This window comes from Rhamphochromis longiceps, linkage group LG17 (assembly GCF_057381845.1).
Source record: "Rhamphochromis longiceps isolate RC_006_pf linkage group LG17, R_longiceps_female_GT1.1, whole genome shotgun sequence".
Taxonomy (NCBI): domain Eukaryota; kingdom Metazoa; phylum Chordata; class Actinopteri; order Cichliformes; family Cichlidae; genus Rhamphochromis; species Rhamphochromis longiceps.
Window position 1 is genome coordinate 10,796,644 of NC_140573.1, and position 72,089 is coordinate 10,868,732.

Here is a 72,089-nt window from a genome sequence, read left to right on the forward strand (position 1 = left end):
TCAAATGTAGTATGGAAATACTGTGCAACAGCCTTTACAAATTTAAGGGGCTATCATTAAAAAAATATTTGTCAAACACTTTTGTTTCATTTCTGTGATTAACAGCAAACTATATGTGAAAGTATGTTAAGTTGTTTGAAAAATATTTTTAAAACAATCCATACAAGCACGTGTAGAGACAGAAAACAGAAATTACATATGTGAAAAGAAGAAATGTCGATCATAATATTCCCGCTTCTGAGCTCTAATTTTAACCTGTTCCTCTTCTGTCCTCTGCTCCTTATCAGCACAAGACAACACATGGGGCTGAAACCTGCCCTACGGACTCTAACAAGGAGCTTTAACAGCTTGGCTCTCGTTTGTTCCTCTCCGCCCACTAATGCAGCTTTTAACACTCCCATCACCCTTCGCTATAAACCTCATTAGCTTATCAGGACAAGACAAAAGGGAATATTAACACTGCCTACTGTACTCAAGGGCCAAGCTCAGGTGTCACATCTAGATAGCAGGTATTACTATGCAAGTCGCCCCATCCTGGTCCACTGATACAACTCTCTAAGCCTCTCATTGCCTTATCCTCTTAAGACAATACCCCCATGATTCCTTCTCTTCTACCTGAGATATTCACTGGTCATCCATTACAAGTGGCACCTGAAACTGAAATACAACCACAAAACTTCACCTTAACCCCTCAGTATCCCTATTACCTTATCTTGGGAAGACAAAGAGGTAGCTTTAGTTAGCTCAAGGTCTGACTGCCTGACTTTGCTAGCTTTTGGATTAGCTATGCGACTAACGCGACTCCCGCAGGCCAAGGTGAGGGCTGTCTTAATGCAGCAGCTTTGGGGCAGAAAGCTGCCTAATTTCTGCTTCTATCACCACTAGCAGGGCTCCAGAAAGCTCCCCGAGAGCCACACGAAGCAGCAGTTAAGACAAAGTAGCACAAGGTTAATCCCAGCGGTGGAGAAGTCAGAAGGTATTAGAAGATATTTAAATGAAGGGAACAGTACACACCTGTACAAAACTTTAGTGAGGGAGGATATGATTTTTTTTCCCTGCAGCAGGTTTTCAAAGTACTATTATGCAAAGACATAAAATTTGGTAAAAGTGCAGCATATTCTTGAAAGTAATTAGACTGTATTTACAGGAATGTGGCAGTGGAGATATGATGCTTTGTATAAAGACAGTAAAGAGAAACAAGGCTAGCAAAAGTTACAAGAAAATCACATTTCGATGATGGCTGTCTTCTCTAGCGTACTTTGGTTCAGATTTTAACCCAACAGAGACACCACATAGTCCACACAGCGACATTTACACAGTTTTACACAGATTAGACTCTATACATCTACTCACACTAGTTGTTTGATTTTAAAAAGCAAGCCAAAAGTTTCTCACATTAGGGAACAAGTAGAGTGACTCAAAATACAAGCTATAGAGTCCGAGTCTCAGGTAATCTTTTTACTTCTACCCCTTTCATAGAAGCACTTTACATAATGGCAATAACTGCAAAACGTAACAGTTTATAAGAGAGGATTTAAAACATCACGCCAACTCCATCATTAAAATCATTAAAAATCTAAAGGAATCAGTTCATTGTCTTGCCTTTGATCTTGCCTGTATTCAGGTTTGGTAACACACTTTTAAAAAACACGCTGAAACCACTAATGTTCACAGAATTTTGTTCAACCAAACACATGGCAATGACTGGCACACAGCCAAACACATGTACCCAACATTAAATATGGCTCCTTTGATTGATTATACAACATGCTCTGCACACAGCCCTCCACTGCAACCCACACACACACACACACACACACACACACACACACACACACACACACACACACACACACACACACACTCCTCACAAGAAAGGGAATCCGAGTTCATAGGTTAAGTATAGAAGCTGTCCAAATCAGCAGGTCAGCTGACAGACAGAGGAAATGACGGGCTTAATGACTAGCTGCTGCTGCTAATGACTCACAGCTAGCTGGGTGGAAAAAGAGTGTGACTGACAGACACGCATAGACACACATGCATGCAGGTGCAGTCTCACTCACACCCTCAACCTCTCCCGCTCGATCAGCTGTAATTGGCAGTGAGACCTCGCCATCCAGTCGTGAGCGGCGCAGGCCCCGCCCACTACTTTAACAGCCCATTAGCAGTTATTAGAGGGTCCTCAGGGAGCTGTACGGGTCACAACACACTGCCAACCTAAAGGAGATTAATAACCCATGAGATTTAATAGAGGCGATGCTTCTGCGGTCAAATTGAAAATAACAGATGGAAGAGGTGAAAAGATAACAAGGAGCAACTGGAATCACAGATGAAACAATTATTTCATACGATTCATGTTTACAGGCACCATAAAACATTTATGGAGTTATAAAGATTCATAAAAGGTTATAAAAATGATGCTTGGGCTCAAAGACCTGTAAACCCAGTGGACCTCTTAGAGTTATAGGAAGAAGTCAGCTGGTAACGTAGTCCAGCAACATGCTGTCAACGTCAAGCATCTTCATAACAGCATTTTATTGATGGCTGCAATCCACTTGGGGAGCACACCGGCTCTCATCATTTACTATGACTTTTAAGGAACTCAGCTACTGTTTACAGATTGTGTTTCAGCTGTTTTGCCTGTCATGATTAGTCCAAATGCTACTACTGTTGTGCTGCTAACAGATGGATGCGAAGTTCTGATCAAGTTAGATTTTCCTCCCTATAATTACCATTTCTACTGAGTTTCTCTGTATTCCTTTTGATATAGGAATTACACACACACACACACACACACACACACACACACACACACATGCACATGCATATATACATACACATATATATTCATTACCTCTTATGCACAAGCTTCAGAGAGGAGACTAATGCACACAATACCCAAAACCCTCTTGCATCTCAACACTAAATCCATCCAGCAAACTAATGTCTCTTTTAAACAACTTAATCCAGAGCTGTGCATCACAAGCAGTGTAGAGAAAATTGCTGTTTTACATAAGGTGCTCATATCAGTTGCAAGATGGATAAAAATAAAAAATCATACAAAATGAAAAAGAAAAATTATCTTTTGAACCTTTTTTGTTGTTTTTCTCTACTGTTTTTGTAAAGTCAAATGTTTTGTTTATTTGTATGAAATCTAAAAAAAACAGTTTGACTGCATGGCGAAAAGGTATGCTTATCTTCCTCTGCACTCACCCACCCCACCAACCCCTCGCCCCCGCATCCTCGCACCTGTGCTGGGGAGCCAGGGGCTTAGAGATGTGTCGGTAACAATCAAAGCGCTGATGCATGCCATGTGACTAAGTGACTGTAACCCTCCAGGCAGTCTGGGACTCTGCCTGTTAGCGTGTGGCAACACCAAGATAGGTCATTACCCATTCTGTTCCAATTGAATTTTAACCAGCGTATTTGTTCCAGTGCAAATTCTGACATTTCAATATGCCAACAGAGAAATCAGCTCATTTGAATGTGGCTCGCTTGTTTATTGTTTCCTGAATAAAAAAACGAGGAGGAGGAGAAATAACAGCATGAAACTTCTGTAACAGGGTGACTGACTCAGGTAAATCAGCATTAACCAAATTAAATTTTAACTATCGCACATATTCTAATTTAACATTCAGAATGGCAAAACTCCTTAGGACAATAAGCCACACACTTAATTATAAATGATTTTACATTTTGTCTGCACTTACAAGCTTTATAAAGCAACAGTAGTTTTGACAATTTTGAGCTTTTTTTAGGCGAAAGCACAAAACAAAACTTCTCTTTGCAGTCTTGCAAGCAAAGATTTGATGTTTCACTCAGTTTTACCTTGCAGTTGATTGAATTTCAACTGGCAACACAACACATCTAAAATGCCCTTGCTTTTAAGACACTCAGGTGTTTCTTTACACTACTGTGCTCTCTAGACAGGTCAATGTATTGTTCAGCTGATACAGGAGTGTACAAACAAATGCTTGGGATATTTTAAAAAGGTGTCAACACATAGATTGTCTAGCAAAGCAGCTCTAACATCATTCTTAAAAATACCCTCTGCTCTCTGTGCATCAATACTTACAGTATCAATCAGTCCTGTAAGGTTACGTATGTATGGGTGTATGCACATAGGTGTATACATAATGATACTATTGGCTGATCAGTCTATAATGGCCTCAGATACCCAATATCAGTCGGTCTCACAGTAAGTGGAGTCTGTGTCTGAACCTTGTTGAGTCTTTAAGTTTAAGTTTAATGTTTTCTCTGTGCCTATCAACCATCCAAGGACATGCGTGTTTTATCTTAACTGCAGATGCTAAGGGTGGTGGTGTGGATTTGACACAGGTAAAGTGCTTCAAGTGCATTTAATAAAGCACTATTTAAATGTAAACCACTTTGCATGATCAGTAACACTGTTAAATGGCATAGATACATTTCAATCCATCTCTTCTAAAACAACAGGAGCACCTGCGAATAACAGTTTAATGGAATATCATTCTGTGCTTTAATACAGATGTGGCAGGAAACTGCTTAATATATTAATAAACTGCTTAACTGCTTAATGTATCGATAGACAATAACAAATGAAGTTGGTTCACATATTTGATAAACATGACAACTAACCTCCAGCCTCCCACTTGCACATTCCACCACTGCTGCTTCGTATATATGGTCATTCTGCATTGCACGGCTTAGCTTTCATTTATAAATCTGAACCTACACTTAGATGAGTAACACACAAACACTTTGTACTCATGACACCAACTAAAGACAAATCCTGGTGCCGATACATATAAAAACAACTAAATAATATTGCAAAATCTTCTACAAAATAAGAGATGTTGGGAGAAGTTTGCAGATCCTAAACGTTTCTTTATCTAACACGTAAATACACACACACTGGACTCACATGTGTGTTCAAACTGCTGGTCAGCTTCTACGAAATAACCAACCAATGGCTTTCAAGTAAAAGGTATATAAAAAAATGTCTCTGAACTACAGTGGAGTACAAGTATGAAATAATGTGAAAAAATAGCATTCGACTTTTAAATAAGGTCAGTGTACCTAAGAGTAAGACAGCAAACACTGTAAATTAGGAGGTGCAAAAATGTATAATTCTCACTCATGTTTTATTTGGGTGTGTCACATTTTATGGTCAGAAGGTCAGCACCTGATGACATCATTCATTCTAGTCTTAATCTTCTAATGTCCGACTTTGTGATTGTTTTGCTAATAATTGTATTCATTTATTTTCACTGTACTGTTCGTTTTTCTTCTATACAAGAGGAAGCAGGGGCAGAGAAAGGTTCTGAGGTAGTTTCACTGACAACAAAAATCCGCTTGTGTTTTCAGCAGTATAAACATGCACTACTTTCTTGACACAAGGAGTGAGTCTGTAATCAAACACAATTTTTGCAATTAAAAATTATGTCATGTGATTTCTAACTTAGACAGGTGGCTCAGATTAGTTTTCCTTCACTTGTGCCGATCTTCTCTGGCTTCACTGACAGTGTGAGAATTCTAGACTTCAATGCAGAGAACAAAATGAGGAGTACGAAGGTCCAAGATGTTCAAAGCCATATCAGAATAACACTTTGACGGTTACTTTAATGTAACACCTCTTCTATCTGAAAACTTTAAAGGCTTTTTAAGCTAATACACACACACACACACACACACACACACACAAAGAGAAGAATCTAATATAGTTCATATGAAATTCATTAATTATCTTCACTATAATTCAGGCACTTCAAATGTAAGATTTGTAAGATGAAGACAAACATGGAGCAAAGAGGCAATGGCTGCTTTAAGCACACGCAGACAAACAGCTGATTAAAAGGTGAGAATAGTGTGTGTGTGTGTGTGTGTAGGAAGCAGGAGAAACCCGTTACATATTTTGTCCTGACTCACCATGAGTTGCACTTCAGGTGGTGTCTTCAGGTATCAGTCCACTCACTGTCAACCAGGATGGAGTCTGTAGGCCACACAAACACCCATCACACATTTAAACATAACCTTACAACAACTTCTTAGGACAAATGTGGTCATTACAACTTTTAGTAACGCTGTTAAGTATATAACGTGTAACAACTTATTATTCCTCTGTAGACATCTGTCGTATCTATCCAGATGAATGGCTTCTAGATATGTTTAATATAGTTAGTTTCCGTTTACTCTCATAACAAGTTTGACTAATTTAGTTTTTGCACAAACAGAAGTTAAATGTTGCAAATGATCTGACCTGTAATAATCCCTGGGAGCGATCTAACCAGGTGTCACTTAGGTAATAACGTAGCAGGTCCACGCAGGTAAAGGCTGACTGTCCCTTCACCAGTCAGGTGCTGAGCTCCCGTGATGTGGAAGCAGAGGAACAGAAGGATGCAACATGATACCAGCGAGCTCAAATCCTCTGCCTGCCCCTTGTAATCCTTCAGCACAATGATCCCTGCAGGATGTTTTCTCTTCTCCTCCTCCTCCTCTTCCTCTTCTTCTTCTCCAGCTCCAGACTCCTCTGCGGAGGTGTTGCCACCTCTGTATGTAGGGCCGGCCAGATGCACCTGCGACAGGACACCAGGTAAGAGGAGATGAAGCACCACCCGTAGCCACTGAAGTCATTCTTTCATTCCTCTTCTCTCCTCAGCATCGACAACTCTGCCTGTTCCTCAGAGTGTCTCTGCCAAGAGTAGTCGGGCACAGCAGTCCTGTTTTGCCGCTCTTTGCCAAACACACAAACACACACGCATGCACAGAGGAGAGTGTTGTAGGGTTTCTTTTTTTTTCTTCCTTTTTTTTTTCCAGCAGCCGAGCTAACCCTGAGCCGGGGCCTGGTCTGCCTTTGAGATGCTCTCTAGCCCACAAACACAAGACGGCTTTCATTATCTTGCCCGTCGCAGCGCAAGGCCTAGCTTCTAAAAGCTACTGATTTCTTTCTTCCCTTAGCCCCCTGCACAAAGGGAGGGCATTTTGTAAATTACTTGCTCGTTTCAGACCAACAAAAGGTACTTTCATTGAACCCTCCTCCCCCCTCCTCCCCCCCACTGCTCTCCCTCTATCCTCCCGCCATTTGATTTTGCTCAAATTTGATTACAAGGCTTGAAAAAGGAGACGAAGAAAAGAGAAGAGGAAATAAGAAAGCCCCACAGATGGCGTGTTCATTCAGTGCTGTGAATGGCTTTATATGGGCTGCCTTTATACATGTGGCAATCCAAAGACGCTTCAGCCGCTCCGCTAAAAAAAGAACTTGACAAAATTATTGGTTTGGTGGCTTTCTTACACGACTGACATGGGGGAACTCTTAGAAAGAAAAGTCTGCCTTCTCTTTCTCTTCCTTTCTTTCGCTCTTCTTGTCTCTGTGCGCTCTGGGTTGTACACCTTGATCAAAACAAACTAAATGATGTCTGATTGTGGAAGTGTTTACTTATACAGACACACACACGCGCATATGTGTGTGTGTGTGTGTGCATGCTGTCATATTAATAACCACATGCCCTGGGCCTGCATTCCAAGACAACAAGGTTTGCATATTCAGCAGAAAAAAACTAATGAGACACACTCACTATTTAAATCATCAACTAACACACACACACACACACACACACACACACTCTCGCACAGAACTCAAATTATTCATCTGCTGTTATTTAACATTATACTTGAAAACACTGCACATTAACACAAAGCAGAGACTGTTCTGTTCTCCCTCACAGGCTATAATCCTGTTTCCACAATGGACCCCTCACTCTGCACTTGTTTTCCTCCAGCGGATAATCATAGCTCTCTAGACACACAAACACACAAACACACAGACACACACACAGCTCTGTAGCTGTTGGATTTTTTTCCCTAACACAAACATACACCTATGCAGCAGAGTGAACTATGACTTGTTTTCCCATTACCAGTCCACCCAGATGAAGACACAGTCTGGGACCTTACATGGCCACTCCGGTCAGAAAGTCTAATGGAGAGAAGCCACTTAATTCTCAGATCCACTGACCAGACATCAATTTCCAGGTCGCAGGCTGCATCATTCCATCAGTGTGATAAAGTAGCAGCCATTACTGAGGTCAGAAAGCCAAAAGTGGCATCTTTTATGGGCATTATTTTAGTCTTTGTCCATTGTTGTGTTGTACAGCAGAACCTTTTGTTTTTCCTTGTGTCTGATACAAAAGACCGGCTTCACACTGAGCTACTCCACAGCTACTGAACCACTCCATCTCTCAGGAACATACGACTGGAATAAGCCAACAGGTGAATGAACTGTTCTTATCATGGCTACAGCTGACTAGCATCAGGAATCAACCGTCTTTTACAAAAAAGTCCCTAGCAATGCTAAAAACTCAACAAATCTGTGCTTGATGTGCTTTTTTTCTCATGTTAGCACTTAAGCAGTGTGACGTTATGATTTGCTACAGTCGTACAGCTTATTAACAGTAATTCAAGACCAATATGAAAGTAACTGTAGCCAAACCCCACGGAGTTAATGTCTCCATGCTATATAAAACATTTTTTGAATCCAAATCTAGCTAAATAAATCATATAAAAGAGGCTGCCAGACATTTTGTTCACTTCACCTGCCACGTGTCACACACAAAACGTTATACAAGATGCTTTATGCTATAGGTTAAAGATCCTACAGTAATAGAGAGAAACCCCCAATAATCAGACAACCCTCTATGAACAAGTACTTGGCGACAGTGGGAAGAAAAAACTCCCTTTTAACAGGAAGAAACTTCCAGCAGAACCAGGGTCAGGGAGGGGCAGCCGTCTGCCTTGATGGGTTGGAGGCAAGAGCATGGAGAAAGGATAGACTGTGCAAGAGAGACTTGGATCAGACCAAGTTTTACAAATTATTACTGAATACAACTTCTCAGATGGTTCACATGTTTTGAGCCTATATGTACGGATAGTTATCCATTTTTTTTTCCAGCCAGGTGTACATACAAATAGATGCTCACCTACATCTAACAGCTACACGTATAGCTGTAAGTTATCAGCTATATTCACACCAGGAAGGAAACAGAAAACAATCAAAACACCCCTTAGAAGCAAAGGAGGTAGTAGAAAAGGAGATAATTTTCTTCCAGTAGAGAAAATGGTTTCAGTCCAGTAAAAACCCCACTGGCTGCACACACCAAGCTCAGCCCACTGAGCTTTGGCGAGCAGAGATATAAAGCTGTGAAACGCTGACAGGACAGAATAGCAGCTCTCACAGCTTCCATATCTACCACTTTAGAGATATTAGTAGTAGCAGCCAACATCACCAGCTGACCGACTACATTTTCCCCTCAACCTGCCTGATCACCGCAGTGGACCCCCTCCCCAACTCTACACACACACACACACATGCACACACTTTTTTTTTAATGAGGGCAATTTGATTTTGTTATTACTGATGAAGACAGAGATTCCCTTAGTGGGCAGAGAACCTTCATAATCAGCAGTTAGGTCTCCATCCACAAACCTGAAGTAATTATTGTCTCAAGATAAAAATGGAAGGCAGCGCTGATTTATTTTTTTTTCTAAGGAAAAAAATAAACTAGATATAGAAATGACCTTAATATTATTTCTCTCTCTGGGCATTTCCAATAAAAATATTGCATCGGAAGGTTTGATAAAAGGATTATGTGGCCAGCTTTATGTGGCTGGAGTCAAATCTGGATATGGAAGGAGAGCTTTTTGATTGAATAATTCTTGTTTCCTTTCTGCCAAGCTAGCAGTCCTCTTTGGGGAAAGTAAAAATCAGCATTATGCCAGATTTATACATGTGCTCTGACTCTCTGTAGAAGTAAGTGTGCCAATATTGTATGTCTGACTACCTGCCTACTGTATGTGTTTGAATGTTTCCATGTGTGCTCGGGGATGTAGAGAGATGATGACTGTGTGGTCGACAACATTTCAAGCACAATTTCTAGCATTAATGGTCAAAAATGTGGAAATAAAAGACACTTTAAAAAAAAAGTATATCTATTTCATTTAGTACCATTCAATGACTTTAGAAAACAGTTTTCTACAGTCACTGGTACTGTCTAAGTCCCAGTTTGATTATTCTGTAGAACAATAGCCATGTGTTGTGCATATGAGAAAAGAACTGCACTAAAGTAACTCCTTACTAAGAACCTGCACTGGCACTGGTATAAAATTCAGATTATGTAATAAATCTCACTAACATTATTTTTACTATGTCTCTGATATTTAATCTAATTATAGGATTTTACACAATGTTTAAAGACTATTTGGCCTTGTACAGAAAATGTGTAAACTTGATGAATTTGGTAGATAAAAGTGACCACTTTACAACCAGCCTTGATTCAAATAACTACTCTGGTGTAAAAGAAAGAAAGAAAGAAAGAAAGAAAGAAAGAAAGAAAGAAAGAAAGAAAGAAAGAAAGAAAGAAAGAAAGAAAGAAAGAAAGAAAGAAAGAAAGAAAGAAAGAAAGAAAGAAAGAAAGAATTTCCTGTTAAAAAAAAGTCTGTAACAAAGAGAAAGAAAAATTAAAAACATGGTGAGGTATTTTGCAGTTTTGTTTTCTGTCTGCAGAGTAACTGGCAACTATTAGAACAAAATTGTATGTTTTTGAAATATTCTGCTTGATTTGCTGTCTATAACCATACACAAACGTATTTTCTGTGAGCATTCAAAATTCTTCCACTGTAATATTTTCAAATTAAATGCATGATAAAATAAAATAACTTTCCAAAAAAAAGCTTATATTTGGGTCAGTCAGGGTTACCGAGTTGGCGTACTTGAGGCATGACAACTGAGCAAGAAGAAAATTCAATTTATGAATGAATCTTGATTTAATTCTGATTTAAACTGTTCAAATAACAGTGTATTATTCATCTGCTGTTATCGGGGCATCATCAGCAGTCACAACGGGCTGCCGTTAAGGCGTTTGACCCCAGAATTTCGTTATCATAACAGGGCTGTGACCTCCTGACCTGCAGTCATTACTGCTGTCTCCTCCAATCAGCCCTCCAAAGCTCTGAAGATGCCCTCTGGGAACAAACAGGCTGCTGGAATAGAGGTGACATTAGATTTATGCATGTGTGTTAGTACTGCTTGAGCACAGGCACACTGCTGTAAGTGTGTGTGTGTTGTGTGCTTCATTACTTATAAGGACCAGGGTGTTCTCACAATCATAGAAAAAAATGATTAAAAAACACCCAAAGATGGGTTTTTTCATGTTGTACACTTCTTGCAGAGCTTAGTTTAGTATTTCTGTTGACTGTTAAGATTAAGATTAAAACAGGGTTGGTAACAGATTTGAATGTGGGGCAGTTCCTGGTAAAGGCTTGCTTGATGTTAGGTAAATGCAAGAGGGTTTAGAAAAGTTTAGAAGAGTACTGTGCAAAGGTTTTGAGATACCCCTCATTTCTTTATATGTCAGGAAAACAGAAAATAGTTGCAACACTTTACTCAAATCTACAAAGATAAATGAAAGCACAGTATGTATTAGCACTGTATTTGATGCTTACCGATATGTACTGATACTTTCATGCTTAAAAATAAAGTTATTGTCAATCAGATGCTCCGCAGATGGCAGTGCAGGGTTGATCAAAACCTGACGGTACGTTTGTGCATTCATAGTTCCATCAGTTATGACAGCATCTTCAAGACCACTAGCAGAAATTAGCCCAAAACCACGACAGAGCCTCCACCGTGTTTTATAGATGGCTGTAGACACTCACAGCTGTACCTCCTTCCTGGTATGTTTAGCATGGTAGATAATATTAACAATTAGAACTCAGAATTTCAAAATTGGATTTCACTGCTACATAAGAACTATTGCCAATGATTTTCAGTCCAGTTTTTGTGTAATTTAGTATACCCCGGTCATGTTTCCCTTCTTCCACCCTTCCGCTGAGATAATTTCTGATGAATCATCAGCAAACAGAAGCTGGATCAACTGAAGGGCCAGCTACACTGCTCAGGCCCTTTGTCAGGTCTGTACAGGATTTTTTCCTAATTCTTAAGAACATGACCTTCACATACTGTTTGCCTGACACATTTGTATTTGTCTTTCACTTGTCCAGTTTGCTCAGAAGTTTCAGGAACACACTGCACACCATGCTGAGATATAGCAAGTTGTGGGCTAAGATCCAAGGACTGCACTGAAAACGAGTGAAAAAGCAGCCACTGTTCAAAGAGGGATGGCTCAAGTTGCACAGTACCATAAACTATAATTCGAGGGAATCAAATATATTTTACTGTGCTTCCTGTGTTTCTTTTAAAAAACATGTTCATTGCACTGAGTTGATCAATGGAGTGAACAGGACAGATCGGAAAAAACAAATATTCAGAAAATATCCTGAATACAGCACAAGGTACAACAGGGGTGGATAGTATGTTTTGTTTTGTTTTTTCCAGAAGAACATGCTGATTGTTATTGATGGGCCACACATCAAACAAATAATCTGAAACAAGACACACACATAGATGAATTATGTTAACCTCGATGAATTTGGTAGATACAACTGACTGCTTTACAAACAGCCTGGATCCAAAAACTTTCTGTTAAAAAATGTTGACTTTTCATGTTACCATAAAAATGATTATGTCTTGCTAACTGTCTGATATGCATACCTCAAACTGTATGAAATATAGGAGACTGTTATATTCATCAGAATACAGTATTTACTATCTAACCAAATGTCTGCATCAATGAATATTAATAATAGTTAATATTCTGAGACAGCAAGCCCACATGGACCTTTGCATGTCTATTTAAAGGAGTGAAACTAAAGTGGGACAGTGTTTCTCAGGTTTGATTTGATGCTATTCTAAGAAAAAACCCTTTCAAGCACTGCTGTTGTGTCGGAAATAAAAGATGTAACATCGCGTCAGGTGAGGCGAAGCTTTTGTTCAGTACAGAAACAGGATTTTCTTAGAAATCTATCAGACTCACATTCAAACACAAGGTAATTCATCTCAAGAGGCACACCGTGAGTTCATCAGCTGGGACCAACATGTCACCAGTTAACTCCAGGCTGGCGTTCTGTCAGTATACAATCTGTGAGACACTGTTTGAACGAGGGAGGGCTTCATTTATCATCAACACAGTAGCTGAATAAACATTTGTGAACGTGTTGGTGACTCACACTGTGTTCATCATGGTTATCATTTATCATTCCCAAAAAGACAAGACTCATTAAACCTGTTAATATTTAAAAGACTTCTTTTGTAGTTTTCTATACATTAATTTTTTTTAATCTAGTACATAAAAAATGTCTTTCCCCTGAAAGCTCATCTAGTTTGATTTCATTCTAAACTCCTCGTATAAAAAAAGTATATGCGATGGGTACTTCCATGGAGTGACTACTTCTGAATTAAGCTTGGCACAAAAGCAAAAAGTCACAATGTCTTTCTGGGGCATCCTGACTGGAAAAACAAAGGAAGAAAAGCAGCTTTTTACACAAAAGATGAACATTCTCAACTTGCTTGATGCAAAAAGACATATTTCACCTTCATAGAGAACTTAAAGATGAGAGAATTTAAAACAGTGAGGAAGGAGCAGCAACACAGAACGATGACATCATCAAGTCATTTGACTGGCCTAGAGAGCCTGTTGCATCTATTTTCCAGGCAGAGTCAACGCCACGCTCACCACCACAAACTTAACTCACAGTTGTAATTATTACTGAATTGCTCAACTGTGCGTAGGCCATTAAAGCAACTGCCTTCTTTCTTTTTCACTGTGTAAAATGTTGCATGATTTTTGTAGCTGAAAGGCTCTCTAAGGTGTTCCTCCTTGCACTCAGATATATTTCGGCTTTTTTTTTTATCTCCAGCAACAAACCTTCAAAAATACTGCTTTTCATATCTCAGAATTATGTGGCAATGTTTTCACATGAAAGACAATCCACTAGTCATATTCTTTTTGTTTGTTTGTATTTTAAACAAATTCCTCTAATACATTCCTCTGAGCCCCTTTCTATAGTGACGATAGAATCTATTTTTAGTGGTTCAAAGATCACAGCAGCACTTCATTTCAAAGTAATTTGCTTGTATGAAGACAAACTGCAGAACTTTACACATCAAGCATCAGGTTAAATCGAGGAAACACGTGGCTTTTTTAAAAAAGAAATCAAAATTGTGTCAAAAAGTGTCCCATGTATGACCACATGATGTCAAAAAGCCAAAAGAAGAAGCACCACGCCTACTTACTGAAATGGTGTCGTTCTAATGAAGTCACTCCAGAAAATGATTGGACAGGAAAATAATCTGCTGACAGGAGGTAATAACCTGACTTTAACTAGCACCGGCTCAGCACAAATTGAACCAGCAGAACTACATGCAACTGTGAGATTTAGAGGAAAGCATCTGATCATTTGCACAAACTTCTAATCAGCTAATGACAGAACTTTATCACCGGCTGTATGTTTCCGTAAGGAATAAACACACGGCTTTCCTATCAAAGCATGCAGGTCACCTTGTACACTGCAGCCTACTAAGTGCACAATGCAAATGCCAAGTCCAACTGCAACTCACAAAACACAATCAAATGCAGCACTGCAGGGATACAAAACTTAATATCATCCCTCTTCATCTCCTTCAGACAGCCTCACTGTCTACCTCCAGAGTGCCAAAAAACCCACTCTTTGTCCCTAAAGTATCTTATTGTCATCCTAATCATTCCTCACAATCACAAACAATCTCACAACTTTTTTCCCCCATTCAGCCCTATCTACTTATGCAGTTCCCAGAAGGCATTGCCTTTTAGACCCTTCCTCTCTGGCAGCTAAGATGTCGGGAAAACAAATAACAGCGGAAAACAAAACAAAACAAAGTCTCCTGAAATACCTTGTGGATGCCCAGAGGAAGGCGCTGGACAGACAGATGAGCAGATAGGTTTCCTCTGTCCTCTTCTCTCAGGCTGCCTCTTCTCTCGGTGTGCTGTGGAGAGTGACTGCTCACAGCCCGCCTGGCATATCTAATTAGAGCCAGGCTGTTGCCACTATCGGGCAGAGGATCTACCTCTCCAATCTCTCCTGACTCAATCTTCCCCATCTCTGATTTTCTTTTATATTTATGCTGGAATATTTAATTGTAGACAAAAGGTTACTCTGGGCTCTATTCATCGCACACAGGCAGAATAATCTCCTTTAAAAGGCTTGACATTTCAGGCTTTTCAAAAGGGGCTGAAAAAATTATATCCCCGCTTTTGTTAATCAATGAAGTAGAACTCCCCCGAACAAAAGAATTAAATTGCTTGGTTGGGTTAATAAAACACACAGAAATAGCTGCTTCCTGTGGGCTTTTGTGCCTTCCACTGGCTCCCCCCATATGCAACCAGCACTGTAATTCCATATGATTTGGGGGGCAAAACTCTCATTTCTCCACACAGTTGGCTTTTTAAATCCTATTGAATGAGCAGTCTGTGAGGCTGGCTGATTGGGACCTCTTGCCTGAGCCTGGCTGCCTGGCTAGCAGAAAAGGCTCTCTCCATTTAAATATGACTTCCACTAAGGAAAGACAGCTAGTCCACTACAATTTACAATTTCTATACTGCCCCTGCTTTAGAAAAAACATTGTAATTATGCAAATGATAGGGGCAATAATTAGGCCCTTCACTGTCCCATTGTGTTGCCTGCCGTCATGTTTCAGCCCAATGGTGGGAGAAACGCAGCGGGGCATGTTCGGTTTAAAATTGCTCCTTGCAGACTCTCTGCAGATGTTCACAGTATCTTCTGTGCTACAACTAGCCGTCACCCAAAGCCAGGGTGCCTCTATATACCACAGCATAGCATACAGCTGTAGCCTTTATCCTCCACTGTAGTCTACACAAAATGAGACTATTAGTTTTGTGTTATGTCTGCTCATGCTGTTAGTCTAGCTGTATTGTAACTGTCATAATAAGTTTTATCTGAGCAATGGCATCATTTTTGTAATTTATCCTCTGTACACCACCACTGTCAGTTTTAAATAGTCTTTAAGGTATGATAAAAACTCAGATTTCAGCTTTCATTTAAAGGGTTTAACAAAAGTATTGGACCAGCTGTTTAGTAAATGACAGCCACTTCTATATATGGCTTCCATTTTAAGAGGCTTGAAAAAAAATGCTGCTGCTTGTTTGTGGGTCTCTCTGTGATTGTCTTGTATCCAGTATTGTATTCGGGCTTGTAACTAAAACGCACGCTTTGTTTGGATGAGATCAAGTGACTGATTAGGGCCATCAAAGAATATTCCATTTCTTTACCTTGAGAAACTTTTGGGCTGCTTTTGCAGTATGCTTTGGGTCATGATCCATTTGTGCTACCAACTGCTGTTTGATGGGTTTTGCAGCATTTGGCTGAATCTGAGCAGAAAGTATAGCCCTGTACACTTCACAGTTCATCCTGATACTTCTATCAGCAGTCACATCATCAATAAACACCAATGGTCTGGTACCACTGGCAGCCATACATTGTTAAATCATAAGATTGCCTCCACCATGTTTGACAGATGATATTGTACACTTCAGATCACGAGCTGTTTCTCTTCTTCACCGTGTGCTTCTCTTTCCATCATTCTGGTACAAGCTCATCTTGGTTTCATCTGTCCAAAAATACTTTTTTTCCAGAACCCTCTAGTTGTTCAAAGCCTTGTTGCAAACTTTCCATTCATGAGGACATCTCTTGACTTTGACAGTGATACAGCTCAAGATTGTTCTTGACTTGGTTAGATGCTCTGAAGTTATTTTTCTTAACCATAAAAATAATTCAGCCATCACACACTTTAATTGTCTTCTGGGATCTTTCAGGATGTCTGCTGTTGCAGAGCCAGCCATTGCTTTCCTTCTTTTTAACCCTTTAAAGCCTAGTGTTTAACATTTGATAAATTTGTTTTAGTGAGTTTTTCAGACTTCTTAATCACCAGTGTGGGTTAGGGCTCTGGTCATATTTTGAATCAGTGTCTGGATTTTCTTCCATGTGTGTGTTCTGTGCCGTTGAGTGTCTCTGCAGGTTCTCTTTCTAATTGGAGAGCTGGCAGCCGCTGATTGGTTCCCATCATCAAGTGGCTGTTTTGAAAACCCTATCTCCAGGCAAAGTTCGGTGGGCCCTACTCTGTCCAAGAGAAATTGAGTGATGCTGATAATGTTTGCAGGTACCCCAGACCATAGGAAAAAACGTTGTGTGTGTCACGTTAACCTGATGAAGCCTTATTTCGTTTGCCATACAAGTGTAAACTCCTCTTCATCCCTGGCTGTGCCATCAGCTATGCCCGTTAGTGATGTGGCAGTTGCGAACGAAATGGCTCTTAGAGCCGGATCTTTGACGTGAACGATGCGAGCCGGCTCCTTATCGAGAGCCGTGTTTTTTTTTCTTTCTATCACCCTCTCTCTCGCACTTTTTTTCCACTTCACTCCGCATGCGAGCTTGTGCTTTGCACTGGGCAGAGGGGGGAGGGGCGGTAGTTACGCTCGCAGTAGCACAGAAACAGAGCGGGAGGGAGAGACAGAGAAAGAGAGCCAGGGACAACAACGTCACATTAGAAAAGTATAGTAATCACCCACAACTATTTTCAGTTGCGGATGATAAAGGATTCAGAAAGTTTATTCATGCAGGCCTATATGACAGAGAATATGCATGTTCTTTTTGTTTTCATATTTTAATTTAGATTTAATTGTGTTGTTTCATTTTAAATTTGTTTAAAAGGAAAAAGCTGAAAATTTAAATAGTTAAAAGTTGAAATGTGACTAGTTGGTTTTTGTATTATATGATTTATTTATTACATTTTATGTGGAGTGAATAAATAAAAGTATATTTAAGGTGGCCCCTACAGACAAAGCACGTACAAACTTCAAACGACCGGATTTGGTGTGTGATAGTAACAGGTAAATGAACTTTTTTTTTTTAAATTATTTGAATATATATGAGTGCTTGTGTATAAATACACAAACAATACACATATGCTTTCAATTGTGTAATTTAAGTGATCTAGGTAGCTCTGTTTTGAAGTTCAGTTAATGCTAGAAATGTGTTTTGGAGTTTGTACGTGTTTTGTCTCTAGGGGCCACTGTATATATTTATATATAAACATATATAAATAAAACCACTTTTTTTTACATTAGTAATTCCTTTTGTACATAATTTTATATTATTGTTAATAATAAATTAATTAAAGCAACAAAACAACCTGAAGACCCGGTTCTCTAAAAACAGCCGAAAGACCCGGCTCTTTTTAGTGAGTCGAGCCGAAAGAGCCGGTTCTCTAAAAACAGCCGGAAATCCCATCACTAATGCCCGTAGTTGTGCCAGCATCAGCGTCTCAGTACAATCCAGAAAGTGATGGTTTACTTTTTGTTTGTGCCGAGGGTTGCTCTCAACTCAGAAATATTAGACAATTTAAAATCCCACCCAAAACACTTGGATGACTCTGCCAAGAAGAATGTGTGCTGTCTGATTGAAAATCACCTTTCCCTGTTTGCCAACACTCCGTCTCGCGCTACTGTTCTGGAACACGACGTAGATGTAGGTGGCCATCCTCTGATCAACCAGCACGCTTAGCGGCTGAACCCACGCGCACTTTTTTGGCAAGAAGTTTTACTTGCTGGAAAACAGTCTAGCTGTTCCAGTGCATGTAGCTCTTTAACAAAGGGTTAAATTGCTAATTAGCTAAACTACTATTTAGTTTAATTATTTTTTTAGCCCTGGCCTCCCAGTGCACTTTAAATGCTAACATTAGCTGTGTATCACACTTCAAGTGTTCTAGTCACTCCTGAGCTGCGGTGTATCACACTCACCAGCTACCTATAATATGAGTATACATACCAGAAACACGTGTGACAAGAAAAGCATTCAAAAAGCATTCAGTTTAAGCTAGTATTTAACGGGTTGCTAACAATAGCATCTAGTTTGACCACACAGAGACCCACAATTTAAAAATTAAAATGTGCTTTTGAAACTAATAAAATTGAACTCACTGCCAAAAAGGTTCATGTCAGGTTCCAACTTCCAACAGCATTCATGAAAAGGACCAAGAGTAGCATGGGAGGGGAAAGGACACACAGCTAAGACCAACATTAGAGGCAATATTCAAAGGGGAAAATGAAATCATCAGACTGAAGAGATTAAAGAAATTACAAAGGTATGCATCTGTGATCTTTAAGGTTTTGTTGTTGTTGTTGTTTTCTTATGCATGTGTAGCTGAAAGTGTGATTACTACCAGAATTACAGTGGTTATTTATTTACACTGTTCATTACAGCGGGATAAAATTTTTAATGTATATCTCAGGAGTAACCTTTCCTTTACTACAGGGGATTCATAGCACCAGCATCATCGGGAGGGCCCAAAACATAATTAACATCACCTACAGCGTCATCTATTCACACTACAGGAGTCTGAAATTGAGGACTAAACGACTCTCAAACACCTTCTACCCAAAGACCATTAGACACCTGAATAAAATAATCAACACTGCTCTTCTACCACCTCATCACAGCTATTAAGTATAATTGCACTATTTCTTACAGTATTATTAGAAGTATCTGTCACACTAATAAACTACCTTGCATAAGCATTAACACGAGTTTGCACATTCACTACTTGTACTTGTCTCATCCTAGAATCACAACAGAATATTTTCATTGACATAAACTGGGTAAAGTATTATTTTCAATTTTTTTTCCCTTTTAAAAAAATGTTTCCCTTAAAATGTTTAACCTGTGTTTTTTTCTTTTAACTGTATGGTTTTATAAAGTCAAATAACTTTCCCGCAAATTTTTATTTATCCAGGAATAAACACAAACGTTAGAAACCAAGGAAACAGCTGCGAGTTGCGTTTACGACAGTTCTCTTTCATTTCCGGCATAAACACATGGACGCCTGAGCCACGAAAACATGAGAGGTCAAAAGTTATGGTCGTAATCTTCAGCATAAACGGAACATAACACAGAAACATGGTAAGTTGAAATCGTGATTTACCACATGAAATGTGAAAATGGTTGCATGCTCGAGAGACTACGGAAATAGCGTTTGAAGGCGTTATTTTTAATAGCTAAGCTAGTGTTAGCTTTACTTAAACGTGCATATGACCCAACACGACTGGACCAAGCTAAGCTAAAGTTTGGTGTTCTTCTTATTTTAACCAGCACGTCACTATTAGCCTGATAATTGGACCATTGATAGGTTTAAATCAAATGTAAACACGCCGCTTGGGTTTCGCAGCGAGCTCCAACGCGGTCACTGGTCTGCTGATTTGCTTTGTATCCCCTAATGTCATGAAGCTTTCTGATTTCCACCTTTCTGCCTCCGCAGGCCAGCTCCATGGTGGCAGTGGGACTGGCTCTGGCAGCAGCTGGATTTGCAGGTCCGTGAATGGAAAATTTTGTTGTTAACTTTGTCAGACAGGGTTTCACGAGTGTACAGCACCATGGACATTGAACTTCAGTACAAAGCACTTGAATTGCAAGGAAACTATTAAACAAAATGCATACACATATATGGATGACATAAAAATAGCTCTACGTAGTTCTATTTTTGTAAATTTACATATGTTTTTGACAACTTTTTAATAGTGTTATTTGCACTTTGCACATTTATAGTGTCATTTTGCTTAATATACTATCCCGAGCAGGAATAAGAGGCTTGAACTGTCTTACAAATAATGTAATGAAGAAAATATAACTGTGTGGTTAGACCTCTCAACATCGGCAATCTAGCTAAGTGGTCAGGTTAAGCTAGATATCAACTCAGTAACTCGACCCTGGATTTCCTGGTCTAGCAATGACAGCACTCGCATAAAAGAGGCGGTTTTGGCAGCGAGTGACTGATCACAAACATATAGAGTAGAGCCGCATATTTAACAAAAGTAAAGCAAATTTTAATGTTTAACATAGAAAAAGGTTAAACACACAATGCAGACTAAATGTAACACATGTTGCAGGCAGCGCAGCAGCAGTGTGACAGAGCTTTCCACACATAGTATGTATAGTAAAAAGCATTGTTAGAAATGTTTGTAGACTGCGAAGCACTTTGTAAATGCATTTAATCTAAAGGGAAGGAAGGATGGTGTGAAACACAGATTTACAGTCTGACTAATAGACTTGCAGTTATAATAGTTGGTGTTTTGCAGCACCATCATCACAAATGATAAATATTATATTTTGGAAGACTGTTGTTCTATCCGTCCCATATCATAACAGATTCTTTTTGACTCAAAACCAAAACCACTGAATGATTTAACTTTCATGTTTATGTTGGTTTTCCATTTGTCATCTATCAGTAGGTCAAGGGCGAGTCCTGTGTGTGTTGACAGAAACTACATGAAACCTTGTGTTTAAGGTTTAATTTAACAGTATGCGAATGCTCCTCGCCTCCAAAGCAGATATTAAATTATGAAGAACATTTACATTACAGAAACCTGAGAGTGCAAACCTCTGCCAATGTCGTTTAATCTCTGGGCAGTATTTACTTTTAAGGGAGTAGTATTATATAAAGTTTAGGAAGTTTGAAGTGCAGGAAAAAATCAGATAAGGGTGGCATGACATGCTTACTTTGATTCCACAAACATTATTTTGGAGTAGGTCATGGATTATTAGGGGTGGGGGGAATAATCGATACTGTGTAGTATCGTGATATGACTTCAGAGCATGTTGATCCTTTTTCTGAGCCAGAATCCTGACATTCCTTCACTGTCCAAATGTGTTTCACTTTTTTTTTGGCAGCAATAAACATGACAGTTTACTTATTTTAATTTAAGACATGTTTTATTTTAATTAAGTTTAAAACTTTTTTATTTAATGTAAAATTATATTTTGTTTTAATTTACTTTCAAATTCTTCAGTTGCTTAATGAGCTGCATAGTTTTCATAAATTGCATAGTTCATAATAGCTATAATTGTACCAGATGGTTGCATTCAGTTAAGTTGGACTAGACTGTAATACAAACCGTCCAGTTTGTCACCAATATAACTGACTGAAATGAGAGAAAGACTGAGTGCGAGACTTTGATATTAGATAAGAATATTGATAAAGTTTACCTTTATGTACAGAATCTGAATATCGCAAAATATTTTTAAAAAATTGCAATAATATCGTATCGTGAGATGTATGGTGATTCCCACCTCTATAGATTATAGGTATTAATTTGTAAATAGGTGGACATGAATAACTGGAGTTTATTGTATAATATTAATAAACTTGAAAGAAAGGCAGGCGTGAAATGTAAAAGTGAGGGGAGAGGTGACATGATATTTGGAGGCAAACTATGATGTGACTTTTAGAATCCCCATATACCAGTATCATGTCCTAAACAAAGGTAGTAGAACTTGAAGTAGTTTTACAGATAAAAGATGAAAGTTTCACATTCTTTGACTTTAAAGAAGAGGTCAGAGGTCAAATGTGATGATATTTTAAATCTTTACACAACGCTCTCTATATGTTTACAGTACACAACACACTTGTAAGAATCATAGTTTCTAAGTTATGTGGCTTTTTATTGATTTTCAACAAATAAATTATTAAGCAGAAACTGAAGATGTAAGACAAATGTTTTTTGGTAGTTCGGTTAAGCTAGGTGAGTCTAGGTGATTTTTTGTTAGTTAATATATTCTCAGATTTTCATATATTACAGGTTGTCTTGTAGTGTCAGTACTGTATCTGTATTGTTGTACTGTGATAGTAGCATTATCGTGGGAAAAGTATTGTTAGTTGCACCGGCGCCCAACCCTAAACCGCATCAGTGTTAACAGTAAAACATTTAAGGGACAAATCCACAGATTGATTTGTCATCTGAGATAAAGTGGATTTGCCCATCACTGTAAATGTCTCATCTTTTTCATGTACCAGGTCGCTATGCCATGCAGGCCATGAAGCAGATGGAACCCCAGATGAAACAGGCCCTTCAGAGCTTCCCTAAAACTGTAAGAAGGAACCCGTGTTTGCTGTGATAACTCTGCCAGTTCGATGTGCAGAAAACACAGACACATGTTGGTCTTTGCATTCAGTCTGCATTTAGTTTTCTCTTTCCTAACTCGTAACCTCGACTGCACACATTGTTTCAGGCATTTGGAGGAGGCTACTATAGAGGTGGATTTGAACCAAAGATGACAAAGAGAGAAGCTGCTCTGGTTTTAGGTGTCAGGTATGTGGATGCTGATCAGCACTCAGCACTGATTCTTAGTCTATCTGTGATGTTACAATACTTCCAGGTTCAGAGAGGTTTGGTCTTGTGCTGCACGGCTACCTTGTTGTGTTGTTTGTAGTCTCTCCACTACAGCAGCACATTTAACAACCACCACTAATCACTCATAATAACTCACTGTTACATACATTTACTGTTGCACCACTATTCTGTCTTCAGTCCCACAGCCAACAAGAATAAGATCAGAGAAGCTCATAGAAAACTGATGATCCTGAACCATCCAGATAGAGGTAAGAGAAAGCTTAGTGCTTATTCAAAGACCGACTATTTTTCTGATGAGTCTGTTATCTAGTGAAAATAAAAAATAAACAAAATACCACTAAAATACTATGAACAAAGTTCAGTATAATCAGAGTATCTTTCCATTATCTGGCTTCACTTGCCTTTGCCTATAACGGTGGTCAACTTTATAAGTCAAGCAGGGACTTCCCAGTGTAGCTGTCAGCAAATTTGGATAAAAATGGCTGCGTTGAAGCACCAGAACAATCAGAGACATGTATACTGAAAGCAGAGCAACAGAATTTTTACAAAAGAATAAGCATAAAAAGTTCATTCAGACATAGTCCTGCCAAATGTACAAATATGATACAAGGTCCACAAAGTCCAGAGAGGTGTTCAGCTTTAGGATTATATATCAAGGTGTATAAAACAATAAAATAGTTTCAAACTTGTTTGCAGTCAACAAAAAAATAAAATCAAGGAATAAAGTTCTTCTCAGACTTTAAAAGCTTTCAACCCTCCTGGTATTTGTGCACACAAGTCTGAGGCATCACTGCAGAAGAACCGACACAGCTCTCTTCTGGAAAACACTGCACTGGCTCGAGAACCTTCATAAAAATCGGTGACCACGTTTCACAATTGCACTTTATTTACAATGAAAAGCTGATCATGCAAAAAAAAATCAAGCAGCTGGAGACTCGCTTATTCAGACTGGCTTTTAACTAGTTTTAGGCTGTATGATGTCATATGTATGCTGTTTTATCGTTTTGTCTTCTGTGTTTTTATATGCCTGTTTTTATTGTTTTTATTTACCCACTTTGTGGGTTTTGACCTGTGAAAGGTGCTGTATAAATAAAGTTTACATAACATTTAACTTCAGAATGTAGTCCTGAGCTGTTACGCATGAGTGGCAAGTCTGTTAACAGGTCTTAGGTGTATTGTCAACATCCTGCATAGTAAAAGAAACTGTTTTGTTGTTCAACGTGAAGTGTGATTATGTGTGTGTGTGTGTGTTGCAGGTGGATCTCCCTACTTAGCAGCAAAGATAAACGAAGCAAAGGATCTGATGGACGGGCAGGCCAAGAAATAAAAGTGGAGATGCTTATTCATGCACTGACTGACTTGAAAGTTTTTCTAACTGATTGTTCTAAAAATAAAATCACGCTGTACAAGTGCAGACCAGAATCCTGCCATTATTACTGCTCAGTTTATATTGACTTTGTGAAATTCTATAAAGAGGTTTCCATTTGACAGAACTTCAAATTGTTGTTTTGCGTTTTTTAAGATCACACATGAAGTGTGTTTCTTAGTCCAACCTACAGATGTCTCATAAGCAGTTGCTAAACTTAATGGAGTCATTGAGTATTATGCATTTTGTGAGAGAACAAAGACAGTTTTTCTACTTGTGATTTTACTAGATACATTTGGACATGTGAATATTATGTTGCATGTCTTTTTTTAGCGACAGCACGCTGTTGTTAATGTGGTAAAATGTTAGTTGGTTTGAACACTTTAGCATTAGCAGAAACTTAAAAAATGTTCCTGTGCTTACTGAAATTACACTTACAGTGGGGCAAAAAAGTATTTAGTCAGCCACCGATTGTGCAAGTTCCCCCACCTAAAATGATGACAGAGGTCAGTAATTTGCACCAGAGGTACACTTCAACTGTGAGACAGAATGTGAAAAAAAATCCATGAATCCACATGGTAGGATTTGTAAAGAATTTATCCGTAAATTAGGGTGGAAAATAAGTATTTGGTCACCTCAAACAAGGAAAATCTCTGGCTCTCACAGACCTGTAACGTCTTCTGTAAGAAGCTTTTCTGTCCCCCACTCGTTACCTGTATGAATGGCACCTGTTTGAACTCATCATCTGTATAAAAGACACCTGTCCACAGCCTCAAACAGTCAGACTCCAAACTCCGCCATGGCCAAGACCAAAGAGCTTTCGAAGGACACCAGGAAAAGTATTGTAGACCTGCACCAGACTGGGAAGAGTGAATCTACAATAGGCAAGCAGCTTGGTGTGAAAAAATCAACTGTGGGAGCAATCATCAGAAAATGGAAGACATACAAGACCACTGATAATCTCCCTCGATCTGGGGCTCCACGCAAGATCTCATCCCGTGGGGTCAAAATGATCATGAGAACGGTGAGCAAAGATCCCAGAACCACACGGGGGGACCTGGTGAATGACCTGCAGAGAGCTGGGACCAAAGTAACAAAGGTCACCATCAGTAACACACTACAACGGCAGGGAATCAAATCCCGCAGTGCCAGACGTGTTCCGCTGCTGAAGCCAGTGCATGTCCAGGCCCGTCTGAAGTTTGCCAGAGAGCACATGGATGATACAGCAGAGTATTGGGAGAATGTCATGTGGTCAGATGAAACCAAAGTAGAACTTTTTGGTATAAACTCAACTCGTCGTGTTTGGAGGAAGAAGAATACTGAGTTGCATCCAAAGAACACCATACCTACTGTGAAGCATGGGGGTGGAAACATCATGCTATGGGGCTGTTTTTCTGCCAAGGGGACAGGACGACTGATCCGTGTTAAGGACAGAATGAATGGGGCCATGTATCGTGAGATTTTGAGCCAAAACCTCCTTCCATCAGTGAGAACTTTGAAGATGAAATGAGGCTGGGTCTTCCAACATGACAATGATCCAAAACACACCGCCCGGGCAACAAAGGAGTGGCTCCGTAAGAAGCATTTGAAAGTCCTGGAGTGGCCTAGCCAGTCTCCAGACCTCAACCCCATAGAAAATCTGTGGCGGGAGTTGAAAGTCCGTGTTGCTCGGCGACAGCCCCAAAACATCACTGCTCTCGAGAAGATCTGCATGGAGGAATGGGCCAAAATACCAGCTACTGTGTGTGCAAACCTGGTAAAGACCTATAGTAAACGTTTGACCTCTGTTATTGCCAACAAAGGTTATGTTACAAAGTATTGAGTTGTATTTTTGTTATTGACCAAATACTTATTTTCCACCCTGATTTACGAATAAATTCTTTACAAATCCTACCATGTGGATTCATGGATTTTTTTTTTTTTTCACATTCTGTCTCTCACAGTTGAAGTGTACCTCTGGTGCAAATTACTGACCTCTGTCATCATTTTAAGTGGGGGAACTTGCACAATCGGTGGCTGACTAAATACTTTTTTGCCCCACTGTATGTGATGTTCCAATGTAACAGGTTAATTCACTCAAAAGCAGATTTGTGGTTTAAATCAACTTAAGCAGGTGAAACATTTTGCATTTGCATATGGAAATGTTTTGAAGCTTAGCCAGTGAAAAGAAGCTGGTTGTATGCTGAAAAAGAAATTCTGTCTGATGGATACTGAAACATGAGTGGTGACCAAATCAACAGCTTCTAAGTCTGTGAACCTAGCAACATGAAACTGTCTGTGACTCCACAGAAGCCAAGAGGGTGTGTTGGCAGGATCCCATCTGTGGTGAAAACACTTCATTACATTCAGCCAAAGACACAACTTTTCCTATTTCTCATTTCATAAGTTTTTAACTTGTAAAAGAGACACCACAGCTATCATATACAAATCATGGCTAGTAAAGGATGCCTACATTGTATTCATACATTTAATAATCTTTCTGGCTGCAGGATAATACAAAAACTAACAAGACACTTTTCAATAAACTTGGTCAAGAGTTAGATGATGTGGGTCATGTCTCAGTTTTTGAAAAAGACAAACCTTGTTTAATAAACTCGAACTGCACCAGTATACTTTACACATCAGTAAACAGGTTATTGTCACATTCACTATCCAAATCAGAATCTCCACACAATGCAGCGACGCAGCATTCCTGAAAAGTATGTGTACAGCTAACAGTCACAAGCAAGACACAGAGATGGGTTTTAGATCTACACGAAAGATCAAGTTTATTTAAGAACCACCTGCATACAAAACATATTGCACATCAACCAACCAGACGATCCTTAAAAAAACAACAAAAAAAACTTTACTGTAGTTGACCCAACAAAAACACTTGGGATGTCACAACTCTCAGTAGTCCAAATTTGTCCCAAAAGAAAACCTCTAAGCATCGCATGTTAGTGTCAAGAAAACAGAAGAGATTGTTTTTGTTTGTTTTTTTAAATACTGTACATTTTCTTAAAAATAAATAAACCAAATATATCTCCTTCCTTAGTGGAACAGTCATGACCAGTTTCCAGCCAGCCAGTGTGGAAGAACCATGAAAATGACATCGTCACCTGGGCAAGGTTTTCTGGAAACATCTCAACACCGCAGTGGTCGGTTTTTACAGGGCTCTGTTTTCCCCAACAGTGGGCAGATAAAAGTGGACAATACCCTAAAAGAAACTCAAGTGACTTTATTGAATTCCTAGTGAGGGAAAAAAATTAATCAGCATCAAGCATTACTCGGGATGTACGTAATGAAACAATGTTTAGGAATGAGATGTTTCCAGGTGGCCGAGCACTGATGGTACATATCTGTCCAGCACTAAACGGTAACAAGCCAGTTTTCAGACTCAACTACAATCACGTTTTAAACAGAAGAAAGGTTATGTTTCAGTGCAAAGAAAACGACTCTTCTACAGTTTCTTTTCCAGACACGATGTAAAAGCATTTCTTCTGTGACCCAAGTGGTTGCATATTGGAAAAACAGGAAGCAGCTAATGTGAAATTCTTCAACAGATATATTTATTTATATATATATATATTTATATATATATATAAAGGATAACTGGATTCATCCCCACCCTCCCCACAACGAGAACAGACACTCCTGACTTTAAAAAGATGCCCCTAAAATCTTTTTGGGGTGTTTCAGTGGTTGCCTTCACCTCCCGCAGTACCATAAGAGAACATTTAGCACATGGAGACGCCGTGTCTGGTTCCGCTGTGGCAGATGAAGGCTAACACAGAAACAGGTGAAAGGATTTCAGATGGCATGCAGAGCCAGGCAACGACATGTTGAATCTACTCTCAAGGCACGACAGCTAATCACGTTTATGTCAAACATACTTGGGGTTTCCAACAAGCCAATCTGCACTGTGCTACTGCCCATGCAGATCAGTTAATTTACATCCTGAAATAAGTTTATGGAAGCATTTTTCTGGATCCAACTAGGAAAAGGCTTTTTAAAACCCTGCTGTGATGTTTCTACGAATAGAAAAAGGACTGCTGCATTCATACCACAGTATGGGTTTGACTGGAATCCCTGTCTGATTTAATAAACGCTGTACTCAGTGCAGCCTCTCCCAGAGCTCTCAGTGAAGACAGGACTGAAAAGCAGTTCATGTACACATCTGTAAGTTTATGTGTGTTTGACTATCTTTGGCAAGCTCATACAGGAAGAACTATTGTAAAAAAAAAAAGAAAAAAAAGGAAAATGAATAGTTGGATAAAACAGGTGTAAAAAGGGAGGTTCAGGTTCTGACCTCTGAAACTTGCACAGCGGAACAGGTCACAAATATTTGGAAAATCTAAAATAAAAAAGAGAGAGAGAAAACAGTGCTTTAAATGTTATGGTTCACTTCTGAAGCTGCTCCAGTCATGGAGATTCAATCAAGTGCAGCTCTAGAAGTTCAAATATTTGAAACCATTTTCCTTGCCCTGACTACGAGAGTCCATTAACAACAGCTTGTGGGTTAGATTCCTCCTTGTAGGAGACTTTAGTGGACTTCTCAGTGGAAGACCTGGGAGCTCTTGTGCCATTGTTGCCGTCGCCATCGGCTGCACCGTTAGAACCATTAGTGGTTGCCACGGCAGAGTTTGGGCTGTGTTCGGCGATGACATCCACCTGACCCTAAACAGAAAGGTGGGACAAACAGTGTGTGATGGGTGAGAGAGAATGACGAATGAATGACGAACACTAAATCACCAGTGACTGCCAGGCTTTTAAAGCAGCGAGAAGTGAGGATATTGTAAACTAGGTACTGACCACATCCTTGTTTTTCTGGGAGTCCTTCTCGATCATCTGTCTGCTCTGAGACTCAGCCCTGGATATGTAGTCAGCCACAGTAACTAAACAAATACAACAACAGAGAAAATAAACTATGAAAGCACATGAAGACTGACTCCTTCATACCAGAGCAGAGGCACAAATCTGTTTCAGATATTCCAAACTTCATCAGGATTGTATCGTCTTCACAGTTCTTGTAGATTAGTGAAACACACACAACAGCAGCATTTGCAGTGTGAAGTGAATTACTATTAAACCTGTGTACACAGTTAAAGAAAAAGTGCCCTTTCTCACAGTCTGAGAATAACCTTTTTACTAATTATGCATTTTAGATTCAAGATTACACCAAAATATGTTAGAACAATTTACAATGACACACCACACAAACAAGACTATTAATTGCTGTTAATGTCAGCATGACAAAGCAAAAGCAAGTTGTGACAAAGTTATTGGTAAAAAAAGGTTTTCTGCTAAAAAGAGATGCATACTTATATTTCTACGTACCAAACCTTGTTAGAAAATGCTATATTACAGTATTGATCAGCCATATTGAATCAAATAGCAAAAGCCAAGAACACGACTGCTCAGTTTTCCATAGTTTGTGTTTAGCATGGTGTTGGTGGAACACAAACAAACACAAGGTTTTTTTAGTCAAGTCATTCAGAGTGCTCACTGGAGGAGGGCACACTAGGTGATCCAGTTGCCTGGTTACCTGGCTGCCTCTCTTCAGGCAGACGGTTTCTGCGACGTCGGCTACGATTACGACGTTGAGGTTTAGCTTCCTGGTCATCTAAAGGTGTCAGGTCATCACAAACAGAGGGATTGGGGTGGAGGGACTTACATCGCGATCTACAATTGTCATCTACTTTGAGCTGCACTGACGCCCTTTATGTTTCAAAATAGAAATGATGCACTGCTGCACAGTCCTGACAGCTCAGAACAGCAGTCGGTATAACCTGAATACACTGTGTGAGACGACAACAACAACAACAACAAACATCTAGTAACGTTCATACCTGTTCCATTTTCACTCATAGAGGCGTTGTCTGACTCGCTCATGCCATCAATCAGAGTGGTATCCTCGTCTGTTCTGCGTCGCCGAGATCTTCTGCGGCGGTTAGCAGGCAAGTTGGAGTCGCTAGCATCTGTATCAGCTGTCTGATCGGTCTCTGTGTTTACCTCCAAGGCTCCATAGTGATGGTTATCCTCATGGTCTCGAGGCCCTGCTGCACATACAGGATCAGATTAATAGGCAAAAACTTTCAAACAGAACTTTAACAGAAGAAAATGATAACTTAGAGTGTCAATATATCTGTGAAGGTTCCCAATCATCCAGGTCGTAGTCTAAGGAACTTGGAAAGAAAAGCTTCTGGCCTTCTTTAAGTTTCCTGAAAGACGTTTCAAGGAAACTTAAAGCTTCAGTCCAGAACTGAAGAAGCTTCTTGGATGAAACGTCTTCAAGGAAACTTAAACAAGTCCAGACGCTTTTCTTTCCAAGCTCCCTAGACAAATTAGAGTGTCCCTACTTTCCTTGAATTATCAATTTTACCAGAGCTGTTGCTGTAACTTCCTCTTCCTCCACGTCCCCTTCCCCTTCCTCGGCCGGGTCCTGGCCTTCTGCGGCCATCTCTCTGTGGCCGTGGGCCTCTCTCCCGCTCCCTGCAAGTCCACCAAACCAAATGAAATTGATTACACAGAACAGCAACCAGCAGTTTAGTCAAAAACTGGTGAGATAATGCAATATATGGATCACAGTAACCTCACCTTTCATGATCTTCTCCAGCCAGAGACCAGTCACTCAGCTCATCTTTGCGCTCAGAATCTGTCTCAGAGGCGTTGGACTGCTCTGAGGTGTTGCCTGAGTGTAACCAAACACGTGTGAGAAGACAAAAAAAAAGAAAGAAAGAAAGAAAGAAAGAAAGAAAGAATAACCCACATAAAAAGGATAGAACAAAGAGGGAGAAAGAAGGAGATAGTTATACACCTTGTTACAGGTGCGAACAATCCAAACATTTGACCTCCTGCATGATTTTACTGTATATGTGATTTTTTTGCACATATAGCGTTTGATTTTTAGAGATGCCTACCATATCCAGTGCTGTAGTTGTGGCCCCTGCGTCCACGCCCTCGGCTGTTGTAAGAGCGACTGCCATGCACGGACGTAGAGGAGGCATTGGCATTGTTTTCTGTATTATACCCGCCTCCTCTCTCCCCCCTCTCTCCCCTGTCCCTGTCAACTGGTCGGTGGCCCTGGGTAACCTGACGCAACTGTTCGTCAATCTGCATCCGTTCCAGACGAAGCTGCTCCACCTCCTAGAGCAAAGGAAGACGATAAATAACACAAAAAAAAGCAGTATGTTCTAGACTAAATAAATAAAAAATGCAAATCTGAGAGCTTTGTTTTAAAATAGTCATCACGGCACACACATGCATAATGACCATACACACATCTACATCACATCCAATTCGCCTTGTGTTGTTTATTCTTAATCTTGCTAGGCTGCCTCCCTGTGTATAATCCACAATCTGCCTCAGCTCTTCCGCTAGCTGTGCGCCCTCTGCAAGTAGCTCCACCATGTCCTACACACAAACGGTGCAAAACAAAGCACACACGAAGCACCAACGCAGCACAAAACATGCAAACAGCACAGGACCCACACATACACATGGTGTAAAATGGATACACAGCAAAATACAGACTGCAGAAGAGCAAATTTCACATATCTATGAATCCTGCACTACGTTTTTATATAAGATTACTTGCTAAAGACTGAATTGGTGGTAAATTAAAATCCAGCTCAACAATACGGAAACGAAGGCTTCATTGTAACTAAAGTAACGGCCTCCAATATGAAATATTTTGACAATATTGTAATATAATCATTTCAATATTATTTCTATTTACTGCATACAAACATATTTTCCATCCTTCTGCACTTAATATTCAAATCAAATTAAATATAAGAAATTATAATAACACATCTGAGAACACTATCTGCAAAGCACATACAAAAAGCAATCCTGCTTGAGCAATGTTTATTGTGTGCTGTTTCCATGCTAAAAGCCGGGCAGTGTCATTAGTCTTGTGCCAGAGTGGACATTAAAAGCAGCTTGACATAGCTGGGAATTCACATTGCAGCATTTGAAAAAGGTTAGCAAACGCAACACGCAGACACACGCACAAAGGTGCTCGTACATTTAGGTAAGAGATGTGGTACTCCAACAAGACCTGAACGTTGCCAATGCTCTCCTTAGTGCCGACAAATGTGAATGGGACCATTCCCTGTGTCAACAAAACAAAAAAACACAACACAGATGTTAATATGGGACTGTCCAACTAAATGACACTGTTTGTACGCTCTGTACTCCTATAGACTTTTAAACATCTGTCATAGGGATCAGTGCTTTAGCAGTTGGGGGTAAACACATCGCAGTAGCAGGCTTACTTCTTGTCTGGGCTGCTTGGTATCGTTGTCTCCTTCTATCCTGACACGCACCACACCGGACTTGTCCACTATCTCCTGGATGACCTTACCATTTTTACCAATCACTTTGCCTAAAGACAAAGAAAAGAGAAAAGGATCAAAAGGTAGGATGTCGCAGCTTAGGTCAAAAAGATGAGACACTAGTAAACTGAGGATATATAAGCACAGTACAGAGAGTGCAGAATTATTAGGCAAGTTGTATTTTTGAGGAATAATGTTATTATTGAACAACAACCATGTTCTCAATGAACCCAAAAAACTCATTAATATCAAAGCTGAATGTTTTTGGAAGTAGTTTTTAGTTTTAGCTATTTTAGGGGGATATCTGTGTGTGCAGGTGACTATTACTGTGCATAATTATTAGGCAACTTAACAAAAAACAAATATATACCCATTTCAATTATTTATTTTTACCAGTGAAACCAATATAACATCTCCACATTCACAAATATACATTTCTGACATTCAAAAACAAATCAGCGACCAATATAGCCACCTTTCTTTGCAAGGACACTCAAAAGCCTGCCATCCATGGATTCTGTCAGTGTTTTGATCTGTTCACCATCAACATTGCGTGCAGCAGCAACCACAGCCTCCCAGACACTGTTCAGAGAGGTGTACTGTTTTCCCTTCTTGTAAATCTCACATTTGATGATGGACCACAGGTTCTCAATGGGGTTCAGATCAGGTGAACAAGGAGGCCATGTCATTAGTTTTTCTTCTTTTATACCCTTTCTTGCCAGCCACGCTGTGGAGTACTTGGACGCGTGTGATGGAGCATTGTCCTGCATGAAAATCATGTTTTTCTTGAAGGATGCAGACTTCTTCCTGTACCACTGCTTGAAGAAGGTGTCTTCCAGAAACTGGCAGTAGGACTGGGAGTTGAGCTTGACTCCATCCTCAACCCGAAAAGGCCCCACAAGCTCATCTTTGATGATACCAGCCCAAACCAGTACTCCACATCCACCTTGCTGGCGTCTGAGTCGGACTGGAGCTCTCTGCCCTTTACCAATCCAGCCACGGGCCCATCCATCTGGCCCATCAAGACTCACTCTCATTTCATCAGTCCATAAAACCTTAGAAAAACCAGTCTTGAGATATTTCTTGGCCCAGTCTTGACGTTTCAGCTTGTGTGTCTTGTTCAGTGGTGGTCGTCTTTCAGCCTTTCTTACCTTGGCCATGTCTCTGAGTATTGCACACCTTGTGCTTTTGGGCACTCCAGTGATGTTGCAGCTCTGAAATATGGCCAAACTGGTGGCAAGTGGCATCTTGGCAGCTGCACGCTTGACTTTTCTCAGTTCATGGGCAGTTATTTTGCGCCTTGGTTTTTCCACACGCTTCTTGCGACCCTGTTGACTATTTTGAATGAAACGCTTGATTGTTCGATGATCACGCTTCAGAAGCTTTGCAATTTTGAGACTGCTGCATCCCTCTGCAAGATATCCCACTATTTTTGACTTTTCTGTGCCTGTCAAGTCCTTCTTTTGACCCATTTTGCCAAAGGAAAGGACGTTGCCTAATAATTATGCACACCTGATATAGGGTGTTGATGTCATTAGACCACACCCCTTCTCATTACAGAGATGCACATCACCTAATATGCTTAATTGGTAGTAGGCTTTCGAGCCTATACAGCTTGGAGTAAGACAACATGCATGAAGAGGATGATGTGGACAAAATACTCATTTGCCTAATAATTCTGCACTCCCTGTAGATGAAAGTTTTTGTTTAAATGTTGCTGAGAAGTTGAGCAAATAATGTACTGAATGAATGAATGACTTGTTACTAATTACTCATTGCTGTTACTAAATACCAACTTCTTTATCCCCTTCTTAAAATAGTTGAATCTACTTACCAACAAGGTTTCTTGGCACCTGGACCGAATCCTCTACAAATTCCAAGAAGCTTCTGGCTTTCTTTACTGCCTCTGCTGTCTAAAGGAAGACACAGGGTCGCTTACACATATTACACACTCAGCTAAAACATATACACAACCCAGTTACCACTGTACAACATGTACAGTATATACACAAAGAGCACGTCTAAAGAGTCCCACGCTATTTCTCTTATAAATAACATTCTCCATGTGAGACCATTAAAAAAAGAGACTTAGCAAATCCAATTTCATGTCAGCATTTTCATATTACTTCACACATAACCTGCCATACAGGAATAATTATGGATTCTTTAAATGGTGTTCATTTCTTTGTAGGAATCTCGTCAACTAAAAGCAACAATTTCATAAGAAAGATATGTTATTACTTCTTTCTTGTTCACCATTAGAGAAAGCATCTATACTGTTTACCAGTTTAAGTGCACATGTTAAACACCATGTCACCCTCGTCATCACTTCTCTTTCTCACATCCTCACTGGCAGGAGCTAAGACGTGAGTGACAACCATGTTGTTGTATAGAATAATAAAGCCCTGCTGATAATTCAATATATACTGAAAGACAATTTAGCCAATTTAAGCTCGATAAAATACTAAATATTTACTGATTTTGTTGTGGAAATTACTTTTACTTTGCTTTTATATACAGAGGGTAAAGTATGTATTGAACAGGTCACCAATTCTCTAAGCAAGTATGTTTCTAAAGGTGCTTTTGACATGAAATTGTCACCAGACATTGGTAACAACCCATGAAAAATGTGAAAAAGGGCATGGTAACTATCAGTAACTAGAAAGCAATCCTCCCACTTAGTGCAAATTCATTATCAGCTGATTCAGTCCCAAATGATGGCCTATAAAAAGCTGTCCCATTACTAAGATGTCTCACAAGAAACACACAAGACGGGTAAAACCAATGAGCTCTCGCAAGACCTTCACAACCTTATTGCTGCAAATTTTTCAACATAAAACGACCTCCCTATAAGATTTCAGACAGCAGAGTGAAAAGAATTATTAGCAGAGTTGTTCAAGAGCCCAGCAACAGAAAGACCTGGAATCAGCAGGTACAATTGTTTTAGTACAATTGTACTCACCACGCACGACTCCATTGCTGAAGAAAAAGCATGTTGAAGCATGTTTAACAACAACATTTAGACAAGCCTGTGAAATACCCAGAGGAAACAGTCTGGTCAGATACCAAAATGAACCCTTTGGATGCCATAAGGCACTGCACTGCATCACCCCACAAACACCATACCAACGGTGATGTTTGTAGCTGGGAACATCATGGTGTGGGGCTGTTTTTCAGCATACAGCACTGGCACGCTTCATATTATTAAAGTAAGGATGAACGTGGAAAATGTGCCATGACATTCTTGATAAAAATCGGCTGCCGTTCACCAGGATGATGAAGATAAAATGAGGATGAATGTTTCAGCAAGACAGTGATCAAAAACATACAGCCAAGTGAACTCTCAACTGGTTTCAGAGGAAGAAAAAGCTGCTAGAATGGCCCAGCCAATCACCTGACCTGTCTCCTTTATAAAATTTTCAGAGAAAGAACTAAAACTCTTCATAGAAGAACCCTTTAGGATTTAAAGACTATTTATGTGGAAGAATCACATAATTCCCACATTACAACTACTTTTCCATACAGGAGGCGCCTTGAAGCTCTCGTCACCAACAAAGGCTTTTGTACAAAGTACTGAATGAACTTCAGCAACTGAGACATTTCTCATTATTACACATAATTTATGGACATCTATGGTTTGATTTCTTTGCATGTATGGATTGGCCGACATCTGGTGAGAATTTTATGTCAATAGCATCTTTAAAAAGTGACTTAGATCATTTGTGACATGTTAAATAGTTATTTTACCCGGTGTACAATCCAGTAACCCTACTACCTCCTGTATTACCAACCTACCTCCCCATAAATCCTGAAATTGCCTGACTCCTCATCCAGCTCAATGGCAGTTACACCTGGAACCTTCCGGGCTTGCTGGATGTTGCTACCATGGCTGCCAATGGCCAGGCCCATTAGATCCAGTCTCACTGTAAACTCTTCCTGGAAGGAAGACACCAAGTGCCTGGAGTTCTACGAAAAACACAAGACATAGTCAAAACCAATGAACTCAGTCAGCTCTGCCTGAAGCTTTTATCCTGTACAAAAACTGAACAATAACAAATTTAAGTGTACTGTTAATTTAAACTCAAAAACTAAATGCTCGACCTTACAGAGCTTAAGATTATTGAAATATCTTTGGTAGTGCTGTCAAAATTATCGCGTTAATTGTTAAGATCAACGCGAAATGTTTAATGCATTAAAAAAATTTAACGCTGATTTTGTTTTTTTATTAATTTCCTGTAATCTAAGACCTTTAAATTCATGAGCACCTCTGGAGGAGGGGGCAACAGTGTGCTATGCTGGCGTTTGGCCTGACAGAAATGATTAGAAGAAGAAGTGACACCATGCTACTATCTAGCTAACACTAGCTAACACACGCAAGCATGGACGAGGGCGGACTTTTGGGTGGAAAGTTTCTCTTTAAGAAGTTGCCTGATGGCTTGTTGGACAAAACGAGAGTAAGATGCACAATTTGCAAAGCTGAATTCAAGTACCACAGAAGCAGTTCATCACTGGCGTATCACCTGAGAGCAAAACACCCAACTGAATCCACCTCTACGGGACCTCGCCAGTCTACGCTTCAGGAGTATGGTGCTTGTGGACGAATAACAAAAAATGTGAGAGAAAAGGTAACCAATTCCTTGGTTGTTTGGATAGCTAAAAACTGCCGACCAGTTAGCATAGTAGAAGATGATGGACTGAGAGAAGTCATTCGTGCTGCATCAGGAGATGAGTGTTACAATCTGCCCTCGAGAGGAACCATTGTGTCGAGACTGCACACTTTGTATGGGGACCAGAGGGCTCAGCAGTCCAGCAAGCTTGTGCAAGTAAGGAATGTCGCTCTCACCGGAGACCACTGGACTTCGGTGAACAACGATAATTACTTGGGGGTCATGGCGCATTTTATTGATAACGACTGGACTATGCAATCGTTTGCACTAACAGTGAGTAAAACTGAAGAGAGACACTATGCTGAGGCGTGTGCTGACCATTTTCTGAATGTTGCAAACGAATGGAAAATCAAGGACAAGGTAACCACGCTTGGCACCAACAGTGCTCGTAACATGGTTGCAGCCGCCAGACTACTTCCATTTGAACACATGCCCTGCATGGCCCACATTCTGCAAAGAACGGTCACAGTTTCTCTTAATGACAGCGCATTTGAAAGGGCTCTGGCCAAATGTCGCAAGATTGTTGGACATTTTAAGCATAGTCCAGCAAACGCTCAGGAATTAAAGGCACAGCAAGCTGCACATGGACATCAAACAGAACCGCTTGTTCAGGACGTTCCAACAAGATGGAACTCCACCCTAGAGATGATCAAGCGGATCCAGAGAAACAAATTTGGGCTGACCACCATCCTGACTCAACAAAACAGCAAGGTGACTATGTTGACTGACCAGGAGCTTGACAGACTGCAAAAGCTGGAGGAACTACTGGAACCTTGCAGGTAAATACATTTTGTTTCTCATGATTGTGTGTCTATCTTTGCATTCTAGCTTTGTTTTCAAGTATGTTCTCCACCTCCACCTCTCTGTGTATTTTCATATGTAGTTTTTATGTTTGTCTCTGTGTGATTAATAGAAAAATACAGACTTGATCTTTCTATTGCAGATATGTTACCGAACTGCTGGGAGGAGAGCGGTATGTCTCTTGTTCCATGGTGTTGCCAGCCTTGTGTCATTTGTTCAGGATTATGGAGCCCTCAGATGATGACCCAGTCTACGTTTTGAGGTTTAAGAAGATTTTTACCACAGACCTAGCTCAGCGGAGGGACAGCAGCAATCTCACATGGCTGAAGATCGCTACTGCCCTTGATCCCAGGTTTAAAGATCTTAAATGCCTTTCCAAAGATGAAAGAAGAGAGGTGTGGGCATCAGTACATGACCTTCTGATGTCAGAGACGGATGCACACCAACCATCTGCTCAGACAACAGAGGAACCCTCACCAAAGAAGAGCAAGATGTCCATCTGCTTGCTGGGTTCTCCTGATTCAGATAAAGAGGAAGAGGAAGATGCTATAGACTGCTGTCTGAATCTGTACAAAGCAGAGCCCAAAATTGACATAGGAGAGTGTCCACTACAGTGGTGGTTAAAGAGAGAAGGAGCACATGCCAGGCTGGCACCTATTGCACGCAAGTACCTGTCAACCCCTGCAACCACAGTGCCTTGTGAGAGATTATTCTCACTCTCAGGTCACATCATTCAAAAGAAGCGTGCTTCTTTGTCATCAGACAATGTAAACAGAATAGTCTGCCTCAGTAACTGGCTGAGTGCAAAGAAGGACTAATCCAGATTGCTCCTTTGAAGTGAAAAATGTTCAACATTCTGGGTTTTCAGCTGTGTCTTTTTGTGTTTTAAATACTGAGTTTTGTGCACCCTTTATTGTTATGATATTCACTTTAACCTGTAGGCCTGGGTTCAGTCACTGTTGATGGCCTTAAAGGTTTTTTGTAAGTTTTCACTGTGTTAAAGATTGATGAAAACTATTAAAATTCTCTTTGAATTTCAGCATACATTCTTTGTGTTTATTCTGCATTTACTTCATTGTGTTGCATAAATGTCTGTTACAATCTTAAAATATAAAGAATAAAAAAAATGTAATTGGAGCCAGGCTATTAATAAAGTAATTGAGATTAATCGCAATTAATAACAGAAAATTGTGAGATTAGTTAGTTAATTTTTTTTAATCTATTGACAGCACTAATCTTTGGTAATATGGTTGTGTCCAAGGATGCTGAGCTCATGGACTGACAATGATCAGAGGAACTGCTAGTGGCTTGCCAAACAAGACATTTTTTTGTCTTGTTTTTCCATGCATTACATTACACTTATCAGATTCATGAGTCATTAACTTTATCAGCTTCACTATATCTTCATTTCAGTATTTCTACATATTACTGACACTTGTGACACAGATGCAACTTCAAACTCTGTAAGGAACGGCTACACTGATCCACCATCACAAAACTAGAGGTCAAAGAAGAAGAGGATTCCTGTCTGTAGATGTGACTTTAAAGTATTTGGAAAGATGCTACTTTGTCTTCTTTCCTTAACTTCTTTAAATTAAAAGATTAATATGTATGAGGAGCACATGATGCAGGGCTGAGCAGAGACAGGTGAGCTACTTCAAAAAGAAAATGAAATTAAAAAAACAACAATCAAAACAGACTGAACAAGTTTGTTGAAAAAAAAGTTTAGTTAAAGAAAAAAGTCTGTCAAATGTTATAACTTTATACAGTTTTTGCTGTTCAGCTATCATCCGCCTACTTACAGTCACCCAATGATAGGCTAAACCATCCATCACTGTATATCAGGGGTGGGGAACTCCAGGCCTGAAATGTCGGTGTCTTGCAGATGTTAGATATCACCCTGGGTCAGCACACATTGAATCAGATGATTACTTAATTACCAGCCTCTGGAGAACTTCACGGCATGTTGAGAGGGTAATTTAGCCATTTAAATCAGCTGTGTTGGATCAAGGACCCGCAGGACACCAGCCCTTGAGGTCTGGAGTTCCCCCATCCCTGCTGTATATGAAGGCCACCCTGCTGGAACAGCACACGTTAGTTCTTTTTGAACTGGAAGTAGAAAATAAACTTGCCAGTTACTTACCTACTTCTTTCTTTCTTTTTTTCTCTTATTTTTAAGTTTCAGCCACACAGCTTGCATTAAGTGCACCGCACTATGTTAACCCCACTCTCCCACCTCAATTATTGTATTATATTATGGTATTATACAACAATCAGTCTGGAGATCACTGCCCAATACTAAATGGCACAATAAAAAGCTATAAGCAAAACGACAATTGCTCAACTAAAAAGTATAATTTGGCTATTGTTTTAGCTTACTTTAAGCAGTAGGATTGTATTTTACCATTTACCATAATAAATGGCCTGAACTACCAACTGAGATTGTTCCAAGGCAACTACAGTGCATACAGTAACCCCAGAACATCTCAGTAACAGGTCTTTTTCTTGCCATCACCCTACCTCAAGGTGTTTTGTGGCTTCCTGGTTGCGTGACATTAGAAGTAGCTTGGTCCTGAGGCTGCGCAGGTGCATGTCACTCAGCAAAGACACACGCTTCACTGTCGTCTCGTTGGTGGACTAAAACACACACACACAGGAAATAAAAAGACTTATGCAAATATGTGGGGATACTCCTCTGCTCATAATCACTAAAAGAAATGAACAGCTGAGTCATGTATTAGACAAACATGCAGGGCAGGATAAAGGTGTAGCACATCGTGCATTAGCCTTGGTGCTACTGTACATATCCACATGTCACCACAGAATCACAGAAAGCCAGTTACCACAATCACTAGTTGGCTGGTCTCAGGGCAGTATGAGATGTGAGAGGCTCCCACGGCTTTCTTGAAGTCTTTATGAGCATTTTCATTCTGGCACCTGTCCACAAAAAACAAAAAACATATTACCTTCCAATCCTTAAACAAACAGTTCACATCTACTGAAAAAACGAGACAGACCATATATAACAGGTACAATAAAGGCTCTACTGCATATACACACTCTCACTGCTAATGAACTAAACAAGCCTGTGAATTTAGTTAAAATCTGTCTGTCTCTAATTTTGTTGCTGTAAAGGTGCTGTACATACGCTTCTTGTAGATCCTGAGGAACCGGGACAAAGCACTTGTGAAAGGAGTTCTTGGTGATGGCCTTGTTGGTGTTGACCGGACGCAGACGTTCAAAGGTCACTATTTCGTTGTAAGTCGCGTCACAGGCTGCATACTCAATCACATAGAACTGGAAATATGGAAAGGTTCAACAAAAAAAATGAATAAGTAGAATACTCTTCATAGTGCCTATAGTCACATGTACAAAAAAGGTTTTACTCACATCTCCCTTCATCATGCGGACTTTAGCCAACCACCAACCACACGGCTCAAGTTCAGTGGCTCTAGAAAAGATCTGCCAGGAGACGAAAACATAAGCAGGATAAGGCACATATAGAAAGAAGCAGGTGAGGACAAGAGGAAAAGAAAAAAGGAGAGAACTTATATCTGTGTCCTTACCTCCACCTCGTCACCCTCTCCAATCTCCTTCTTGACATCAGCAGGTGGGGGCATCCTGACATCACTGAAGGGCACTTGGCGTTCTGGCTGCCAACTGAGAAAAAAAAAGACCCCATTTTTTTCTTTTACCTAAAACATGGTGGTTCTGGATCTATGATAAAATATTAAATTTACATGTTTTATGAAAACTGGTCAAATGCAGTAAAAGTAAAGACTAGAGCTGGGCGATATGAGATTTTTTCATATCACGATATGTTTTTTTCATTTCAGGCGATAACGATATCTATCACGATATAAGCCAAATAACTATATTTGTAAGATTTAAATGTGCCGTTGCTCACAAGTAAAATGTGAAATAATCAGCAGCTTGTTTTTATTTAAATATTTATTTCCCATAATAAGTTCAACAGGGTAGATGTACTTAAGGAACATGAGACTTTTTCAGATAAATAAAGGCAAATATTGCAAACTACACAAAAGGCAGCCGCTAAAGCGTTTAAGTTTCAAAATAGAACAAACGAAACAGACTAAATTGTCAATTCCACTTAGAAACAAAATATTAATTCTAAAAATAAATCTTAGTTTGTTTTACAGAAGAACAGACAAAACTGACTAACTTTTGTCAATATCAAATAAACTGAGAACTAAAAGGAAATTCTCAATCTCTCCTTGTTGTATAGCTGAGCTTTTCAAACAGTTTTAACAGTTACTTTAGTCTGACAAAAGCCGAATGACGAATTAGCGCTTCCAGTCAGAGACTGAGGCTACGTCCACACGTACACGGGTATTTTTGAAAACGGAGATTTTCCGTTTTCGTTTAAAATAAATAATCCCGTCCACACATAAAGGCAGAAATGAAGGAAAACGCTGCTATGAACATGCCAAAGCAGCAGGTGGCGCTAGATTCCTAACCGTGCCGAAATGTTGGCCAATCAGAAGTCTAGAAGCCTCGGTGGGAAAAAGTAAACAAAGCTGGGGCATAGAAGCAGAACCGAGTCGTATGTGTGGAGGGACAGTAACTGTGTGTATATGTAAGCATTTAAACACTGCAGAGAGTAGAATTAACAGTAACAGTATTGTAGAAATTCATTTCACCGAAACAATAACGTGGCGCACAGTGTGACGCATGCACCAGTTTATTGTATTTCCAGACTTGCTTTTGGCACAATTTACAGTGCACGCTACTCTGTTTTTTGTCAGACTTGAAATAGCCGAAATACCTTCACACTACGGAACTTCTATGGCTCTTCCGTTCGACAATCTCTCCGGCATTAGAACCATCATCTGTTTTCTCTTCGGTCACGCTCGGTTGATTTTTCTAGTCGGCACACTCATTTCCTCCATTATGCGCTGGCTCCATTACCCGCTGGCTGCTTCCCAAACAAACACACGTGCGGCTTGGCACTTGTGCTGTACGTAACAAGTCACGCGACGTGACGCTGCGGCTGTGATTGGTTCGGCTCTGCGCTACTTAATTTGGATTGGCTGCCCTTTAAAAAAAAAAAAAAAAAAAAAGAGGACAAGAGCGGCGAGGTCTATCGCGATAGCTTAATTTCTCTATCGAGTAAAAGTTATATCGCGATACATATCGTTATCGTTCTATCGCCCAGCTCTAGTAAAGACTCACTTGTTCTCAAAGGCAATAGTGAGAGAGTCATCGTGGATATCTTTGACAAAGCCCTGCAGGAGGGACAGAAACACAGATCAGCGGTTAAATATAGTTCCTGCTTTAAAAGAAGAGTTTTTTATGTCTAGCAGAAAAAGTGACATTTTGGGTATGGGAACCCATTTTTTTTATTTTGTGCATGCACACAAAGTATATACGCATTGTTGACAAGATGCACACTCCTGCTGATTGTTTGCCACTATCTCATCTGTATACAACTCACAGTAACATGCTAAGATATGCAAAGCACTAGCAAACAATTCTGAAGAAAAGTGCTAGGATGTATACAAGGATGTGCACAATAATGAATTTAAAATACTTAAAAACCCTGCATGAAAAGAAGCAAATTGAACATGTTTGTTAAAACACTAGGATACAGTGTGACAGCACAAAGTGTAAAACTGAATGTGAACATAACTACGTTTCCCACAGATTTAGATTCAATTTGTTGCAGGAGGTGGGCATGTGCACGCAGATAAGTGATCTTGAGCTTTTGTGTATAGAAGGCACACACTGGCTTTCTTAAAAGAACTATTACATAATGTGTTTATATTATCTGATTTTTAAATACTTTTCTCCCCTGCAAATAATTTAATAACCAAGTAGCATAGCCTCCCACAGCTTCACTCCAACTTTCAGGATGTTGGATGTCAATTAGCAGCTGACTGATACTGATGACTGCCACAACACTCAGCAGCAGAGGTCTTAAAACTGGACTAGTAAAATCTGAAAGCCATAAACAAAGACTTCTTTCAGCTGGTCCCTTCAGGGGTTGCCACAGCAGACCATCTGCTTCCATGTCACCCTATCCCTAGCATTCTTCTTTGTCACACCAACAGTCTGCATGTCCTCCATCATTACATCCATAAACCATCTGTGATGTCCTCCTCATTTCTTCCTGCCTGGCAGCTCCATCTTCAACATCCTTTTCATCCATCTCAGCCTTGCATCTCTAACTTTGTCTCCAATATGCTCAACCTGAGCTGTTGCTCTGATGTACTCATTTCTAATCTTGTTCTTACATTACATTTTCTAACTTAATCTAAACATCTTCACTTCTGCCACCTCCAGCTCGGCCTCCTGTCTTTGAATCAAAGCCAAACTTGCAGGCAGTGAAACCAGCAACTTTCCAGAAAACGTACCAGAAAACAAACAAAAGAACAACAAAAACAAAGGACAATGGCAGTGGCAGTGAACTGAAGAAAAGTATTTTAGTGAGACACTGACAGCTTCATGAGCTTCTTCAGGTAATTCGGCAGTTAGATCAATTACTATCAGAGAAAGAGAGCTTTGTTGTCACTGTCTTAGTTTATGTTTTAACATGTTTAACACTGCATTTATTAGCATATTAGAATATTATCTGCAGTAAACAATCATACTTTCTTACACTATGTGAGATAGCATGTTTGAAACCTTAGTACGTAACCAAAACCGATAATAGTCTAGCACTACTATTTAATACTGTGGTATGCTAATACTGTGACAGTGACATCAGCACCACTGATGGTAACAGATAGTGACCAACACAAGATAGTTTAGTGTGTAAAATATCTAAATAAATAAAAAACAAAATGATATATTTGATAAGTATGGACTTGTTTTGCAAGTTTAAGTTTGAACTGCTTTCCAGCATTTGACAACATTCCTATCACAGGGTGGAAGCTGCAAAATTACTTTTATATATCCTTTATTTATCCAGAAAGTGATATTGACATTACAAAAGCCTTTTTCAAGACAGATCTGGCCAAGAGGGCAGTGGAAAACGCAACAAATATATCATCACAGTTCTTTCATACACAGGCACAATAACAGAGAGACATAAAAACACTGTAAAACTAGTCATTTCCTTACTTAACGTATAACTCCTACATAAATCCTAATGACTACAGTCTATTTAACAACATAAGTAAAGATATCATTAAAAAAAGCCCCAACAAAAAGAAAACACACACGCACACACAGAAACATCAGAAATCAGTTTTGGCAGTGGATCATTTTTTGGCACAACGCCTGTGCTAGAGTCAAACGTGAGGTACCCAACACTACACACCAGACTTGGAAGTACTGAACCCCAGGTTCAATGCGTTCAGACACTTATTTAAGCCATGTGTCTCGCTTGCGTGAAGGACGGTGTTGATTACATTCAAAGAAAGCACACACACGTATGTCTAAAGAGTTTAAGACACAGGGGTGGCAGAGTGGACAGAATCGCCCAGGGAAAAAAAGGGGTGTGTTAAATAAGGAAAAGCAATGAGAACAGTGTGAAAATGCAGTAGTACAAAAGAAGTCATGGGATGTGAAGGTGAGACAAGAAAGAAAAACTTGAAAGTCTGGAGAAAAATGAGAAGAGAGAGGAGACACGGGGAGAAGAGGCGAGGGTGTTGCTGTGGGCAGCACGTCTAGAAATAGCTTTAAAGTCGATGGTATCAGTGACCCACTCGACATGCCAGCTGGTCGGGATTGACAAGGAACAGCTGGCTCACACATACCGAAAAAAATAGCTTCGGAATGATGGAGTATCAAATAATAGACAGCGACAGTCAGTCGTGAAGTCTGTGCAGAGAGACTTCAAAATCTCTCACACCACCAACCATGGTGCCTTCACAACACGACACACTTTAGTAAACTGCGTCAAGGTATAATGGGCTGGTCCTCCGTGTTTCTGATATCAGCTCAATAGCCAATGATGACACATGCAGATACTATTTACTTCAGCAACATCTTTCGACGTCAACAGCTAGGCAACTATCAAGTTAGCTAACTTTCAGCTCGAGAAAGCGGCACAAGAAGTCAAATAAAATTAATAACACCTGCTCTGTGTTACGTATTCAAGTTATCGCATGCAAGACTGCGGTTCTTCCAAACTGGCTTTGAAGAAAGGTCCTCAAAAGTGTCAGCTGGCGAGGACATGGGAGTGACGCTAGCTTAGCTTGCTAATTATGGCTAGCATTGCTAGTACAAGCTAATATCGAACTCTCGGGTACGTACAGAGGAAGTCGGATCATGTTGCCACAATCCACGAGACTTAAACTAGAATACTGTACCGTATGAACAACTTTTATGTTTGAAACTGCATTGATAAGCCGGTATTTACCTTGTAATAAGCCCCGTTGGAGCCACGGACCTCCACCGCCAGTTCTTCCATATTGGAAACGCAAAGGATGTTGGGACGACAGGTGCTCCTTCAAGCGTCAGGACTTGACAGCTTAGCACCAGTAAAATGTATAACAACGAGTACATGTAAAATTTGCACATTTAAAACTGAATTAAAATGAAAATATAACTTGTTATTCTAATGTAGCTTACCTGACAAACCAAAAGTGAAACTACAAAAGATGAATGCCCTTTTATTTATGTTTTGTAGTTTTAGTCCCGTTTTATTGTGCTGTTGTAATGACCATTAGAAGACACCTACTAAATCACTTTCAGTACATGTTATTCCATTCTTTGCAATAACACAGACAACCAAACTGACCTAGTCAAGATAGCTGATTCAGATGCAATACTTGTAGTAAAAAGTAAATCCCCATTTCAGTTTCCGGAGCAGTGTTTCCTAGCAGAACTACGGTGGAAGGATTGTAACACAAAAAGTTTGGTCTGATTATGTGATATTTAGGAGCAATATTTACTCTGCAAATGTAGTGAAGGACCGAAACCCCCCCCAAAAAACCACAAACTTAAAGACAGTCAATTTCTGATGGAATTCAATTAAGGTTCATTTTATTTACATACTGCCAAATCATAGCAAATGTTACCTCACGGCACTTCATCCTGCAAGGTAAAGAGCTTAAAGCATTAGAATGAAAAGCCCAACAATCAAACGTACCCCTATGAGCAGGCACTAGGTGAGGGTGGAACAGAAAAACACCATTTTAACAGGAAGTACCCACCTTAAGGAGGGGCAACTATCTGCTGCTACTTCAGAATTACTTTCCTGGACTCTACTGTCAACAGTTCTAAATTTGTATGAAATTGTAAAAAAAAAAAAAGAAAAAGAAAAAAAAGTGCACTATCAGAATATAAATGTAGGTCTCTTTTATTGGGATACAGCTGGAAACGCTGCTCTAATAGTAAACGTCATCAGTAATGAGAGTTGTAGAAAAAGGGTCAAATGCTTTGTTCACCTGTAGTTAGACTATGATAAAAAAAAAAAGAAAAGACATTTGCTGTGCATATCTCTGTGGTGCGAGATTCAAACTTAAGAGATACATGCTCCAGTTTTTTAATTTCCAGTGTTTAAACCCATTTTAAAAATCCAGCTTTACCTGCCTATGAAACTACATCTTCTCAGGTATAAGAAAATGTAGCAGTGTACTGAGCAGCAGGGAAAAATTAAACAGTATGATGAATAGCTCTGAAAAGGCAAACTTGTGGTGCCTTGGAAGAAGGGAAAAAAAGAAGAATACAGGGACCTCACCTCATTTTTGCAAAGAGTTCTGACTGTTCGCCTCTTTTTTTACAGGTGGGGATTTGTTCCAGTGATTCCCTTTTCAATCCCTGCATTGCCATTGTACGCACAAGTCACTTCAAAGTCATACAGAGTGATGACATTTGTCCTACAGTGAAGCATTTATGGTCCTGATGAAAGTTCATTCTTCCAGAATGATGACAGTAGTTGCTAAAATAATTGGTGCGCTTCCAAAAAAAAAAAGACCCCAAATAGATATTCTAGCCACCGGGCACATGCACAGGTTGGTAATGTTAATTATAATATTACCAAAATATTTTGGAAAACACAACAGATGGAGTTTATTTTGCATAGTGTTCCAGAAATCTGTGGTTCAATGCCTTACTGACAAACTTATTTTCAGTGTTTCTGTTATCAGCCAACTGACATACATTGGTGTGTAGTACAGTAATCAGCAAACTGCTGTATTAACAGCAAAAGCTACAGTTCTCTAAAATTCAGAGTTTCTGTATTTTTATCATTTTGTTGTGCTAAAAAGATATGGGAAGAAGAGAACTAGCACATCTCTCCCCTAGTGTGCATTCTGAGGAGTAATGCAGTATTCATTATTCTTTTTTCGATGCAATGGCCTATTTCCTTGTGTTCACATTAGTAAGTTTGGCTCATTTGTATAATGATTTATCACAGGTAGCCAAGTTCACATTACCTTTTAAGAGATCTTCATTTCTCCTGCACAGAGAAAAGTGTATAAAAACCGTGTAATACAAAACAGCTGACCAAAAAATGTTCAAAATTGTCAAAATATCTCAAGTACTGAGAATACCTTCACATCCAGTGCAGGTGACATTTGCTTCCAGCTAATGGTGCTTGAATCCAATATTATTTTATCCCCGTTTTCACAGGAAAAATACGCCTAATTTGAGTGTATCTTTTGATCATTTATTTATCTAGGTATAGTTTTCTAAAAGCTTCCTGGCAGGGTTACTCTGTAGATTTGGTAGAGGAACATGTAGCACATAAGACTCTACACTGAATGTGGCAGACAGACAAACAGAGAGCAGGTGCTGGCTCATCTTTTACAAACAGCCACTGTGACACCTAGTGGCGATTAGTTATTCTCTTGAGGTCTGCTATCACTGTGCAGCAGATGCTGTATTATTTCTGATCAGACCATCAGACTGCACCAGAGATAAACTATAAATCATCCTCAGCAATATAACATCAGTGTGTACACAGTGTGCACTGATATTTGCAAGCTAGTATTTTTGTTCATCGATACACGTCAAGTTGGATGGAGAACAGATTCATTTTGTGTCAGTTTGGAAATGTCACTTGGACATTTGTTTAGTTATTAAAAAACCCCAAAAGGATCACTTGCAACAAATTGGTGGTCATATCTGTTTGCACGGTTGCAAATAAAGAGGAAAGCCCCAACATCAAAATTCAACTAAAATACCTGGAAAGATTTTTTTACTCCCAGATGAACAGAATTTCAGTAACAATTCACAGAATGACACATATGACAATGATCTTTATTTTTTAAGAAGAACGAACTGAAACACATAGAAAGTGAACATTTGTCTTCTTATATCATTGTGTGTAACTGTGTGTGAATTATGTAAAGATATACTGACTGTAGACACAGAAATGTACTCGGAACCATGTAAGTGTTGCTTAACACTTCAACAGGTGCTGACAATGTATATTTTTTAAATCTTAAGGTTAAGTTCAATATTAAAATCACAGTATTTATTTATCAGATAGCAATTATTTCATCATATAATTAAATACCAAAGATTTATTTGAAATGGTCTTTTTTCCAAAATGACCTTTCAAAGGGCTATGTCAACACATGCCTGAAAAACAAAAACAAAACAAAAATAATATAATTGAATTAATTATGACATTTATTTCTTCAAAACGTCCACCGTGTCCAAATACATTTCAATAAAGAATAATGTGAAGTCGTAAAAAAATAAATATACAGTATATGGATTTACCCAGTGGTTTTACGTATAATGTGTTATGTGGAACATAATAATCACAGGCTGAATTTAAATCAATATACCCCATAAGGATTTATAATAATCTGTTTTTTTCTTAATTGCAGTTTTATGTTTTGTTCTAGTGAGCTTTGATCCAAGGATAAATTCTTTCAGAATAAGACAGTACACTTTGCTATTAGGTGAAATGACTAATGATGTACACTGTTTAGCTTTAAATGCATGTATAAAAATTTTTTTAAACCAGGTGCATGAATCTAAATACAAATTATATATTTATTTCTTTTTCTTACATAGCAAAAAAAAAAGGTACATCTTTCAGGATGTGCTGAGGTATCTTTCGACGTGTTCTGTCGCTGTGATGAGGCGGAGATGAAAACGCCGCGTTCCTGTAGTATTCGCACTGTGTGTAATTCAGCTCGCGCGCAGCTCTGTGGTGAAAATATTCTGTTTGGTCTGAAGACATTACCACAGACCCTCACAGTCTGCCTGATAGTCTGTCCTCACGTTCTGATTTAAACCAGTTTACCAATTCCATTATGCTAAGCCCGAACACTGGTTGGGAAATGATGAACGATTATGTGAAACACATAATCTCCCTGCTGCACCATCATTGCAATATGACAGCCAAATTTCATTCATCCTATCCAATTTCTTCCTTATTTAAGGAAAGAAAATTACTGGTCCCAGTAATCAGATATGTAGTGAGGCTGTGTGCAGGAGTTAAGCCCACTCCCATTAGGCTTTCTGCCTTCTAGCTCTGGCTGTAGTCAAATACACGAACACACAGACACACACACACACACACACATACAAAAAGACAGATACACATGTTCCACATGTCTGACCCTCCTCAGTTCTCACATCCCCTTTTCACCCATTTCAAGGACTATTATTTGGCCTTGATATATTCTCTACAACATCATCCGTTAGCGATGCCAGTTTGAAACACAGTGGCCCTTAAGTGGTTTAGAGAGCTGCAGACAGGCAGTTCTCTCACACACACACACACATGCACGCACACACACACACATCTCCTCCTCTCTTTTCTCTCTTCTGAAAGAGGCATGTACAAATGTTCATTTTCCAAACAACATCATCATTTTAGAAATTGGGCTAAATTAGATAAGAGTGCAATTTTGTCTCTTTTGCCAATGATTATCCTTTGACAAAAATCTAATGTATTGACAAGATATTATTGGGGACCAATATTTGCTCCCTTCTGTCTATGTTTCTCTTTCTGTATCTGTGGAGCCAAATCACCAACGAGCTGCCACATTAAACACCGTGTCATTTATTGCTAATAGACTCTGGATATCATAAGCCCTCAGTGAGCGACAGTGTCATAAACAGAGGGACGAGTGTTGAGCCTATGGCTGTTTGTTCTCCTCCACACATGTCCAATTTCGCTTTCCAATTGGGAATGCATTATAGGTGTAATTGAAAATTAGCAGTACATCTTTTTTTTTCTTCTTTTTTTGAGGGGTAATTTATCAGGCCTCATTGTTCCTGTGTGACACCTCCAGGGCCTGTTTCTAACAAGGAGCCTGGAGCACCGGGAGGCTTTCTGCTTGCCCGGGCCCCACAGCGCTCTCTGTGCTTTGTCACTAATTGTGGCCTCCTCTCCACTGAATTGTGATTCGGCTAAAAGAGCTTGTTGGCTCGATGCAATGAAGCTGCCGGTGATGCTCTCACCATTATCAAAGATACTCTTGATCTTTTCAAAAGCAGGAAATAGATTTTTTTCACTCCCCCCCCGTTCAATCACACAGAGGGTTGGAAGAGAAGGGGGGAGAAAAAGTAATTTGCAATGCGTCCATTAGTTCTTCATTAAAGCAAGATTAAATTGCACCTCAAATCACATCTGCCTTTTCTAGAGTAAAGGGTGACAGTTTTAGGGCCAAAACTAATTACTAGTGCCAATGAATGAGAGAGGAAAACAGGGCTGTTTTTACATGAGATAGTGTGGCCTGTCATTATATTCAGACTAATTCCACTCTGCCTGCTCTCTTAATGAGACCAGAACGTCCTCACATCTCTCTCTCTCTCCCCCTCGCTCTCTTTCTCTGTATCTGCGCTCGCTCCAAATGTATAATTTTGATAGCACTTGGAGTTTGCATTAATTAATTTTTCTGCGAGACCTGCTACAAGTGCCAAATCTGTGATGCTCTGAATTATCATTTAGAGAGAAATGGAAGACAGACAGATGCGGACGGAGAGACGGGCACAGAAGAAGACAGTTAACTGAAAACAGCGAGGAAGAATCAAAGCGAGACAAATACTAACTTTATTCATCTGCCATTGACGACATGTCAGGCTTGATCAGACAGCTGATGTATGGTTTTGTTTTAAAATGCACACTTTGTGGAGGACAGGGAACCTATAGAGCGAGGAGCAAAATTACAGCTACCTTATGGTTTTGATGATTCACTGTAAAGTCAAACTGCAGCCACAGGAATTCTTCCTGTGCCTTGTTGTAAGATTGCACTTTTTCACTGGTAATTTGTTATAGTTTGATAGCATTGTATGAATAGAAATGCATCGTAGCTTCAGTGATGGGCATACATCGCGTCCAGTTTGACAAATTTACGATTCTGACATTGTAAAACTGGCTGCAGGGTTTTGCTACTTAAATAATATGAATTGCTATGAATTGAAGTCCCTTGTAGTTTTGTGCTAGGCATAATCAGTTTCATTAATAGTCTTTTATGAACAGGAAGTTCATAGGAACTTCCTCTGCACTCTTCATTTCTGCACATCTTAACTGATGGAAGGAACCCCCCCCCAAATGTATCCTTTTCCCAACTCCTCAGCACCTTTTTTCCACTCCGGCTTCCCCCCACCTCCGCTCAGATCGACAGACGCTCCTCTCCGGTGTTGGAGGTTGAGGGTGGTTAGATTAGTCTAAGAGCTGAGAGCAGTCAAGTCTCACAAACAGGATTTAGCATGTTGTCTCATAGTGGCAGCTCTGCCACTGGATCACATGGTTCTGATGAGCCCCGGGGCATAACATGCTTATGGCAGATACACTGCGATTTACAGAGACAGGAGAAGTGCAGAGTACACCAACTTAACATGTGTGCATTTGTTAGCGGTGCACAAAGTTGAGATGTTGGCATCTTTAAATGAGTCAACAATGTTGTGAGGCTTTACCCCTGCGCTGTGTATAAATCTCTTAATGCACCTTACAGGCTTTTCAGAGTTGCCAGCTGATTAGCCCTCTCAAGACGATTTTTGCCATCCTTAAATTTTTTTTTTTTTTTACATACAGTGCATTTTTCACCCCTCGCGAGGTATCAAACCTCCTTTCCTTGCAAAAAAAAATATATGCACTAGCACTAATTTTTTTAAGCAGAGGAATCACCCCACTGGTTTCTGCTGAAGCGAGATTTGGCTGCAGAGACCGCGTTGGTTCCAGAAATTCAAACCTCATACCATTCCAGGCTGGGCTTATCCTAAGCTTGTTAGTATGTGCGATGCCGGGACCGATAGGGACCTCTACATTACCATAACGCTGCTGAATTAACTATGATCTTCCACTGCACCGGGAGGAAAACTGGCCTACAGAAGTTTTGCAATATGCTGTGCAGGATATTATGATAACTTGCAATAATAAATGTTTATAATCTACTTAGTGGAAGACCAGGGTTCAAATATGTTTCTATATTAAGCTTATTAATGCTCCTCACAGATTTCCTGTTCCACTATCAGAATGGCAGAGTGAAATATGCACAGTTAACCAGAAATGGGAAAATAAAAGGTCCCCCTGAGTGGCGATTAATCAAAGTGGAGGTTGTGCATTAATTTGTCACACGGCCGAGAGAAATGCCATTCTTAAAATGTAGCTTATGGTGCTACATTCGCAAACATTAGGTGTATCTTAAGGGTTGTCTCTGAGAATTTAGGGCCTTGTGGGAGCTAATATTCTCAATTGTTTTGGATGTTATTTGGAGAAATGAAAAATTGCTAAAAAGTTGATGTATATTTGCTAGGAAGGTTATACCTAATGGTTCCTACTCAGCTTTGAACCTATGTGGTCAGATGATTTCCTGTTCTCAGATGTCCTATGTAATCTAAAATAGAAAGCTATGGCGAATCAGGAAATAGTTCATGGTTAGTGACTCTTGTTTAGAATTGATTTAGAAGCGACGTCCAGCTTGGGCCATGCCAGCTTCTTCCCTTTCATTTCTACTTTTTTGGGTTAGCTACGCTAAGCTAAGTTCACATTTCACTGGAAGGTTGGCATCAACTTTCTCATCCAGTTCCCAGTAAGAAAGCAAATAAACACTTAGCATAATGTCTAATTAAAAGTTCTAGGATTAGACGATGTAGCCGTAGCTGCTTTAACAAGACTCTTTACCTCACAAATTAATAATCAATCCCTGCGGCAGCTCATAGCCCTCCCTGACCCTGCTCCTTTAATCTGCTGGTGAATGTTTCTGCAGAAAATACCATAAGGCCCGTACACGTTTGAGACGCATTAGTCGATACACTCCTAAAGTATCCTTATTATACTGCTCGTCTTATTTTGATAAACAGTAATTTGATGTCATGGAGGACAGTAAGGATTGAATGGGACTTGTCTGTCTATTTGCCTCTCTGCCATTCACACCACTTCTCTCATGGGTTAAGACTCCCCTCTCTCCCTCTCGCTCCCTTTCTCTGTGTTGACACATATACATATCACACACCGGGATTAGTATGACGGTGACTGTAACAAACCTCTCTTTTGAAAAAAAAAAAAAAGAAAGAAAGAAAGAAAAAAGGGGGAGAAAGCGCCCTATTCTATAGTGGAGGTGCCCAGCCAGAAAATAGCATACTTAGACAACAATGGCGTGGTAAGTACCTTAGCAAGGATCAGCGCTGGCAGAGTGAAACACATTACAAAACAATGGCTGACTGCCTGCCTGCTTGGCTGCTTGGCTGGCTGTCAGGAGGAGCCCTGGAAGCTGCCATGAGCTGCCATGCTGTTATTTGTCAGGGGGGGGAAAGAGAAAAGGAGACAGAGACACACATCATCATCTCGCTACTCATCGCCGTAAACACTGGTGTGAATGACTGGTCACAGAGAGTATAATCCCGCCTGCAGACGCGTCTCCCATGATCCCCCTCGGCAAAGTGGGCGCGTGATGTTGTTCCTCTACATGACAACAGCATGGGATGCTGAGGTAACAGGAAGGGTGATTGAAGAGGGCTCAGTTATAAATGCGCTTTGATCTGAAGTTTCATGTTTGTTTTTTTATTTTTTAGATATTGATTTGATTGATTTACAAAGTCTTTGATGGAACATGAAACTGAAACATGAAGTTTGATGCTTAAAATTACAAAATTAAAGCATAGAAAATAATAATAATCAATTGACCGTTTAAGTTGTTTTGATCATCAATCGTCTGTTTCCTGCATCATAAATGTTTGGTAAGCTTAACGATTGGGCAGAATCTGTCAATCTGAACATGTTGACTCATTGACAAAGCCCTCATTGCATCTGAAGGTTAGCACGTTAAATTTAGATAAACTAGAAATAGCTCTGGATGTGGTGCAAAAAAAAAAAAAAACAAAGAAAAAGAAGATCAATAATGCAAACAGATGAAGAAAAACCAATGCTAATTTTAAATAAATGACAAATAATCCTGCTGCTGAATTATGCTTAAAGCACCCTGAGAATATACAGCAATTATTAACCTTCATATCATGCGTTCAGAATTACACATTTACATTCCAATATTTTGATAGGATCTAAATCAGGAAGTCAAATATATTCCAGTTTTATTATTGGCTCAATAATGACTTGAGATTGTTTAATGCCAGTTAAAAGTGGAAAAGGGGGCTTCTGTTTAAAAAAAAAAAAGAAGGCAGGGGGGAGGAGCGTTACTAATGATATAAGAGTGAATGTTGGAGCATCTCCTGGAAATCTGGCAGAAATCCTAATGTCACTCCTGTCCCTCTTTTAATGCAAACCAAATGAGCCTGCACTGTAATAAGAAGCTTCCCAGAATTAGTTTCCGTTTGCAGAAAATTGCAAGAAAAAAAAAAGCTCCCTAGTACCTTTATCTATGAATTTCACTCCAGCATAAGCAAAAAAAAAAAAAAAAAGCAAAAAAAAAAAGGGGGGGGGGCAGACCCTCCTCTGACATTATTTGGATGACGTGCCATCAGTGGAAGCAGCAAGAAATAACATTGTGCAAATTCTATGCATGTTAATGATAAATAGGAATCCACCTGCTCACAGATAAAATGAGTTTAATTTCCCCCCCTCCTCCCCTCCACGCGTGCCCATGTGCCTGCCTGGCCTCATAGAAATTACTTATGCACAGCTATTATTAAAATAGGGCCAGAGCAAATGAGAAAGAAGCGCTATCTCTGGAGAGCGTGGCTGGGTTTTAGACTGCCGCTGCTGGTAGCTGCTGCCGCCAGGACTCCCTGCTTCACACAGTCAGCGATTCTTCCACACGCACACACATGTGCAAACACAGGAGCCCGAGCAGATGCACCTCACCTCCTCTCAGCTCTTGTGGCAAGCTCTGACCCTGTATTTACTAAATTAACTCAAATCCCTTTTTTATTTTTTTGAGTCGGGAGTTTTTCAGTGTAATGGAATTTTGCAAGCTTTGTGAGAACATCTATTTTCACAAGTGTCTGTCTGCGTGCATGCTAATATGCACTTATATACCGATGGGAGATGTGTGTGTGTGTGTGTTAGAGCGTACATTTGTACTCTTGGGCTTGCACGCCTGTTTTTGTATCCGAATGTAATTTTGTTGTTGGAAGGAAATTTCCTTTGGGTGCACAATGTGCTCGTCCCTGCATCTTCAGAGTAACTGAGGCTATAACAATAGAATGCTGAAGACTTAGAAAATATCAGCCATAAGTGGTGACTCAAATATTTATGTATGCATGGAGGAATGCAGATGGAAAGATGACAATTGGGAAAGGCAAGAGGGAACAGAAGCAAAGTGTAAGAAAAATCTTCTATTAAAAAAAAGGAAAAAAGAGGTCATGACGGAAGTGTTTTTGTTCAAAGGTTGCTGTATGCTCTCTGTCACCTCTGCTCCATTAGCAAATCAACACATTCCTCTCATCTCTCACTTTGGCCTTGAACACTTGCAGAACATTCATCCTTTTCATCCACATGAGTTGAAGGATGTTCTGATGACTGGCTGCACAGCCTCTCTCTACTCTGAACCCTTTGCCTTCTTTGTGGCTGTGATTCAATAATCAGCTAGAGGATGAAAAAAGAAAAGAAAAACAACACACAAACTCATTAGGTGAAAAAAATCCAAATTGGAAGTGAACTGAACATTTGAAGGTTACATCCTAACATTGTTTGACAACAGAGCTGCTAAAACTGGATAACAAGAAGAATGTAATAAGCTTTGTGCATTTTATATTTTTTTTTAAAAAAAGTTTGTACTGTATCTACAGAGCAAAAAATAGTTGAACATTAATATCTCTGCCAAAATGCAAAGGAGGAAATAAAAGAAACAATGTGCCATTAGGGCCAACTTGAAACATACACAGAATAATGATGCGCTAAGATGTTTGCATTTTGTCTTGAGGCTTCCTGCTGTGTGTATGGGCTTTCTAATGACTGCTCGCTGTGAGGGAAAACAGCCCCTTGGGGACGTTAAGAATCTAATAAATGAGGTTCACTCTCCACTTCATGCACTCTCAGGGCAGCAATTATGTCAAAACAGTGTTTATGGTGGTAACAGTAAAGAATTTTTCTGCCCTCTGTAGACGGACCCTTTGGTTCTTGACAGGATTTCTGAAGTTGAAATTACTGTGTGGTTATGTCACTTTATAATGCGCTAACCTATAGTTTGCAAATGCTATGGTTATTATTGTCAGTGTGAGCACAGAAAGTAAAAGCCTGAATGCACGTGATTGTGTTGACACACTTGAGCATGTGATGTCTGCAACACGTTATTTAAGAATATAAATAATGTTCTTTTAATGTAATTATCGTGCGCAGTGTTGTGCTAAGGGCTGTATTTTGCTCTACAGCAAGCAAAAGCATCACAGCTGGATCAAATTTGTGGAAAGTCTTTCTTTTGACCGCAAACACTAAATATATGTTTTTAAGGAGGGCGAGGGTGGAGAGAGTAGTAGGGTGGGGGAAGGTGAAGGGTCACACCAGCTCTTGGAGATAATATTAAGGGGTTAAAAAATTCAAATTTGGGGTGTACACCAAGATTTTTCCCCTCTTGCATCACACTAAAGTACTGACAGCTAGATTAAGCTGCTTTTTTTTTACAGCTGTAATCTACTGTAAAAAAAAACAAAGTGTTGCAGTGCTGTAAAGAATACACTACACAATACTATTCTTAGCTCTTGGTTATACTGTTATCTCCAAGAAGAGTTTATTACTCCAAAATATAACTGCATGTCCTTGCTCCTGCTCGCTTTCTTGCATTTCCTCTATTCTTTGAATGACAACTTTTAAAACAAATTCACAGTTTTTTATAAATTCCCCTACAGATGAACAGTGGCTTTGTGCCTCTTAAATACATGGATCACAATGGAAGCCCTTTGCTAGCCAAAACCCTAACACAGTTCTGGATTACACAACCGCTGGAAATATGAAAACAACTTTGCAGTCACAAAAATCACGGTAAAATACCATAAAAACACAAGTGTCTTCTTGTTAATATAAAGTGTTCAAGTGCATTAATGCAAAAATGGTACAAACTGTGCAAAAATTTCCTGCAAGTTGGCAAAATATAACCAAGTGTTCACTTAGTATGACAATACTGTACGGCACATTCTTTTCTTAATCATGTTTTAGTTCCTTGAGATGTGTAGCTCTGTGTGGGAAAGAAAGCTGATTTGAAATTTATATTAACTGAATGTGTTACGTACACTACAAATGAAAAACAATAAGAATGATAAATAGCAAAGAAGCTGGATTCAAGTGGACAAAAAAGGGCACAAAAACAAACCAACAAACAATCAAACATATGTATATTATAGTCTGTAATGGGCCAATGTGTGGCCACTATTTGCCTTATCGCCTGGTTATGATGTGTATGGTATAGAAATAATGTAATATATTCTATATGAAAAGTCATATGGGGAAATTCATTGGATTGGCACATGATTTGAGAAGTGAACTTTAAACTGTTGTACACTTAAAAATAATATACTAACAATTTAGCCAAGCAGAACATACGTCTGTTTTTGCACCAATCCAATCAAAAATAAAGAGGTTTATGCTTTTTCTTCATATTTTTTAAGGATAACTTGAGAGTTTTGTATCTTAATATTTATTTTTTAATACCTTGGTTACACTTTAACAGACCTGGACTTGATGAAATACTCTTAAACCTCTTCCCTAAAAGAGTTTCCATTTAAATTGCATATATTTCCATATGTAAATGAAAGAAAATATGGTTGGTTTGCTTACTTTCTATTTTCATGCATATCTGTGAAGCACTTTGAATCATAAAGTCATATATTACGTGCCTCTGAAAGACATTTTGTTTGATTTTAGATCACTGATTACTTAAAAGGGGATTATATTTATCATGTCAGCTGGCTATTTTGTCTTAGGTAGCAATAACTCAAGAGATAGACAGTCCCAACTTGATATATTTTGCATAATGTTTTTGGAGAATCCCAAGCAAAGGACCGCCCTCTTTCAGTACTTCTTTGATGGTAAAATACTTCTGTATCTTTTCTCCAAGATTCCACAAGATATTATCACTAACAGGAGAACCAAGTCCTCATCATCAGTCACATTCAAACACTCTTCCATCACGGGGGAGCCGTGAGAAAGATTTTCAGTGGTGGTTTTTGATTTCCATGCAGTCCTTTAATGACCCTTATTTGTAGTTTCTTTAAGGACCCTCCCCGTTAGGAGGCTGCAGGGCACTGGTCTACTCTGCCACTGCGGTTCCTGTAAAAGTCAAAAATGCAGATAAATACAGTGCTTGGAGGACATTAGAAGTGTAGTACAAGGGTCCAATTTTCTTGATTAGCTGATAACCCAAACCCCCTAAAGACCAGTGTTGAATGGCCCCAGAAATTATTTTACAAATGTGTCTTCCAGCAGAAGAAGTTTGAGTCCCTGTGGAGTATTGTGACAGCACTGAGACGAGGGCCAGTGACAGCAGCGGGTGAGAGTGTGATTGAATGGCAGCAGAGGACTATACATCTTTAAATTCCTCATTATCCACTAACACACAGGCACCACGTCTGCTCCTATTCCATTACTTACTCCTCTGTATTGTCATGCTCCAAGAATTCAATGTAGTACCTTTTATTGTAGAAAATGAAAAATGTCATTTTCCTCTTCTCCCTCTCTCTGTCTCCCCCTCTCCTAACACTAATTTAAAATGTCTCATCTCCCTCCGCGTGTTCAACAGTCTGATTGCCTCAGTGCTGAAGAAAGAGGCCTAAGAGGAGGAATCCCCTCTTTGTGAAAAGAAGTCCAGGTGAAAGCAGAGCAGGAGGAAGAGGAGGAGGAGGAGAATGGGGAGTGGGATGATTCATGAAGGCGAGAAATCTGCAGCTTCATCAGAGTCGGTCAAGCAGGACAGCTGCTGCCGTTGACCTCACGAACTAGTGAGAGACCCGCACCTTCAAGGACTAAAGGTCTTCTTTTTCTTTTCCCTCTAGCAGCCTTCCTCCCTCTCCCCCTCCCACTGCTATTCTTTTTCTTTCACACTTTTTCTCTTATTGCAACACTGCAGGATCAGGACATGACCTGGAGAAACAAAGTCCTTCAGGTCTGCAAAGGGGGGAAAAAAAGTACAGTGATGTGGTGTCTCTGGGCCTGAAACACAGCAGACCTCCATGTGTTTGTCTCACAGAATCAGCTGTGAATCTGTTCCCTTTACTGATGGCTGACGGATGATGGAGTCGGATGGATGGAAAGCACATTTCCTAAACAGAGCACCAGATGATACATTATTGAGACATTTTATTGCTAAATACCTGAACTGAGTCATTCTGTGGCTTCACAAACACCAAATTTTCACTATTTTTTAGCCTTAGATAACAATAAAATAAGTTTTCTTTTAAACAGAAATCTATGTATTTATCTATTTAATGCGAGTCTTCTTAAAAATGGATTACAATTCATAAAAATCAAATTAAGCAGAGAGGAACAATTTAAATAAATAGAAAACTTCAACTGAAATATGTCTTAAAGACCTAGATATTTTGTGGTTTTCATGAATGTCAATCAAAACATGTTTGTTTGTTTTTTAAAAACAAGTGAAACATTGTTTATAAAGTGCAAATGTTTGTTTCAGGTTTGCTCACATCAATAGACAAAAATCACATTCGTCCTACTTGAAATGCCATTCTTGACTCAAACAAAGTCAGGCATTTCCAGCGGTATGGATGGAGAGCTCAGCGGCCTGCACTTTCCAAATATTCAACCTCTGGTGTGGACAAACGCGGTGTTCCACTGCCCTCCAGTGGAAACATGCAGAACTGCAGTTAAACTGTTTAATGTTTAAAGTATGAATAAAGAACTTTTTTTTTCTATTCAAAATGTAAATCTAATGACTAACCATAAAGACACCTTAGTATATACCATTAACAACATAGGCAGACCATTAAAATAGTTTCTGGGCTTATCTGAGGGTAGCTGCGTAGGCAGAGACCACCCTCACTAACTTCTGATGCACACACAGTCTTTACTCAAAGTAGGCTTTAAGAGTTAAAGAGTAAAAAAAACAAGTCCCCTTTTAAAAGAGAGACATTCCAGGAGGAATCAGTAGGTCGATGCCTTCTTTAAGTATTTTTATTAAGAACTGAGATTATAATTGAAAGTAAACTCATGTGCATTTTGACTGGTGGATAATTTGCCATCTTAGGATGCATTAACCAGCCGGGAATTGTTGAAATATTATTTAAAGACATGCAATATGTTGTTTACTTATGTTGAAAATAAATAACTGTGCAGAGAGAAAGCTCTACAGAGGGTGGTGAAGGCTGCACAGAGAGTTGTCGGAGGCAGCCTCCCAACCGTCACAGACATATACACCTCCAGATGCAGGAAGAGGGCCACCTGTATCATGAAGGGCCCCACTCACCCAGCACACCCACTCTTTGTCCCGCTCCCCTCAGGCAAGAGGTTGGGGAACATCAAATGCAAAACCACCAGACTGAGAAACAGCTTCATTCCAGAAGCTGTGAGACTTTCGCAATACATAAATGGACAAGAACTGCTATCGTAGCCCCTTAACTGCTGACACTTAATGACACTGTCACTTTATCAGTGCTGGTCATCATGCCCTTTGCTGCTAAAGTATTTACACCTATATTTATACCTACACTCTAAACCCATACTCCATACTGGTACTCAGGTTGTTTCACTCTACTTATAGTATTATTTATTGTATTGTTTTATTACTTGTCATTCCTGTTTGTTAAAAAACAAACAAACAAACAAACAAAAACAACCATTTCTTTATTACTTAAAAAAAAAATTCTGTTTCTTCATTATTTAGTTTCTTTTCACTCCGGGACCGTGTGTACATAATTATGTTCCACCTCATGTTAACATGTGATGCGAATGACAATAAAGCTCCTTAAATCTTGAAATAAATAGAATAAATAAATTAAAAAAATGAGAAAAGTAGGGTCACATTCTATCTGGTAGTAAAGACATTTTAATAATATTTTACCATCTGTTTTACTCTTTTTCCATGATGCTGTAAAAAGCAGAGGAAAGACATGTACATAGTGTGTCTTCACTAAAGATAAACAAGGTTTTCTCTTCCCATTTGCTCGTGTTAAATATTCATGTTATTAAGTGAAGGTGTGCAAGATGAAGGAAACGATTGCGGGGATTCATTGGCCAAACAACAAATAAATAAATAATCTAAATGTTTTTGCTGTTCTGAAAAGACATCTGGTCTCCCTCATTCAGTGTTATATTTGAAAGTGAAGAGCATAATCTGCCAGAGAATCCATTTATCACAATTTTTTAGGATGGAATAATCCATGTGTTCAGTGAGGCGTCTTGGCGGAGACCAAAAACTCCTCTCCAGTGGCTCTTTACGGGTCTAATGACCCACCGAGTGAGCACTTAGCGAGATCTCCTGTATTCAGTATTTATAATATTAAGATGTCAGGCATCTGAGGGGAGGAAGGACAGGATCAGGAGTGTGTGGTGAACAGCATTAAATGAAGAGGCTTCTTTTCTGCCTGTATATTAGTGGCTAATCTGCCCTAACAAGATAGACTGGGGTGTACAGCATTCTCCACTGCATCACTGATGATGGGACCAGTAATGATGGAGGAGGGAAGCAGGAGGCTGGCAGCTAAGCCCGAAGTAAGCTACTTTGGCACGGGGTGAAGCACGGCTGGTCCCACAGCCACCAAAGAGTGTGCGTGTGTGTCCAGTTATTAAATCAAATATGTGACACCAAGTAGCTTAAAGCACCAATAAGCCACAAGGCCACTTTGGCTTTAATTTGTTCAAGGATGAAATCTCATGTGAGTTACATGGCATGACTTTTAGGGAAGTGTTGCCTCAATTTAAAGATTGTATGACAAAACCACAGAAGTAATAATGTGTTAAGTAAAAAAAAAACAAACCCCAAACCAAACCTCAATAACTAGAACACATCAGATGTTTTAGTACATGTTAGTCGTTCTCAAGGTGTGGGCTATTGATCCACTCGATGACCAGAGGAAAATTATGGAGCCAAAACCAGCCAAAAATTTGTTGCTTTACTGTTAATGCTTGATGAAAACTGTAAAATATTACATGGAACATCTTACTGTTTTAAAACCTACAAGTTAAAGTGTTTTAATATTTGAGATCTTGCATGTCTTTATCATGCTTTCAATGGTATTCTAGCTTAGTATGAACTTTGCCCAAATCATTAAAAATGTGATTCCACATAAATCTCCACTCAAGGCCCACTTAATTACTTATTAGGAAGCTTTCCATGACTTTGATCACTTTGGTTTAACGCACAAACTTTAAATGCCGATGAATACAATGTTTTATGACCATGAGGAAGGTCTTTGATATTACTAAGATTGTAAGAATAGAGTCACAGTTTGTACTCTTTGATTTTGGGTGAACAAACCCTCTGACTCTATCCTAAATCAGCTTCTTGTGATGTTGCCATGTGTTCCCAACCTTTGGATTTATCCTGATTCTTTTGAATGAAGTTGAGGTTTCACGAATGTCGATGGAAAGCTACACAGGCCTGCAGTACTGACACTTTCCCAGAACTTCAAACAGGCCCATATACAGTAGCCTCCATGCATGTAGAGGATCAATACGTTGGTGGAAAATGAATCCTCTTCCACACATATTATGGAGCCAGGAGAGGTTAGCAATGTGTCTGCAAATACAGTGGTATTTCTCTCTGTGGAAGAGAGAAGTGCAACTCACTTGAAAGAACCCCACAGCTGAATATTTTCACCAAGTTTAAAGGTTTTCTGCACCGCTGCATTTACATCATGAAAATAGGCAGAAAAAGCAAAGCAATAGTAATGTATGTATATACATACCTGGTCAATAAAGCTGATTCAGATTTTAATAAGCTCTTTGATACTCTCAATATATCAACAGTTCTAACATTACAGTGATATGGATACCCTTGACTGTGTGATTATAAAGTGGCTTTTTAAATTTATCCCCAAACACAGCCTCCCCAAGTCTGATTTGACCTCGATTTAAAATCGTTGTATTGAATTGATGAGTTCTCAATGTTTTGGGAGTCCTGTGGAAGACAAAGCCCAGTGGAACATTTTGAAAGTCATTGACTTTTTTTTTGTGAGGATGAGACCTTTCAAGGTTTCATCTAACAGTGAGATCAGGTGATGCTTATACATTTACAGTGCTCTGAAAAAGTATTTCCCCCTACAGAATTTCTTACTTTTTTCCTTTGTTTTTCACACTTATTTGTTGATCTGATGTTTCAGATCATGAACGTAAAATATAAGACAAAGATATCCTGAGCAAATGCAAAATTTTTCTTTCCAAATCTATTTGACCTTATGCAAAAAATTAATTCCTCCAAGACCTAATAAACTGGTTGTGCTACCACTGGCAGGAAGAAATGCAATCAAATGTTTGTGATAATTGGAAATTGTTTTAATTCAGCGACACTGGAGGGTTTTCCAGCATGAATGGGCTGTTTAATGTCACAAAGCATATCAATCATACTAAACTTGGACTAAGCCAAAACATTCTTATTTTTTTTAAATTGCTGGACTTGCTGTTGTGTTTCAGATCATTATCCAGCTGCTTAACCCAAGTGAGCCTGAGGCCCAGGGCACATACTCATGGTAGGAGATTCTCCTTCAAGATTTTCTGGTAGAGAGCAGAATTGCAGCAAGTCATCCAGACCCTGAAGAAGCAAAGCAACCCCAGACCATCACACTACCACCAACGTATTTTTCGAGCCAGCTGTAACGGGACTCAGACCTTCTAAAAGGTTCAGCTTTTGTCTCATCAGTCCACAGAATGTTTTCCTATAGGTCTTGATGTCTTCTGGCAAATGTGAGATCAACCTTTGTGTTCTGTTTGTTCAGCAGTGATTTTAGTCTTCGGCTTTTGTCCAGCCTCTTTTTTTATAGTTTAATCATGAACTCTGACCTTAATTGAGGCAAGTGACAACTGCATCTCTTTAGATGTTGTTCTGGGTATGCTGTTGATGTTGTAATTTTGGTAAGCTGGCCACTCCTGGAAAGATTCACTACTGTTCACCACTTGAGTAACAAAGTCTTAGCAATGGTCTGTAATCCTTTAAATGTCAGTGACTTTGATTCTTAAATGCTCTTGAATGACTTTAGATAGTGGTGTGATGTGTTGCATTTTCTGAGATTTTTTAAGCATATGCCAGAGGTTCTATTTGAGTGATTTCTTAATTCAATGGGCCTGGGTCATCTTTGTCCAATATTAAAATTTGTTTGGTGATCTGAAACATTACAGTGCAATAAATGTAGAAGGAAAAAAAACCATGAAGGGGGCAAATACTTTTCCACAACACTGCATCTAATTGATTATATCTGCACCTGATCTAATTTCTGTAACACAGTGCTCATCACTGTAGATAACATGCAGACATGTATTGGATTACAACTATAAAAAAAAACAGAAGAAGAAGAAGAAGAAAAGGACTTCAACGACTTGCAGGTTTGATATTTGAAATGCTTTACTGACTCAACTGACTTTGTTTTATTACAGGAGACAATTAGTCAGAATACAGCTGGAAGTTCTGCACTAAGTATAGTCTTAAGGATTGTTTGGACAGAGGTTTAACAAGCCACAGAAAGAATGTACAACATGGCACACAGCAGTAAATATAAGGCAGTCAACTTCTTTGACAGCAAAAAGAACGTCACAGAACAGATCATCAAGCTTACAGAGCAAAGTTATGCAACAGCTTGTCAAAATGTTCACTATTCTCTAAAGGCGATGCTTCTGAAGATAATGTAATAATATGGACTGAATCTGATATTCTCATGCTTAGATATGACATGTACTGTTTGCCAGTTTAAAAATATGAATTTACTGTAGCATTATTTTAAAGTGTTAAACCTGTTTGAACCCATCAAGGTGAACATTTCAGGACATTTTGACAAACAGTTACTAGGAAATTATTATAGGACTCCAGTCTGACATAGGGAATAACAACCTTTCAAAGTAAAACGGCTCATTTTCTGCAAAAAGACAAACTTTAAAAAAAAAAAAAAAAAAAAAAATAGCTGGTGACATTCAATGAGCAACAGATTTGGCCATAGATCAGGAGTATTGATGCAGTCCAGAGAGTAGTTTCATGGTACTAATATTACTTTCACCTTTTTTCCGAACACCTGTATGGATATCATACCCTCTTGTTATTTTTTTGGTTTCACTCCTTTTTCCTTCTCAAACTGAGCAATCTGGTTAAAAATATCCAACAGGTTTGCAGGGAGGTCCTTTTTGGCCCCCATGCTGCACTGCTCATTTTGATTTCCAGCACTTCCTTTTTTACTGTGTCCTTGATCTGGAATGGTACCTTCTTCCATTCGACTTTCCTTCTCTCTTTTCACCTGATCTGCTCCGTGAACTTCCAGCCTGCCTCTATTCTCTTCAAAGAGGTTCCTGGATGATGAGTCATTCCTGTTCTCTGGGTGTTTGGAAGTGGAATTTCCAGAATGCTCAGGTCGGTAACTAGATTTACGACCCGAATACTCCAACTCTCCTGACGAGCAGGATAATTTCCGCTTGGAATTTTCATCTAAACTACTTCTCCTTTTGGAGTCACTGCTTCTTCTGTCTTTCTTCCTGTCACCATCCCTACTTCTATTCCTCCTTTCTCTACTCCTGCTCCTAATCTTCTCTCTATCTGGGCTTCTGCTCAGGCTGCTCTTTGTTTTCTTCGTCCTGCTCTCCTCCCTGTCCCTTCCCTTTCTTTCTCTCTGTGAGGAGTCAGACTCTTCCTCTTCTGAAGCTGCTGACAGCGAGTACAGCTTGAAACTCTTTCTATCATCTGCATCCTTCCCTTCTACCTGCTCCTCGTCCCTCAATCCAAACCCCAGGCCTCCCACCTGGTTGAGAAAAGTAGCTGAGGTATTGGAAGGTGCGGGATACCACTCCACCTCGTCATCCTCCTCTTTCTCATTCCTATCTTTCTTACCCTCGTTGCTTCTCCTGCTCTCCTTTGAGGAGATCCTGCGATGGCGCTTGCTTCCACGCTCTGATTTCCTCCTTTTCTTTTTCTTCTTTTTAGACTGCCTGCGAGAGGACGATGATGATGTGGAGGAGGAGGATGTCCTTGAAGAAGTGGAGGATGAGGAGGAGGATGATCTCTTCCGTTTTTTCTTCATCCTGAAAAATAGAAGACATGTACTGATAATATTTTTCTGCTAAAACAGACAGGGTATTATGAGGCTGTCCTTAACAGAAGTGGCTTTTCTTTTAGCTTTAAGTAAATAAATCAATCGGTCAGCTTACCTCTTCTCCTCTTTTAAGATCTTACGTAATTTTTCAGCACTGCTCTGGCCACTCTTAGTTTTGACCTGTTCCTTAGCCAGTGCTTCCTCTCGCAGGCGAATCGATTTCTTTAGTCGCCGGGTGAGGCGAGGCAAGACGAGACATGACAATGGCAGGCAGCCAAAAGTCCACAGAAACATATTCAAAGACATACACGCCATGACCCAAAACCACACAAAAATCCCGAAACAACAATCGTTCATTCATTCATTCATTTATTCAGCCATTTGCATCAGAGCAAGTATGTATGGAGAGGGAAAGAAAAAAAATCAAGAGGTTTGTAGAGCATACATAACCGTCACAAACCAAACAGATCGCAGGAAGAGAAATGTGTGATGAGTTACAGATTTACCATAGAGAATGATGTGGTATGATCCCAGAGTGGGGGTAGATTTAAATTTTTTTTTAGATTGATGGAAGGACAGAGGTGCAAGCAGAGATGTGCAAAGAAACGGTATTAGTCCCAGAATTATGTGGAGAAGGTTTCAACATTACCGTATTTGAACCCGGGACACGGAACACAAGTATCCAGGAGAAGAGGAGTCATTGTTGCCATTGTGCAGATTATTCCCCCCCCCCACGAGGCAGGTGACAAGACCGCAGCAGTCAGAAGGTCAGAGGGCAGAGGGTCAGAGTCCAAGGGTTGCGAACACACACATACACACCAAAACAGTTCATCAGTATTACAAACCACAGTGCTCGGAGCAAAGTAGAAAAGCATTTTTTCTTTTTTAAATATAGCATTTTTTTGTTTTTTTTTTAAAGAAAACATTCCTACATGAATAATATGCACTTTAGAAATGTGCTCAAACTGGTTTCAACGCCATGGACAGCAGCTCATGTCTTTCTTCAGCACCCAGGCGTACCCACACACATTTACTGTTTATTGTTATACTCTTTGCTGTCTCACTCTCTCCTTCTGTGTGCGAATGTGTGTGTGAATGGGTGGATGACTTTGTATAGTGTAAAGTAGGGCTGGGCGATATGGCCTAAAATCCATATCGCGGTATAATTTGAAGCACGTGCGATAACGATATATATCGCGATATATTCTTTTCTTCTGTATACCGTATTTTCCACACTATAAGGCACACATAAAATCCTTTAATTTTCTCAAAAATCGAGAGTGTGCCTTATGTATGACCTACTGACCTCGAACCGATTTTGGCTGCAGAAATCTGTTAAAAAATGTTTTAGTACAACTTTGGTAAGCCGCACTGCTTGATGGATTGTCAAGAGCATTACGGCTACCGTAGTGAGGAGCTTTGCGGAGTAATCTGGGTCCAAAACTCCGTCCGCTTCAGGTCCCAAAGTCAAACGAACACAGAGTTAAAAACAGTCTAAACTCTTTCATCTTTAATAAAATCATCAGCGTTGCTGCTTTACCAGGTGTAACAATTAAGTTTAACATCCAGGCATCCATGAAAACAGAAGTTATTAAATTCAACGGAGTTAGAAGTTAACAGGAAGTTAGCTCGCTAGTTTCCACCTAAACATGACGTTCTGAAACTAATTCAAACGTACAGCTCTGCTACCACTTCCAACATAAATGAAGACAGAAAACTAAACAGCAGTGGTGTTTGCAGGGTTACTGAAGTTGGACTACCTGGTATATAATGTTGTGCTACCTGATTGCTAGCGACACAGCTATGTTAGCATAACATTAGCACAGTGAAGCTGGAGGATGAACGCCAACTTTTTTTTCCGCTCGATAAAAGTTAATGTGAGGGATTCTGGTGGTCAGGGACAAATGCAATCGCATAGCAGGATGCTATACACGGGCCAAACTTCAGTCAGAACAACTGAGATTATTCATCCACAATACGAGGTTAGTTATTAATATACTGCAACAACATGGGAATAGAACAGCTGCGAGAGAATTCAACATTAATGGATCAATGTTACGGAAGTGGAGGAAGCGCAGTTTTTGGCTTTCCCCATATTTCAAAAGTGCTTCATCTCTTTGCTATGACTGTCGCCGGGCATAATTTGCAGATGATAATGGTTGTAATGGCTGCAATGCTTTCGACCAAAACAGGCGCAGCTTGATGACGTCATCAACATGCGCTATCGCGATAGAGCGGTATAGTCAAAATCTCTATCGTTGGTCAAATTTATATCGTATTTTCTATCGTATATATCGTTTATATCGCCCACCCCTAGTGTAAAGCGCTTTGGGATCCTTAGGACCAAGTAAAGCGCTATACAAATACAGGCCATTTACCATTCTTTAGTCCCCCCCCACCCAAACAAAAAAAAAAAAACAAAAGTCACACAACATGCCTCACCCTCATTTTTATCCCTAAATTTAAGGTTATTTTTACCTTTACCATCAAAGTTCATTGTCTTGCTATGCAAATTAAATGACTTGCTATGATTGTCAACAAACTGACAAGTTAGTCTTTTATAATGAGCCATTTCACTATTAAACATTTTATAAGGCAATCTATTATAAATCACCTTTATTAATGCATTTCTTACCAAAGACTTACCTTAGCCCTTTCAGTGTTGTGGCATACTACACCTTACATACAAAAGGCTTAAGTTAAAACTGCTGATAATCAAGTTAATAACTAGTAAACCTTTTTAAATTCATGTCCTATATTAAAAGTTACAGAGGTCAACACTGAACGAGTGTCAAAGGCCTGCATGTATAAAATTAACACTGTCGTGGTACAGGAGGTGTTCCTTATTTATTGAGCTGCTAAAGTTGTGCAAATGTTTAGTGTTTAATTAACAAGCCTCAGATTAACCACGAAATCCACTGCTTCATGTAAGACAATCTTATGATAATCTGTCAACAACAGTCTTTTCACAGCAGCCATTCTAACACAAGGACACAGGGGGAGTAACAATGATTAGGGGAAATACCTGCATATAACACAGCCTTCATTAATATTACTACAAACACCCGTTTTTACCAACTACTTCAAATTGACCTGTCAAGTTTCCACTAATGCTGTAATATTCACAGTTCTTTCTTCAGTCTTTGAATGTAATACATTTTCATAAAGTTGATGGGAGTGAAAAGCACAGCCCAACCAATAGAGGATTTTCCAGACTAATATTTGGGGATTTAAAAATCTAATATATTGGACAGTTTTTTTGTTTTTTCAGTTACATAAAACAAACAGATTTCCCTCACATTTTTCTATGTAAAGTTATTTGTGTAAAAACAACCTCAGCAATTCTTTTGCTTCCAGTTTTCACTTCTTCTCTTCCCTTGTCAGTGCGGATATAGAGGTTTTTTCACCTATTGTTCAGGATATCATTTAATACTAGCAGCTACGTGCACTGCCACAGCAAACAGAAAGGGATGTGGCTGTCAGTGGCATTCCCAGCGTAGGACAAAGCAACCAATGCAGCAGGTATACCGAGGGCTTAAAACTGACTCTTTTTTTAACTGAATTCTACTGTGATCATGTGCGTAAACACTCCAAAAGGCCTCTTTTGAGCAAGGAAAAATTCTTACTGCTATCAGAAATATCTGGATCTGTAGCTGCTTAGTCCCCAGTGGTCACCGGTTAGCTGCTAACTTTAGTGTGCCTGTTTTCTCGTGGTCAGTACACAGAGCCACACATATTTGTTAAAAAAAACATGTTAAACATATGTAAGCAGAGCACACATAAATACAGTTCTGGGAACTTGTCAACTAATTTTACAAGAAACTAATCTGTCCTCATACCATCCCTTTCTCTGTGTTGTCAGAGCAACAAGCAGCTGCTCATTTTTTCCACCTTTTTTATTAATTTTTCTGAAGTCACACAGAAATAACACCATTTTAAAATTAAACTTTGATGGGACCATTATTTCTGTATCTGCTTTAATAGTTAAGCCTAAAATACACACACTGCATACCTGACAACTTTTTTGAACCCCTCAGGCACGCATGCATGTGTGTGTGTGTATGCATGTGTGTGTGTATGTTGTGTCCGCTCACCTGTATAGTGTCTGTGATCTTGTGCAGGGCTTCCTGTGCCTCAGGGTTTGAGCCATCTAAAGCTAGAGCTCTTCTGTACAATCCCTCAGCTGTTACTAGCTTTTCCTGTTCCTCAAGCCTGCAAGCACAAACAAACATCCTTTGAGTAAATGATAATGAGAGATGAGATGAGATGAGATGAGATAGCCTTGAGATGGTCTTTTGCCCACAACCAAGATGACAGACCTTGCCGACCATACATACAATACAAACATCACATTGGGGAGACAGGTCAGGCTAGGTAGCGAGGA

General features: G+C 39.5%; 4 protein-coding genes across 20 annotated transcripts in view; 2 read left to right on the forward strand and 2 right to left on the reverse strand.

Moving 5' to 3' along the window:
• Positions 1 to 19,770: 19,770 nt before the first annotated feature.
• dnajc19 (DnaJ (Hsp40) homolog, subfamily C, member 19) lies at positions 19,771 to 24,598 on the forward strand. The gene is made up of 6 exons (XM_085387878.1): positions 19,771 to 19,881; positions 20,237 to 20,288; positions 22,769 to 22,842; positions 22,984 to 23,063; positions 23,283 to 23,353; positions 24,362 to 24,598. Exons 1-6 carry the CDS (start codon positions 19,879 to 19,881, stop codon positions 24,430 to 24,432), a joined length of 351 nt encoding a protein of 116 aa, XP_085244004.1. The 5' UTR covers positions 19,771 to 19,878; the 3' UTR covers positions 24,433 to 24,598.
• Positions 24,599 to 27,896: 3,298 nt separating this feature from the next.
• Positions 27,897 to 46,695, reverse strand: fxr1 (FMR1 autosomal homolog 1). Of its 16 annotated transcripts, none has more exons than XM_085387859.1 (19): positions 46,587 to 46,695; positions 43,454 to 43,506; positions 41,827 to 41,920; positions 41,651 to 41,722; positions 41,409 to 41,557; positions 41,104 to 41,197; positions 40,781 to 40,897; positions 36,588 to 36,758; positions 34,627 to 34,705; positions 32,733 to 32,842; positions 32,483 to 32,578; positions 31,374 to 31,599; positions 31,051 to 31,144; positions 30,836 to 30,945; positions 30,303 to 30,512; positions 29,960 to 30,076; positions 29,266 to 29,348; positions 28,937 to 29,130; positions 27,897 to 28,807 (listed from the first exon to the last, which is right to left on the reverse strand). In XM_085387859.1, exons 1-18 carry the CDS (start codon positions 46,635 to 46,637, stop codon positions 28,942 to 28,944), a joined length of 2,115 nt encoding a protein of 704 aa, XP_085243985.1. In that variant the 5' UTR covers positions 46,638 to 46,695; the 3' UTR covers positions 27,897 to 28,807; positions 28,937 to 28,941. The 16 variants fall into 16 exon arrangements, with proteins under 16 accessions (XP_085243985.1, XP_085243997.1, XP_085243992.1 ...); XM_085387871.1 differs by adding an exon at positions 31,735 to 31,866 and having other exon boundaries at positions 27,897 to 29,130; positions 29,999 to 30,076; positions 30,303 to 30,509; ... (1 more) ...; positions 32,483 to 32,569; positions 46,587 to 46,667; XM_085387866.1 differs by having other exon boundaries at positions 27,897 to 29,130; positions 31,374 to 31,596; positions 32,483 to 32,569.
• Positions 37,120 to 39,163, forward strand: LOC146649320 (E3 SUMO-protein ligase ZBED1-like). The gene is made up of 2 exons (XM_085387876.1): positions 37,120 to 38,238; positions 38,403 to 39,163. Exons 1-2 carry the CDS (start codon positions 37,172 to 37,174, stop codon positions 39,076 to 39,078), a joined length of 1,743 nt encoding a protein of 580 aa, XP_085244002.1. The 5' UTR covers positions 37,120 to 37,171; the 3' UTR covers positions 39,079 to 39,163.
• Positions 46,696 to 66,018: 19,323 nt separating the features above from the next.
• ttc14 (tetratricopeptide repeat domain 14) overlaps positions 66,019 to 72,089 on the reverse strand; it is a 13,061-nt gene continuing 6,990 nt past the window's right edge. For both annotated transcript variants that reach the window (XM_085386579.1, XM_085386578.1), the window contains exons 10-12: positions 71,800 to 71,917; positions 67,821 to 67,927; positions 66,019 to 67,694 (exon numbers count right to left, since the gene is read on the reverse strand). In XM_085386579.1, the coding sequence (XP_085242705.1) occupies positions 66,722 to 67,694; positions 67,821 to 67,927; positions 71,800 to 71,917 (1,198 nt within the window). In that variant the 3' untranslated portion in view covers positions 66,019 to 66,721. The remainder of the gene's footprint in view (positions 67,695 to 67,820; positions 67,928 to 71,799; positions 71,918 to 72,089) is intronic.

Bases quoted from the DNA above. Each gene is read 5' to 3' on its own strand.
- dnajc19 (XM_085387878.1), top strand. The intron at 20,289-22,768 runs GTCCGTGAATGG...TTCATGTACCAG, and splicing joins GGCAGCAGCTGGATTTGCAG to GTCGCTATGCCATGCAGGCC. The intron at 23,064-23,282 runs GTATGTGGATGC...TTCTGTCTTCAG, and splicing joins GCTCTGGTTTTAGGTGTCAG to TCCCACAGCCAACAAGAATA.
- LOC146649320 (XM_085387876.1), top strand. From the start codon at position 37,172: ATGGACGAGGGCGGACTTTTGGGTGGAAAGTTTCTCTTTAAGAAGTTG. The intron at 38,239-38,402 runs GTAAATACATTT...TTTCTATTGCAG, and splicing joins GAACTACTGGAACCTTGCAG to ATATGTTACCGAACTGCTGG.
- fxr1 (XM_085387871.1), bottom strand. From the start codon at position 46,637: ATGGAAGAACTGGCGGTGGAGGTCCGTGGCTCCAACGGGGCTTATTAC. The intron at 41,723-41,826 runs GTAAGGACACAG...GTCTCCTGGCAG, and splicing joins GAGAGGGTGACGAGGTGGAG to ATCTTTTCTAGAGCCACTGA. The intron at 36,759-40,780 runs GTAGGGTGATGG...TGTTTTTCGTAG, and splicing joins AAGCCACAAAACACCTTGAG to AACTCCAGGCACTTGGTGTC.